Consider the following 72,089-nt stretch of genomic DNA (forward strand, 5'->3'; position numbering starts at 1 on the left):
TTGGGATCCTTTTGCCGCATGATTTGATTCAAAAAGAAAATCCTTTCAAAATTCCACCTTGGGAGAAGGATCTTTCCAATGTTCATCATCATCTCTCTACCCTCTTGAGAAGTGCAATTAAAATTATTCCTATCAAAATTGTTAATTTTTGCATCAGACATATTCTTAAATTTTTTCCTTAGCCAAATTGATCTAAACTCAGGGGTATTTACAAAATTGTCATCTGCCATAAATCTTTTTGAAGAAAAAATCCTCTCATCATCTTCTTCTTCTATGGGGATTGTGCTTGGGATGAGAGCCATGTTCAGATCATTAAAAACTTCAACATTTGCATTATCTTGAAATGTCTCCCTCGGAGGAGAAGGTGGTTGAACCGAAGTATCAAAATCCTCTTGGATATCTACAAAGTCAGATATTTTATCTTTTCCTCTTTCTACCTTCTTAACCTGCTTGGTTGTCACCCCCGTATCCTTTTGTATGCCCCCTTTAGATGACTCTACAGGTGCTTCCTCAGTCTTATCTTTTGGAGCTAGATAAATTGGATTTTCTTTGTATTCAACTCCTTTATTCCTGACCTCTCTTCTTTGCTACTTGTCTTTGATTATATCATCTTCCTTTCTTCACATGAAAGACATTCTAGAAAAATGATCCCTGAAATGTTGGAAGGAACCTAGAAAATTGGGGTCCTCTTGCTTCCTTTCTCTTTCAAATTTATTCATGAGGTCCCACTTCTTCCTCCTCTACTCTGCTTGACGTGGATGGGCATTTCTAATTAGGTCCTCCCTTTCTACAAAAGAATGAAAATAACCCTTCTCCTTCAATTTGTTGACTCTAATATCATTTATACACCTTTCAGGGTCAAAATGTCTGGCTTGGGGAACTCTTAATCTATAATTCTTCACCAAAAAACTTTGCACCTTCTCCTAGGCCTGACAACCCACACTAAATTCATTGAAAACTGTTACCCTAGGGATAAAATTTTCCTTTCTATCAAATTTGATTTGTTCCTTCTCCATCCACATCATTTGCTAGATGAAATCGAGGAATGCTAACCTTGGAGACACAACGATTGGCAATAGATGGCGCCCCTGCTCACACACATAAATTATAATGATTGTATAATCGCCATAAACAAAGAAATCCCCAAAATTGTGGGTGAATGCACCCTCAAAATATACTAGTCCATCAGCCCTGTAACTCCTTATTCTAAATATTTTGATGATTTCCTTTGGCAGCCCTGACAATACTATCCCAAGCCTTGTCAAAATTTTCATCATAAAGTGATAAAAGAAAACACAAAAATCAACAAATTTGGATCGCTTGTCCCACACCTCCATCCATCTTTACACCGGCCAAAGGAGACCTGTGTAGGGATCATTTGTCCTTATTCTCAACTCTGGGCCTAGTATGCCCTATTTTGATAAAGAATTAAATGGCATATCAAAGAATAATGCATGAATTCCAATTTTTCATCTTTATTTTCAGCTCTCATTAGTCCTTCATGAATCTTCTCATGAATAACACTTGCAAAGTTATATGATTCATTTATTGAGGGGTGCTGAATGTTAGTGGCCATCATCATAAAATCAATGTGCAATTTGTTGAGCCCACAGTCAATTCCAAGGACCTTCCCTAGTGCATAATAATTTTTAACAAAGTAAGGCTCAAAGGAATCAAGCTTGAAAGACTCCCTTTTAGTTGACGGGACATAATTATGTGAATCCTTGTAGAGTTTCCTCATGAAATGAGGAACAAGATCCTTCCTCTACTTGTCCCTCTTATTCTTATAATCCCTCTTCAAATTATCTTTGTTTATGCTTGTGAGGGAAGATTTATCTAGCTCAAAACATTGGATGATGGCCCTAGGAGAGATGTCTAGTAGGACATAGCATTCTGCAGTCCTAACAGTCTGGCTTGGAGGATCATATACCTTTTCTAGATCCCTTATGAGCATAGGCTCTAAAATAACATTGTGTACAACCAGTTTGCCAATATTTAGTATCCAGGGTTTGCATACTGGGATGGCTTTATCTCTGTTGCCATAAAATGAATGGAAAACATCCCATCATCTTCCCTTAGTGAAAGCATCCCTACACCTTGCCTCTTTGTCATTGAAAATAATCCTCAAACGATCTTGCATTGGGGATCCCTCAAGAAATTATAGTAGGTCTTGGCATAGGCTCCTAGTCTTTCTATTTGGACTTCATGCAATTTTTTCCAATATTTGTTCGAATTCATGTCGCAACTCTTCAGGGGTCATGGCACGAGCAAGATGAGTAGTAGGTTATGTTGGTGGCTTCTCTACTTGAGCTAATGATTCCCCTTTGGAAGGCTTCCTAGAGCACTTTACAGGCTTGGGGATATTTTCTTTGGTTTGTGCAGCCTCTTCCGCTAGCTTCTTAGGGTTTTCTTCTTATGGGGTTTGCTTTTGATGAATTGGGGCTTCCTCAGTAGATGGGTTAATTAGAGCAGGGGAATCATATGTAGGGGATTGGGTTTCAATAGAGGTTGCTTTGGCTAAAGCCTTCTTGGTTCTCTTCCTCCTCTTTAGAGTGGGTTTCATTTCTTCAGGAGTGAAAGAGGGCTCATCTAAAGATTTAATATCAAAAACAAGAGTGACAGTCTTTCGAACTGTTTCTCTCTTTCTCTTCGTGGCCTTTTTCTTCAGAGGGGAGCTACCTTCAGCCTCCTTAGATACTTGTGGGATGGTTCTAGGGCTTGGTTGCATAGAAGGGGCACTCATAATTGTTTTCCTAAGAGGAACCATATCTATATGTGTAGCCTCAGTGATAGGAATTGATGAGCTTGCCTCTGTTGGGTGGGCTTTCTTGGTAGCAGGGATAGAATATTTCTCAACAAGGAAAGCTATCTTAACACTTGGGACTGAGAAAAGACTTGGAAAACAAAAATGAGAGTAAAATCTACTAATCTCTAGGGCACACAGATAGGCAACTCAAAATATTACTGCAACAGTCTGATAATGCGCACAAGCAAAAAAATATCACTTACTAGTTTTCTCTTCAACTGAAAATGTTGGAAGGTGCACTGGACTGCTGGAATTCGCTTTTCTTCTCACTTTATGACACTCAAAATTTTCTCTAGAAGTAAGGTAAGAAATAATTCCACTGAATTCTCATTTTATTATGATGCCATTAATTCATTCATGTTGGATAGAGGTAGTCATTGGCACCAATTTTGAATTTAATCCGTTGATCTAGCAATAGACAATTAGGATTGATATTTGGCCTTCTCTGAAAAATGATGTGGCATCTTCTTAAAGTCACTTATGTCAACTTAAAAATTCATACTCTTTGGACCTTCCTTGGCCATCTTAGCTTTCTTTGTGAGATAAGCTTCTATTGTAATTTTCCCTTGTTTCACTTATCCCACGGTGTCATTCACCCTTTCTTCTATCTTTGCAGGCTAAACATTTATGTGCTTACTTTGGAGATCTTATCTATCTTTTCTCCTAGCCCTTCCTTTTTCCTTTCGCCTACAAGCCCCTTACTTTTTATTTTTATCATCTGTAGGATAAGATTTTGAACTAGCCTTTTCTTATCCCGAAGCATTTCTCTTATCCCCGTGGGAACATGTGCAATAAAGCTTTCTCTTATTCCTTGTTTACAATTCTTATCTTGTGGTCATCATTGAGAAAGAACACATCATGAGATATGATTTTCTTTATGATCTTTCAATATTCTTATCCTACGATGCACCTTTGAGTTTCACCATTGTTCTAGATCTTTGTTGCCCCACGGGATAAGCCCTTTTCCCTTTTGCTTAAGTATTTTCTTATCCGAGGAATCTTTTCTTATCCCCGTGGGGATGTGTGGGATAAGAAAATCAGTGTGTCCTTCTTTGTTGACTTATCCCATGTTGCCTTTTAATACTATTCTAGTGGCTTGGAAATCTGATGGGATAAGACTCCCTTTGTATTTAAGTCATCTCTTATCCCACGGGCCTTTGACAACATTCTTGATTCATTACAGGATAAGATTTTACCGCTTGTTTCCTTTGATCACTCCTTATCTTTTGTTTCTCTTTGCTCACCATGTAGTTGTCATGGGATAAGGACTCCTTTGTAATTATTTCTTTCTTCTTATCCTATAGTGCTAGATTTTTTATTTAAATGTGTCATGGGATAAGATGCACTCTTTAGATATTACCATTTCCTTATCCTGAAGGGTTGAGATTCTCATTTTAACCACTTGTGGGATAAGGGATGGGGGCGCTTCCTTTAAAAATCTTATCCTATGTGACCGAGTCACTTGGGGCTAGCACTTAAGTGATTATTAAGAACATGTGGAGAACCTCATGAGTTAAGTGGTCGTGCATGGGGCCTTCCTAGGAAATAAAGGATTTAAGACCCAGGGTTTTTTAACAATACTTAGGAATATTTTGCATATTAAAATAACCTTTACAAATGGTAATTCTTAATGCAAGGGGCCGATAATTAGATGACAAAGAACCCTTTCAATCATCACTTAAGACACAGATACCTACTATCATAAGTCAACACTAAGAAATAACATAGCCTAAGAGAACTTGGAAGGAGAACCTAAGACAACAAGTAAAACCCTTATGAACAATAAAACCCTAACCCTCATGAGACAGGCATTGCATAAAACCAAGTTTTTTACCATATCCAATAGTGGCTCTAGCATGGGGATGTTTGACCCTTTAGGTCAAAGCAAGAAATCAGATCTCTGGGTCAGCAAACCAATTAAAAAAACATTGACGTCTTTACAAAACCGTAATCTAAACTATATACAAACCCTAAACCTACTGTGCATGGAGAAAATATTAAGCAAATAAATGTTCTAGGAACTATCCACGCATAGGCAATTCCTGTATTTCACCATTCAAGTTTGTGAGAAAATATGATTCATCACCATGTCTTTATGTAATAACAAAAGGTCCTAGCCATAGGGCTTCAAATTTTCCATTCTTATCCTTATCTTGAGCTCTAGCATTCTAGAGAAACACCAATTCATTGAGTTCTAATTTTCTTTCTGATGCCTTTTTGTCAAATACGTACTTGCTCCTTTGTTGCATCTTCAGGTTTCTTTTGTGGGCATCATTTCCAGCTTCATCCAATTCTACAAATTGTTCCATCCTTTCTCTCAGTGGATCTGACATTTTAGGTCATTCTCATGGATGAACTTATATACAAGCAACATATTATTAATTGACATTATTGCTTTAGATCCATACACTATTTCAAAAGGAGACATTCCTATGGCCTTCTTGATAGTGATTCTATCCGCCCATAATGTCATTTTCAACTTGTATTCCCAAGCCTTTTTGTTCTTCTCAAGAGTTCTTTTAATGATCTTTATTATACTCTTGTTACTGGAATTGGATTATCCATTTCCTTGTGGGTGGTATGGGGATGCATATGGTATACTTATCCCATAATATTTACAAAACTCTATGAACTCTTCAAATCTGAAGCACATGGCATTGTCCATGATGAGTATCGCTAGTACTTGAAACCTAGTCACAATATTGCTTGTTAGGAAATCAATGAATATCTTGTTGGTTGCTTGTCTTGTGGGTATAACTTCCACCCATTTAGTGAAACAATCTATGGCAACCAGTATCAACTTGTATCCACCACTAGATCTTTCTATGATTTCTCCAATAAAATCAATGCCCCATTGATGAAAGTGGGCTTCCAATTGCTTTGGTCTGAGAGGTAATGCACCTTCATATTTTAACTTTCCTGCAAACTTCTGACAAGGTTCACACTTCCTAACATAAGCATGTGCATCTTTAGATAGAGAGGGACAAAAATATCCTTCCCTTAACACCTTGTGAGTTGTAGTGTTTGTTGTGAAGTTTCATCCACATACTCCATCATGCATTTCTTCCAAAACAAGATGAGCTTACTCCTTGTCTAGATAGAATAGTAGGAAACCATCCTTTTCCCTATAATATAAATCTCAAGCTTTGAACACATACCTTTGTTATTGCAACTTTAAGGTCCTTTTTTGGCTTTCTATGAAGCCTTCTAGGTATACAAAGTCTATGAGAAAAGGAGTGATTTCAACATACCACAGAGTTCTTTGTAGGCTGCAAGTGATACCATTTTAATCAGAAAGGGTATTTATCTAGGTAGCCACTAGGTTTTCTTAAGCCATAAGTTTGGCTAAGCCCATGCCTCTAACTAGTTTGGTGATCTATATATTAATGTTGAACTCATGGATCTTATTGATCCATCTGCATCTTCTTCCTATTGTCTTTGACTCGACAAAAATATCTTTTAGTGTTGCATTAGGCACATAAGAAACAACATGGGCACCTACAAGATAATGTTGGCATTCTACACTCTTATGAGAATACTTGATATTGTCATTGATGGCAAGCAACTAGAAACCAACTGGTAACTAACTGACAAACATTTGTCAACCCACCAGCAGTTACCAACACTGGCAATAGATTTCTACATATACCGACTGACACTTCACCGACAGTAGCAATAATACATACCGACACTCAAGCCGACATGGAATAAATTTTTTTTATTATTTTATATTGTAAAAATATTTTGTACAAGCTAACATGGTATATTGTAAAAGACTCATATATATGTATGAGATCTTATAGGTCATTTTATAAGAGTTATGATAGATGATATTTTGATATAGTTGATAGTGAAGGTTTTGGTAATAGACTGAGCTTAAACTGGTACTGAACCTGGCTTAGTTGATGCTGATCTAAAGCAGTACATTGTATTAGATTTTGATAATCCATTTTGTAAGTCAGTGAGACTCATGTTTTGTGATTGAGCAGTGAGCTCTAGGCTGCTAACCTTCCTTCATGTGCAGGCCCCTCATTGTAAGTAATATTTATTCATTGGTCAGTGAGTGAATATTGTGGGTCACAAATCCCACTGAGGTTTTTCCCACATCAGGTTTCCTCATTAAATATCTTGTGTTATGGTGTGTTCTCTATGCTATTCTTATTTATTGCATTAATTCTTATTTAACGGTACATTGTATTGAGATACAAAGTTTTTAAAAGGTTTAAATATTCTACTAATCGGTTAGACATTGTTTCACCCCCCCTTCTCAATTTCTTTGGGACTGTCATCGATTCTAACAATTGGTATCAGAGCCTAGTCATCTATTTTCAAAAGCCTAACAAATTGAGGAAGATTCTGACACTGGTACAGAGGGAGAACTTAAGAAAACAATTGGAAGGAGCTCTTGTAGATTATGATGTAGAGAAATTGAAGAATATCAAACTTGAAGATGATCTGAGGATTGCATGGGAATTCTTTAAAGGACTTCAGGAGAACCTTGTTATAGCACAAAATAAAAGAAAATAACTTCATGAGAAGATGCAAAAAGATGATGATGAAAAAGAAACTCTTAATGAACTTGCAAACAAGCTTAGACAGGAAAATAATAATATGAAGAATGAAATGCAAGATATGACTATGAGGTTATGTAAAGACATTGAAGATAGGAAGAAGAATGAAGAAGATTTGACTAGGAGACTCAATGATGCTGGAAATGAAAATCTAAGAATTAGTCATGAAAATGATATGTTAAAGACAGATCTGATTTACATGCAACATGATAAAATTGAGCTTGTGAGACACAAGGAAATTCTGGAAAATAAGTTGGCTACTGCAAATCAACACAAAAGGAAATTCAAGAAAAGTTCAGAGGAGCTTGATGACATGCTGAAAAGTTAGAAACCTAATGGAGATACAAATGGACTTGGATTTGAGATTGGAGAAAGTTTCGGTACTGTAAACAATCTAGATCAGAACAAACTGGTAAGACAAGATAATGCTTATAATTTTAATGGAAAATGTTTCAATTGCAACAAATATGGTCATAGAGAAAATTAGTGTAGATTTAAAAACAATCAAAATATTATTGCACCCACTAGTCAATGTTCCAAATGCAACAAAGTTGGTCATAATTCTGAAAATTGTAGAATGGAAGATATGGACACCTATATAATCAATGTAGAACACAAACTGGCGTAGGATATGGAAAGGCTATTCAAAGGCATAATGTGACTTGTTATTCTTGTAACAAGATTGGACATATTGCCAAATTTTGTAGAAGCAAGAGTTCACCGGTGAACAATATGTTACAAGCTAGGGTTGTCGTTGCACCAAAAGATCGACCTGTCAATGCCTGATTCAACCACTAGACCTATAGGAGGTTGTTAAACCATGTCGTGAATCTCCATGAGGGATGCTACCCCACTGCCAACAATCCCCCTCCTAGTGTCACTCGCTGTGGCTTGCATGATTCGAACCTGTGACCAAGCTCTGATACCACTTGTTACAAGCTAGGGTTGTTGTTGCACCAAAATATCGACTTGTCAATGCCCGATACAACCACTAGACTTATAGAATCCACAGGAGGCTATTAAACCATGTCATGAATCCCTACGAGGGATGCTGGGCCACTGCCAACACAATAAAGGATCCAATTTGAAAGGCAAAGAAAAGGTAGATGAGGTAAAACAAGAATTTTCAAAACAATGGATTAGGAAGAGAGATCAGAATGTTGATGAAACTATCTCTATACCGGTAGAATAGAGTAATCCTCTACCAGCGGGAGATTCTTCATCCAACTAAGAATTAACCCTTTGGGGGTATCGCAGTAAGTTGAAAATAATGCAGATTACCCTCCGTCGATGGTGAGAAGAGGGATTTCTTCTTTACCGACAGATGTGTTAAGTTTTCACTTAACCAATGAGCATTTAATGTGGTTGGTAAGAGAAATGTCATTATAAATCAGCTAATTTCCCTCTTTTTGAACTCACTAAGCATTCAAATTAGCAGAGAGTGCAAAAAAAGAGTGAACACATTCAAGGCAAAGGTGTAGAGTGATTTCTTTCAAGCATTCAGAATACTTTAAGGTAGCTAAAGGTATTTTTCAATGGCTTCTTCTTCTAATCCCAAATTTATTTGAAACCCTACTATTATGCAAAATGTGAAACACCCTAGGCTTGTATTTAAAATAATTCCTGAAGTAGCTAAGTAAGATGATCTTATATGGGTATTTTCAAAAATTCCTAAAGGTGTAGCTTTTGCTGAAGACCCTAGGATTTATATACATTGCAATATAGAAGAACTAGGTTCTGAAGAATTGATGAAAATGTATACTAAGGTGATTTGTGATGAAAATGGTGTTGTCAAACCTGAACACAAGTTTATAGAAACTCTAGGTTTTGTGGAGATACTGAACATTCCCCAATTTTTGGAAGAAGTAGGAAGAATTGTCTTAAGTAGAGCACATGGAGAATTTCTATGGTTGGATTATGTCTGCAAAATAACCTAGCAAGCAATTAGGGCAGTAACTGGTTTACCCTCAACTAGCAGTAGACCTGACAAAATAAAGAAGATCCCTAACAATAAAGTGATGACCCTAACCGGAGCAACACCTAACAATAGATCACTGAAAGTGAATTATATCAAATACATCAATGTGAGATTTGTGAGTATGGTGCTAGGTTACAAGACTGCACATGCTAATAGACTAAATTCAGTTTCTAGTCTTTGTATAAACAGTGCTTATGAGATGGTCAGAAACAATGCAATGATAGATGTGTGTGAATGGCTAAAAGATGAACTCATTGATAATTTGAAGAAGATTAAAGGAGATAAGAAAGGGACATTCCGATTTGGAAATCTTTTGGTATATTTAATGTTGTATTTCACTAAGGAAATGCCAAGTACAGGACCTAAATACTTTGGATATGATATACCAGTAGGAAAACAATTACAGGAAGTTTTTACTGGCATGGGAACTGCAAATGACAACAACATAATTGAATACTTCAAAACCTTCCAGGCTAAAATGAAAACTAGAGAAAGGCTACCACAGAGTGTAGTGGACAAGTATGACAAAGAAATATGATTTGTTATCAAGAGAGATGAGACATGGATGGAAGTTGTACTCCCTAGGACTGTCTGGGTGACTGAAATGGGATATGAGGTATATCTGAACATTTTGGAGACATATTCTAAAGAATTACTAGATGCACTGAGAGAACCATCAGAACAAGTTTTTGGTAGTGCTAAGACTATTGAGGGTGATGTAAATACATTGAAGGAAAGAATGAAAAGAGAAAAAATTATTAGAGATGCTTCTAAGAAAGTTAAGGAAATCAAAGAAAATGTGATGAACATCAGTTGCATATCGATTATTGAGCTTGAAGGAATTCAACCGGAGACAACACATTTCACCGATTGGCACATCTTTTGGAACTGAGAGTGACAAGGTAGCTGAGTTTAAAAGAGTAGAAAGGAGGAAGAGAAAACGTTCACTTGTACCCTGACCTTCACCCAAGAGAATAAGGAATTTAAGGAAGAAACAATAGGTAGTAAGGGGAACACAAAATAAATTAACACCAAAGAAGAAAAAACAACTTGTCACCCCTTCTTTAAATGATTTACTAAATGAAATAACTGATGATGGAAATTTGGCCAATGTACACCAACTGTATAACACATTTAATGATTTAGATAGGGAAAGCATTGAGAATAGTATAATTTTACATCTAGACATATATAAAAAGGTTTTAATTGAAGTTGTGGATGACTTACCCAATGATCTATATAGGAGATTGGAAGCAAAAAAGATTGCAGCAATGGAATTAGATAAGAAACTAAAAGTTGAGAAACTTCTAGCTATACATCCTGTGAATTCAAAAGAAGAAATTGATGAATTAATCTCTGAGGCTAACTGATCTATTTTTGTCAGTGGACTCCAGCAAGTAAGTTTAATGGTCAGAAGAGTAAAAGAGATTGCAGATGAAACTGCTAATAACTGGGATATATTTTTTGTGGAGAAGGAAAAGCAAGAGGAAATGAACCGGCCAAAGAAAACATTTAAAGTGTATTAGAAGGATAAGGACAAAGGCAAAGGTAAAGTTGGTGGTATTCCGAACATCAAGATCATTGACAATTTATCACCACCTTTGGATACTGCATCAGTACATACAGATGATCCACCAGTTATTAACACTGAAAGTGTTACACATGATGACAGTAATCTTGAATCTCAGATACTATTCACCATGAATGTGGATACTCAGGAAGTGAATATTGTTGTAGATAAGAATATTGAAGAGGTTAAGGAAGATAATGTTGACTGTGGCATCATGACTAAGAAATTGGTAGAGACTGTTGAGGTTGAAATACCAACCCAAACAAAGCAACCATTAGAAACATAGAAACCTACTAAAGGAATAGATGCTGGCACAGGGCTGCCGAAGACTGAGAAACCTACTGATGCAGAGGCACATACCGAGGCAAAGAAACTGACAATAACTGAGACATCAAAACAGTCTGATAAAACCTTACTAATTGAGATGCAAACACAAGTAAAATGGTTACAACTGATGGAAGCTCAGAGGTAATAAAGGCAATTGGTGAGACTTCTAGCACTTCAGTGAATTCAGACCTACAAATATTACAAAGGTACTCTTTGATTCAATAAAAAAGATAACAGATTGCAATGTTATGGCCTACAAGACAATTGATAACACTGTACCTATTCTTAAATTGATTGCACCTAATTGTAACATAGATCACATTAAGGATTCTTTAGTCAAATTGGACACATTGTCCAAATTTATTGCTGACAATGTAATAACGGTTGAAAAAGTGAATGAGGATACAATAAAGGACAGATTTAAAAAGGAGAAGAACAAACTCTTTGATGACACCATAAAGAAGTGTACTAAACACCTGAATACATTATTACAGGCACTGAACTCTACTATTCTAGAGTACAAAGAGCTATACAGGGAAACATGCAAACCTCACCTTCTGATAGAGGACATAGATAACGAGGTCAGTAAAACACAAAAGGAAATTGATGACATAGTGGATAACATAATTGGTTCATCTGGTCACATATCAATTTTTGAGCAAGAAATGGCAGGATTTGAGGAAAAATTAGAGAAACTCGAGAAAGAAAAGGCAAGGATAAGGTCTAATGCCAGAGAGCTTAAAAACAAACTTGGTCCTAAGTTGGAAAATCTTATTTTGTTAGAGAATAGAAATATCTAAGGCATTACTTTAGGGAGAACAATCACTGAAAGATCACATGCATCATCTCACTAGTAGGATCCAAGAAACTGAGGCGACCTTGAAGGACCAACTAGCAAACATGTGTTGGCATTCGACACTCTTATGAGAATAGTTGATGTTTTCATTAATGGCAACCAACTGGCAAACATTTGTCAACCCACCGATAGTTATTGGCACTGGCAATAGACTTCTACATACACTGGCAGCGGCAATAATGCATACAAGCACTCAAGCCGACATGGAATAAACTTTGTTTATTGTTTTATATTGTAAAATCCTTTTGTACAAGCCAACATGGTATATTGTAAAAGACTCATATATATGTATGAAATCTTATAGGTCATTTTGTAAGATATAGGATAGATGATGAAAGTATAGATGATATTTTGATATAGTTGATAGTGAAGGTTTTGGTAATAGACTGAGCTTAAATCGGTATTGAACATGGCATATTTGATGCTGATCTAAAGTAGTACATTATATTGGATTTTGATAATCCATTTTGTAAGTCAATGAGACTTTTGTTTTGTGATTGAGCAGTGAGCTCTAGGCTACTAGCCTTCCTGCATGTGCAGGCCCCTCATTGTAAATAATATCCAGTGAGTGAATATTGTGGGTCACAAATCCCACCGAGGTTTTTCCCACACCAGGTTTCCTTGTTAAATATCTTGTGTTATGGTGTGTTCTCTATGTTGTCTCTTCTATTCTTATTCATTGCATTAATTATTATTTACTGGTACACTATTTTGAGATACAAAGTTTTTAAAAGGTTTAAATATTCTACTAATCGATTAGACACTGATTCACCCCCCCCTCTCAGTGTCTTTGGGACTGTCATTGATTCTAATAGATAAGGCCTAAATTTTTTTATAGCCTTGACTAGACCATATGCTTTCTTTTCCACAATGTCATATTTGAGTTTTGCTACTTGGAGGGATTTACTATAGGAAGCTATGGGTTGTTCAAACTCCTCATCATTCTTCTGTAACATAATAGCAGCTATAGTGTAAAATGAAGAAAAGGAAAAGACTTGGAAAGGCTTGCTGAAGTCAGGTGTCTTTAAAATAGGAGCTTCCTTGATGGCTCTCTTGATATCCACAAAAGCCTCTAAAGCTTCATTAGTCCAGTCAATAACAACTCTCTTCTTCAACATTCTGGAGATAGTTTTTACTATCTCAACAAAGTTTGAAATAAACCTTCGGACAAAGTTTATTTAGCCAAAAAAGGATTGAATGGCCTTCATAGTTTTAGGAATGGGTATGTTTTCAATAGAACCCACCCTCTTAAGATTAATCCTAACTCCATATTTAGATACAATGTGTCCTAGCAATTTACCTTCGGTTACTGGAAAATGACACTTTTTGGGATTCAGAGAGATCCCATATTCCAGTGCTCTTGTGAATACCTTTTCTAGATGCAAACAATGCTCTTCTTCTTTCTTAGATAATTCTATCAAATCATCCTGATAAACAACCATAATAATTTCTATCAAATCTGAAAAAGCCACATCCATAGCCCTTTGAAAGGTTACTCTAGCATTAGTGAGTCCAAAAGATATTCTCACATAAACATAGGTTACCCATGGGGTAGTGAAAGCAGTCATATATTGTTCATATTCCTTGACCTTCACCTAGTTGTAACCAGAGAATCCATCCATCATGGATAATAACTCACAACCTATGACCTTCTACAACATAGCTTCCATGTTAGGTAAAGGATAATTATCCTTTAGTGATGACACATTCAAATTTCTGAAGTCTACACATAATTTGATGTCACCATTTTTCTTCTTGATAGGGATAAGATTTGAAACCCATGATGAATTCTTGTTGGGTTTGATAATACTGCCATCTCTAAGCTTAATTAACTCCACCAACATCTTGGGTCTAAGTACCTAGATGATGGGCCTTTTCTTTCTCCTAAAAGGCTTGGTTGCAGGATCTAAAGGAATCTCTTGCCAAAATAGGTCTTCTCTATAAGCCTTTAGGTCATCATATGACCATGCAAAGATATGCTTGTATTTTCTGAGAAGAGCAACAAGAATAGCCCTGACATTTGGGCTAATTTTCTTGCCAATGTAAACCCTCCTGGGGAAAGCTTCAGTCCTTAAATTAATCTATTCTAAATCTTCTTTATTCAGAAGGGGACTACTTTATTGTGTGACTATCCTAATTGTCAAACACTCTCTCTAAAGAAACTAATCCTTCTGAGATTGTATTTGTCTTCAATTGCATTATATCATTTCCAAAGGCAATATCCCTTAAATCTGTGGTCTCCACAAAAGCATTGAAATGAATTTCTTAACTATCATACTCATCTATACAATGAAAAATTTCAGCAAGTCATTATCATCATTAAAAACTTGCCAATTACAAATATTTTTAGGTATGGAAGGTCTGGTCTTAATCTCCACTTTTGAAATTCTAGCCAAGGTAATATCATCACTTTTCAATGCAACATTTGCTAAGAAATATGCCATGATTTTTTTTACCTTTCTATCCATTTGATGTTAAAGGCATCAAATAATTCAAGTGAATCTGAAACAGTTGATCTGCATTGATTTAGCCTGTCATTCTTTGAAGAGTATACTGATCTAACTTGTGATATAATTAGCTCTAAATCACTCCATATAGATAGTTTCTTCATTCCATGTTTAGTGGGAAGATTTAAACCTAACAATAATGCCTCATATTTGGCCACATTGTTTGTATATTCAAAAATTAACTGAAAGGAATATTTGAAAGTTTTTCCACTAGGGGCAACGAAAACAACACCAACACCTGAGCCTTCTTTGCAACATACTCTGTCAAAATACATATGCCACAAATAATCCTAGTTATTATATACTTCACTCTCCATAGGGTCTGGTTTTTCTGAGGGTGACTTAGCAGGTTCAACTTTGAAATTTTCCATATCAACGTCATAAAAAATCACCATATTGCTCAGGTTAGACTGCTCAATAGTATCATCATATCTGGGTTCTCTTTCTAACCTAAGATTTTGCCCATTTACAGGGATAGTAGCATATGTTAAGTCTAGTTGATCATTTCTCCCAACCGCTGCTATCCATTGCTTTGACAAAAGCATACCATAGTTCAGGGGGACATCTACAACTATGACATCTACTTTGTAGATAGACTCTAGGATATTTTCTATCTTGATTTCTAACTTTTTTAGGATACCTATCATAGGTATAGATCTATTATCCCTAGCATAACATTTCCCATAGTTGCTATCAACCTTTAATTTGAGTTCTTTCATGATCTCCACATGCATGATATTAATAGCAGCCCTAGAATCAATCATGCAATTTTTTACATGTTTATCATCGATTAACATGGTTATATAAAAGGGGTCTACTTGGGAGGGGGACTTGGTGATATTATAGATAGACCTTAGGTGCTTGTATGGTCTCAGAATGTTCCTATTGTGTGCTCAAATTTTTATTTTCTAAAACAACATTGTTATACACAACATCTTGGGACATACTAGGAACTCCATTTATTAAAGCCAAAGCATTATCTTTATGTTTTGGGATTTTCATCATTTCTAAAAAAGGGACAAAAATATTTATTTGAGATAATGTTTGCATTGTATCAAAAGAAGGTGCTATAAAAGTACCTGGATTAGCATCCTTCTGAAGTGTTATTTCTGGTTGTTTCTCCTTTTCAGCCACTTCTGCTTCTTAGGGAACCTCATCTATAGACTTATTCACAATCTTTTTGAAATTAGTGCTTTGAGTAAGGATAGGTTTTTTAGTTGTCTTTTTCCCTAGTAACTGGTGGAGGATTCTGTTGTTTAGCCTTTGGTTGGTTGTCTTTGATGAACATTTTACGTGGTCTACCCTAATTAGGAAGAGCACCACTTGGCCTTAGATTGTATCCATTCTTAATTTGGGTACCAACAAGCACAGTGATTCTCTTGATTTCCTCCTCAGAAGATCTTCTCAAACTAATATTCTCAGATTGGTTACTGGAAGCGTTTAACCTATAACCTTCCCTTTCTTCCTCATCAAAAAATATTTCTTGATGATGGATACCACTCCATTGCCTTTGAACATCCACATCTATCTCTGCTTCATTTTACTTAGAGGTTAAATACTCAGATTCTCTATTAGCTTAGAAAGATAACATATTCACCATGTAGTCTGAGAATCCATCCTCCCTACAGCTTGCATAAAAATCCTCATCTTCCTCCATGGGCTCTGCCACTAAATGTTGGACTTGTGTATGTGGCAACTTACACACATTGCACCATGTTCTATCCTCCACAGAGTGAGCACCTGGTCTTTTCAATGGTTTCGGTGTATCTTTTCTTGTAGGCCTTTGATTTCCAACCGTGGACCTTCCATATTTCCAGTTAGTGTTATAGGGCATGTCATGCAATTTTGGTCGATTATGCCTTTGAAAACTAGGTCTATCATGTGATATAATCTTCTCATTTCTTGCCACTTTGTAAATTAGATCCTTTAGGGCACCCATAACCTTTTCCAACTTGTCCTCTTCCTTGGGCATCTTGTTATGGTGCCCTCTAGGATTTTGTAGGATCTTAACATCCTCTCTTCTTGATACTTTCCTTGAGGCCTTTCTATTATTCTCAATGGTTTGAGCCATTTCGAATGCAACAACCAGAGTTGGAGGGTTATTAGACCTTAACTCATATCCAATTTTAGAATCAAAAGCATCAAAGTAAAACACCAAGTTCATATTGTCATTTGGTTTCAGACTGAGAGGAATCTTATTCAGAATTTTAATGAATCTATTATTGAAAAAGGCAACATCTTCATTATTATTTTTCTGATACTTGTCAACTCATGTAAAGAAAACTTGGGGTCTGAATGATCACCATACAAATCTTTGAACATTTTTCTGAAATCTTGGAATGATCTGATTGATAGATGAGGAAAATTTTTGTACCACTCCCTAGTGTCATCAGTTAAAGATTGCATGAACATCTTCATGAAGACATCTTCATTTTCAGATTTAAAATTATCCATCACATTTTGGAAAGTTCTAAGATGATCTTGTCCTAAAATGGAATTATTCCCTAAAAAATTTGGCAATGCATCCCTAGCTCATTGCTTACTGGATTTGGGAAACCTACAATCCCAATAAAATCAATCTATCTATATCTATTCAGTTGCATTGGTCTTCTGGCAAACTGATTATGCACTTGTTGTTGATGGTTATGTTGTAGGGGTCATTGTTGTCATTGTTATAGGGGTATCTGATACTATTGCTAATATTGTCCTACCATTTGTTGTTCATACCGTAGGAGCTATAAATATTGTTGATAAGCATTATTTACTTTAGCTGAGTTACCATGTTGATATATTGGTGGAGGTGGATACTGCGGGATAAAAAAGAGTTTGCGAAGGTGGTTGACCAAAAGTTTGTACCGACAAATTATACTTATTTTTGGCTCCATGATATTGACTGGTACTTGTTTTACCAGTACTTCTATTTTGGACATTGATAGGGGGAGCACTTATACTGGTAGAAATAGAGGATGAACTTGGCATTTCTATTATCCATGGGTTAAACACTACCACAGTACTAGAAGTGATATCGGTAGCACTTGCTCGGATACTAGCTTGACTAGTATATGTTGCTCTTGTGGATGCAGTACTTATAATAGGGGCTTAAGTGGTGGTACTTGTAATAGTAGGAGCTGAAACCCTAGTGATACTTATTATAGAGGGCAGAGGTATTGGCATATGCACACTACAATGAGACATTGTATGTGACTGAAGGTTTTGTCATTGATGGAAACCTTGCAATCCTATGGCACCGACAAGACATTATACCAGCAAGACATTACACCAACAAGATAGTGCACCGGCATCAGCAAATCACTCAGGACACCGACACATAAGAAAACAAGTATACCGGCACAAAGGCCGACAGGATTTTGTTCTATAATATTTTGTTTATTATTGTAAGCTGACTTGGAAAATTGTAAAATGACTCTTATATATAAAGGAGATCATTGTAGACATTTGTATGAGTGATGTAGGAGCATTAAGGAAAATATTAGGCAGGCCTAATGTGCGAAATATAGGTCAAAGGGTATATGTAAAGAACAGAGCAGGAACTGGTACTGAATCAGGAATTATAGATGCTATTGTAAAGCAATACAAGTCATTGGATTAGTATAATCCTTATTGTAAGTCAGTGTGACTTCCCATTGAGCAGTGAGCCCTAGGCAGTTCGCCTTCCTACATGTGCAGACCTTTATTGTAAGTAATATTCTCTTATTGGCCAGTGAGTGAATATTGTGGGTCACAAATCCCATTGAGGTTTTTCCCACACCGGGTTTCCTCATTAATCATCTTGTGTTATGGTGTACTTTTCATGTGGATGTTCTTGATTATGTTTATTGCATTGTTTCTTGCATACCAGTACACTGTTATATTATGTTATGCACGTTTTAACAAAAGAAATTCTTATTACCAGTTAGATACTAATTCACCCCCCCTCTCAGTATCTGTGGGACCCCTAACAATTGGTATCAGAGCTTGGTCCTCTATTTTTAGAAGCCTAACAACTTGAGGAAGATCTTGACACCAGTAAAGATGGAAAATCTGATGAAGCAACTTGAAGGAGTTCTTACAGACTATGATGCAAAGAAATTGAAAAATATCAAATTAGAAGATGATTTAAGGGCAGCTTAGGATATCATTCAGGCACTTCAAGAAAATTTTACTGTTGCAAGAAATAAGAGAAGAGAACTTTATGAAAAATTGCAAAATGAAAATGATGAAAAAGAATCACTTAATGATATGATAAGCAAGTTTAAACAAGAGATCATGACAACAAAAAATGAAATGCAGGATATGACTATGAGATTTTGCAAAGAGATTGAAGATAGGAAGAAGAATGAAGAAGAATTGACCAAAAGACTAAGATATGCAGCAAATGAGAATACAAGACTTAGCTATGAAAATGATATGTTGAAGACAGATCTGATGGACACTCAGAATGACTCAAATGAACTAACGAGACAAAAAGAAATCTTGGAAAGAGAACTGGAAACTGCAAATCAACACAAAGAAAAATTCAAGAAAAGCTCAGAGGAACTTGGTACCTTGTTGAAGAATCAAAAACCTAAAGGTGACACTTCTGGAATTGGCTTTGAAGTTGGTGAAAGCTCTGATACTGCAAATACTCAAGATCATAGCAAATCGGTAAGACAACCTAATGCTTATAAATTCAATGGAAAATGTTTTAACTCTAATAAGTATGGTCATAGAGAAAATGAATGTAGATCTAGGAATTATTAGAATATCAACACACCCACCGATCAATGTTCAAAATGCAACATAGTTGGTCACAACTCTGAAAACTGCAGAATGAATGTGAGATGTTATGTTTGTAGAAGATTTGGACATTTATCAAATCAATGCAGAACACAAACTGGAATAGGTTATGGGAAAGCTATTCAGAAGAATAATGTAACTTGTTATGCATGTAACAAGATTGGGCATATTGCTAAATTTTGTAGAAGTAAAGGAACACCGGTAGACAACAAAAGTGCTAGCTCGAAAGGTAGAGAAAAGGTTGAAAAGGTTAAGCAAGAATTCTCAAAACAATGGATTAGAAAAGCTGATCTAAATATTTCTCCACCAGTAGAACCAACCAATGCTTCAAAGGTAGGACAAAGTGATGCTTCACCAGTAGGACAGAGTAGTGCTCCACTGACAGGAAGTTCTTCATCTAATTGAAGAAAATTTTCTTGAGGGTTTAGAAATCTATTGATACATGTGCTAATTATTCCCTCAGTTAGAGATAAGAAGTTGAAAATTACTTATTATCGGCAGACAATGTTAAGTGAATACATGCAATTAATGTGGTAGATGGTGAAAAGTCATTATAAAAGTAAGGTTTTGGCTCCATTTCATTTCACCATGATTTCAAATTTTTAGAGAGCGCGAAAGATTCCAAGCTAAACGCATTTCGAGCAAGAACCAAGCACACTCCAAGCAATCAACCATCCAAGGCAGAAAAGGTATTTAATCATGGCATCCACCTCTGCAATTGAGTACATAGCAAACCCTACTATTGTTGAAGTAATAAAAAGACCTAGGCCCATATTTCAGTTAGTTCCCGAGATAGCAAAGAAGGATGATACCTTAGGTGCTTTTTCTCAAATCCCTAAAGGAATTGTATATGTTGAAGATTCCAGAATGTACATCCACTTCAACATTAAAGAGTTAGGAGATGAGGAAATCAAAACCATGTATAAAACCATGATATGTGATGATACCGGCAATGTTAAAGATGAACACAAGATTATTGAAACCCTAGGATTTACAGAGATCCTTAGCATTCTTGAATTTCCTAAGGATGTGATTAGGATAGTCTTAAGCAGAGTTCACGAAGAATTTTTCTGGTTAGATGCAATCCATAAGATCACCAAGGAAGTTGTGAAAGTTGTCATAGGGTTACTGACCACCGGTAAGAGACCAGATAAAACCAAGAAGGTTCCCAATGACCTAGTTACAAAACTAACTGGTGCAACATTCGACAAGAGGTCTCTAAGGGTTAATGATGTAAAAGATATCAATGTGAGATTCATCAGTATGATATTAGGTTATAAATCCACTCATGCTAATTGACTTAATTTAGTTTCAAGCTTATGCATTAAGAGTGCTTATGATATGGTAACAAACAATGCAAAAATTGACATATGTGAATGGTTAAAGGATGAACTAATTGACAACCTTGGAAAGATCAAGAAGGACAAGAAAGGAACTTTCAGATTTGGAAATCTGTTAGTATGCCTAATGCTACACATAATAAAACAAGTTCCCAGTATATGTTATAAAGAACTTGGATATGACATACCAGTAGGAAAACAATAGACTGAACTATTCAATACCATGGGTGAGAACAAGGAAAACAATATTAATGACTTTTTCCAAGCATTAAAGACCAAAATGAAGAAAAGAGTAAGGTTATCTCAAAAAATAGTAGACAAATACAAAGATGATATATGCTTTGTCATTAAGAAAGATGAAATCTAGATGGAAGTGGTCATCCCAAGGACAATTTGGGTAATCGAGATGGGCTATGAAACAGATGATCACATAGTTGAAACATATGCTAAAGCACTTTTGGAAGCCCCCAATGAACCTAAGGAAGAAATATTTGGTAGTGTTGAGACTATAGAAAGCCAAATACAATCAAAGAAAAGAGTAAACAAAGGTTGAGGCATTTGTAAGGAAAGGATCTAGACAAGCAAAAGCCATTAACGAAGATGTATTAAAGAAAACCGGCATAACAGAGGATGAGTTGGCAGCTCCACAACCTGAAACTCACCTATCACCGATAGGTACTTCTTCAGAAGGTGACATGCCAACAACTTTTAAAAGAGTTGTAAGAAAAAGAGATCCCTCACCGACAACCACACCTTCACCTAGAAGAACAAGGAAAAAGAAACAAGCAGTGAGATATCTGGTTAGAAAGGCCACACCAAAGAAGAAGTTGACACCTAAGAAGAAGAAAAGGACAAACAGAGACTTGGCCCCTCTTGATATACTACTAAATGAAATCACAAAGGAAGGAAAACTGAAGAACATAGAGAAAATTTATGACACTCTAATAGCTGATGAGAAAGAGCGAGTTGAGAATAGTGTTATATTGCATATGGACATGTACAAGAAATTTTTGATGGAAGTAGCAAATGAAATTCTTGATGATTTATTCAAAATACTTGAGGCTAGAAGGCAAGCAGTGATAGAATTAGATAAGAAAATAAAAATACAGAAGCTACTTGTTGTATATCTGGTAAACTCTCCAAAATAAATTGATGATTTGATTGCTCAAGCAAACTGATCAGTATTCTCTACTGCACACTGGCATATGTCACTAATAGGAAGAAGAGTAAATGAAGTGACAAAGGAAATAGAAGATGGATGGGATATATTCCTGGTTGACAAAGAAAAACAAGAAGAGTATAGGAACCCTAAACCTATAAAGGTATATCAAAAAGGTAGAGACAAGGGGAAAGGTAAAGTTGGTGGACCACCAAGCATCAAAGTTAAAGACAACTTACCTCCATTGGTGAAAATAACAACTACTGAAGATCAACCAACAACAGAAACTATGGATGTAGAGGATAACAATCCTAATTCTGAATTCCTATATACTGTGAATGTTGATACTTAGAAGATCGACATAATACTAGACAAAGATACAACTAATAAGTCAGATATGGCTAATGAGCCTCCGGTAGTAGGGGAAATAGAGAAACCGGCAGAAGATACAGAGAAAAAGGTAGAGACTGAGTCACAGACTGAGACAACACAACGTATAGAGAAACCAACAGAACTAAAAGATCTGGAACAACATCAACTGGAACAAGTACACAAGGAAATAGTGCCACCGGTAACTAGTGAAGTAGGAAAACCAGTGCTTAAAGAAATGCAGACACAAACTGACCTACCAGAGGTCAATACAAAAATGGTTACTTCCACCAGTACTTAGATTATTGGATCATCATCAACATTCAAATCAACAAATGTGACTGAGGTATTACTTGACTCTATCAAGAAAATAACTAACTACAGCTCACAGGCTTATAAAGCAATTGATGATTCTATACCAGTTTTGAAGGTAATAGCTCCCAACTGTAATATAGATAATAAAGATTCTTTAGGACAGTTGGATACATTGTGTAAATATATCTCAGAAAACATTGAGAAAATAAAGGAAGAAGCAATGAAGGATAAGGTAGAAATTGAAAAATAGAAATTCTTTGATGAGGAAATAAAGAAGTGTAACAGAGATTTTGACACACTTCTACCGGAACTATGTAATTTGTTGAAAGAATACAAAAATCTATATAAAGATACATGTAAAACAAACTTTTTGATTGCAGATATTGACAAGAAAATAAGCAAGGCACAGGATGAGATAAATAAACTTGCAGACAACTTTGTCAACTCACCTGATTCACTATCAGTTTTTGAAGAGAAGATAGCAAATTTTGAGGAAGAACTACTCAAATTAGAAAGGGAAAAAGAAAGAATAATAAATAAGGCAAAACATTTGAGATCTAAACTAAGTCCAAGATTGGACTATTTAGCATCTCTGCAGAAGGAAATTTCTGAGGCATTAACATAGGGAAGCAAAACACCGACAGAGCATTTGCAGCATCTCACTGGTACAGTAAAGAGAATTGAGATAGAAATAAAGGATAGTAAGAAGTTTATGGATAGTATAAACTTAATTTTGGGAGATCTTTTTCAGATAATAACTACCTAGCTACAAGGTTGAGTTTATGGATAGCTGAACCTACAAAATCTACTGACATCTTGACAACCTTTGTCATTGATGCCAAAGGGGGAGTAGTGGGATGAGAAAATTCAAAACACAGGAATCATATGCTAAAGGGGAGCTCTCACATTTTTGGTAAACATTATTTTTGGTAACATTTTTGGATTACACATTTTTGGATACTTTTTGAAATTTCTCATGAGTGTTGCCATCAATGCCAAAGGGGGAGATTGTTGGCATATGCACACTCCAATGAGACATTGTATGTGATTGAAGGTTTTGTCATTGATGGCAACCTTGCAATCCTATAGCACCGGCAAGACATTACACTGACAAGATACTGCACCGGCATCAGTAGATCACTCAGGACACCGACATCAACACAAAAGAAAACAAGTATACCAGCAGAGAGGCCAATAGGATTTTTGTTATATAATATTTTGTTTATTATTGTAAGCCAACTTGGAAAATTGTAAAATGACTCTTATATATAAAGGAGATCATTGTGGACATTTATAGGAGTGAGGTAGGAGCATTAAGGAAAATATTAGGCAGACCTAATGTGCGAAATATAGGTCAAAGGGTATATGTAAAGAACAGAGTAGGAACTGATACTGAATCAGGCATTATAGATGCTATTGTAAAGTAGTACAAGTCATTGGATTAGTATAATCCTTATTGTAAGTCAGTGTGACTTCCCGTTGAGCAGTGAGCTCTAGGCAGTTGGCCTTCCTACATGTGTAGGCCCTTATTGTAAGTAATATTCTCTTATTGGCCAGTGAGTGAATATTGTGGCTCACAAATCCCACTGAGGTTTTTCCCACGCCGGGTTTCCTCATTAAACATCTTGTTTTATGGTGTACTTTTCATGTGGATGTTCTTGATTCTGTTTATTACATTGTTTCTTGCATACCGGTACACTTTTATATTATGTTCTACATTTTTTAACAAAAGAAATTCTTATTACTGGTTAGATATTGATTCACCCCCCCTCTCAGTATCTGTGGGACCCCTAACAAGAGGTGCAACTATAATTAAAGGAAATTCCTTGAAAAGGTATTTCTATAGATCATTGAATGGTCAAATTTAACATTTGTTGCGCTATCATATCCCTCTCACTTCTCACTTGGTCCAACTATCTCTACAACTCTTCTGCTGACATTGTAGGAATATTTCCTGAGGTGGAGTAGATATTGGAATCAATGAATTGGGTCAGAAAAGGAGTCTATGTTGAAGGAAAGCACATAGAAATGGGGGTAGCACTAGTGAACTCCAGGCCAAAGTTGCATTGTGCATCAGCTAGTTGATCAACATGCCTAGCCTCAAATTCTCTTTGCAACCTAACCCTTTCAAAATCTGCATAAATCTTCTCATAACCAACTTGGTTTTGAACAGGGTCATTATAATAAGGATCTCCTAGATTTTTATCCATGTTTGAGAAAGTATGACTAATAATAAGGTTCTCTCATGGGAAAGACTCTTCACTACTAGTATCCTCTACTTTGTATACAAACCTATAAATATCACTATGACAACGTTCTGAAATACTCTTTCCTTTTAAGTAAACTATCAACTGATCTCTTTCTTCTATTCTAACCATAGGAGTATCAAGGATAATACTAATTGATTCTTGAGAAAAGATAGTTTGAGGAATACCTTTATCCTTGAAAGTCCACCTTTTGGTTGTTGTAGACCTGTTGCCCTTTCTGCTTCCTTGATCTCCTTTTCTAAGCTAAGCTCAGTATCTAATGCATTGTATCTTGCAATGCACTCACTCTTTCTTATACTAGTATATGTAACCTTCTTACTTCTCATGTGAACCTTTTCAAGCTATGAAATAGTTTCTTTGTTTTTAGAGTTGCTAACCAAGATGGGAATATATGTTTCATTAGTAACTATTGACTTTGGAAAAGGGCTACTAGGAGTAAGATATTCTTTCAAAACAATCTTGACTTTTCTTTGATTACCCAGCAGAGTCACCAATCTCTTGGCTCCCAAATAAACAGATCCTAAATCCTAGAGAAATAGCCACTAAATCGTGAATAGACTTAGGATTGGACTTGGCCAATGAACAAGCTCAGCATCGAAGCTACAATCTTCTCCTCTTGAGGCTTTGCAAGACCTAGGTGATTTTACCTATTGCATTGTTATCCATATATTGGCTTAATGTTAATTGACAATGCACTATACAAAATATGCTTTCAATGAAATATACCAAGGAAAAGCATAACATACTACAACTTCTGGCTTGAACCTTAGTTTCTTATCACTTTTGCTTGCATTGAAAAATGGCTCTAATCTACTCCTACTCCTAATACAAGAAGACTAAAAAATTGAATATAAAAGGTGAAATAAGAGTATAAAGATGACCCACAAACTTCAAGAAAGTATGGCTAGTGCCTATTCTAAGGGAAAATAGAGTCAAATAATAGTTCTAGTGACAAACAAATTAACATTATCAACATTAAAATTTAATACTAAATAGTTAAGACTTGCTTAGAATGCTTAGATTGGGAATGCATTCATTACCTACTCACACTCTCTCAGAATTTGTTGCAGTATTCAAGACAAAATTTAATTCATTTATCTTGAAATGAAACCTATCAAAGAATACGCATTCCCCCTTGGAGAAGACCAATTGCATATGCCATTAACACAACAATTCATACAACACATCACAAAAGATATGAGCCAAAAAATGAATGTTCTCTTTATTGATTTTCAATATTAAAATGATACATTCATGAAAATGTTACAATTAGTCACCCAAAACTACCAGAAGACTATCTATTTTTATATTAAAGTTTTCTCTAATGCATACATATCAAAAGTTTGGAATCCTTCTTCTTGGCCCTGAATTCCCTTTTATAACACAAGGGAGCAAAATAAGCCTTAGGTCAAAGAAGATACATGTGAAAATCTAATTGCATTAAAAAAATGATCTAAAGCCTAAGACCCTGACCTCTGTGTGCAACCTGCATTGAATGATGGTGACTAAAAAGACATCATCCTCAGAGCTTGGGCTATGGATCTGCAAAAGAGGTTCTCACATTTGTACTTCATATTTGCTCCTATCAAGATAAAAATTACAATCTAGCATGTGGTGATAGGTACCTTGGAGACTGATCCTTACTAGCTGAGTGTTCTAATCATTATCCCAAAATAAGCATCCCACACAAAACTTTTAGGAATAGCCAAAATGGAAAGACTGTGACTACTCCTCCTCTTCAGGTTGCTCTTCTTCCAAGGAGCAGTACCTTTTATGCAACACCTCAATCTCATCAATTGGTCAGGAAAAACACTTCAAGCTATGCGACTTGTTCATAGCTTCCTTTGTTTTGTGGGCAGGCACAACTGTAACTCCCAAGGCAAATCTATGATACATTTGTTCTACTTCCATAATTTTGTCAACAATGTTAACAAATGTATCACCTTGGTCTGGATCACCTTCCAAGGATGTCAGAACGACATTTATTGCTTCCTAGAAACCCTATTTTCGTTCTTCTAGGCTCTTAATCTACTCGTCATCTGTCAAAATTGTAGTGCCATGCCATTTTTTGAGCACCTTGAAATAATCAATAATTATCATTAATTCTTTCTCTCCTCCTCTATGTTAGGCAACTCTTTATTTAATAAATTATAGTTCTTCCACGTTACCCCTACAATATGAGGTGGTTGGGCCACATTTTTCACTACCAACATGACCTCCTTCAAGCTTTGACCCTTGGCAGACAGGTAGCTTTGATTGGTTGAAAGAATGAAATGAATTCATCAAGCAAACTCAAGAGATTGGATGTCAAAGAATGCGAATTGTGAACTTCATCCAATTTATCAATGATTTTATTTGAAATCCTCAAAATTAGATTTTTCCTAATTTTAAAATAATTTCTTGTAGCTTCATATTTGACCCTTTTCATTTCTTTATTTATCTTCTCAAGCTCCTCGGGTCTAATCCCTCTAGCAAAATTAGTTGATATCTTCTTTATTTGCTCCTTTAATGCAATGTTCTCAACAAAAAATTCATTGTATTTTGTATTTAAGACAGCATGCATATCCTTTTTCTTTATATGCTTCTTCTCCAAATCCTCTACTGCAAGTTGATCAAAATGGACTACATTCTTGGAAATTCCCACAACCTTTGAAGCAGTAGTATCTTCTAGGGTTCTTACAATAGCATCCCCTGTTTTGTGTTGTACCCCATGCAAAACTATGGTCTTTTGAGTGCTAGGGGTTTTTGACCATAAAGCAAAATCTTTTGAGCTTATGTTTACATTGGAGCCATGTTCTCCAAACTCTCCTCCAAAATTGGGACCCTTCTGCCGCATGATCTATTCCACCAAGAAAAACCTTCCAAAATTCCACCTTGGGGCAAGGAGCATCCCCCTATTCATCATCATCTCCCTACCCTCTTGAGGAGTGCAGTTAAAAATGTTCCTATCAAAATTGCTAATTTCTTCATCAGACATATTCGTCAATTTTTTCCTTAGCCAAAATGATCTAAACTCAGGGGTATTAACAAAATTTTCATCCACCATAAAGTTATTTTAAGTAACAATACTCTCATAATCTACTTCTTCTATAGGAATTTTGCTTGTGATGAAAACCCTATCCAAATCACTAAAAACTTCAGCATTTGCATCATCTTGAAATGTCTCCTTTGATGGAGAAGGTGGTTGCAACGAAGTATCAAAATCCTATTGGAAATCTACAAAGTTAGATATTTTAGATTTTCCTCTTTCAATCTTCTTAACCTGCTCAATTGTCACCCCCTTATCCTCATGTGTAGCCCCTTTAGAGGACTCTGTAGGTGATTACTCAGTCTAAGCTTTTGGAGCTAGATCAATTAGGTTTTCTTTGTATTCAACTCCTTTATCCCTATCCTCTCTTCTTTGCAACTCATCTTTGATTATATCATCTGCATTTCTTAGAATGAAAGAAATTCGAGCAAAATCATCCCTAAAATGCTAGAAGGAACCTAGAAAATTGGGGTCGTCTTGCTTCCTTTCTCTTTCAAATTTAATCATGAGGTCCCACTTCTTCCTCTTCTTCTCTGCCTCATGTAGATGGGCATTTCTAATTAGGTCTTCCCTTTCTACAAAAGAATGAAAATACCCCTTCTCCTTCAATTTGTTCACTCTAATATCATTTATACACCCTTTGGGGTCAAATGGCCTAGCCTAGGTAACTCTTAATCTGTAATTCTTCACTAAAACATTCTGCACCTTCTCCAAGGCCTCACAACCCACACTAAATTCATTGAAAATGGTTACCCTGGTAAGAAACTTTCCCTTTCTATTAGATTTGATTTGTTCTTGCTCTATCCACATCATTTTCTAGATGAATTCAAGGAATGCTAACCTTGGAGAGACAACAGTTGGCAATACATAGGGCCCTTGCTCACACCTATAAAATCTAATGATTATATAATTGCCATTAAAGAAGAAATCCCTGAAATTGTGGGTGGATGTACCCTCAAGATATACTATTTCATCAACCCTACAACTCCTTATTCTCAAAATTTTGATGATTTCCTTGGGTATCCTTAACAATACTACCCCAAGCCTTTTCATAATTTTCATCACAAAGTGATCAAAGAAAACACAAAAATAACCAAATTTGGATCCCTTGTCCCACACCTAGGTCCATCTTTGCACTACCCAATGGAGACCTGTGTAGGGATCATTTATCCTTATTCTCAACTCTAGGCCACAGTATGCCCTATTTTGATAAAGAATTAAATCGAATATCAAAGAATAATGCATGAATTCCAATTTTTCTTCTTTATTTTCAGCTTTCATTAGTCACTCATGAATCTTCTCATTAATAACACTTGCAAAGTCATATAATTCATTTATTGAGGGGTGCTAAATGTTATTGGCCAATACTATTAAATCAATGGGCAATTTGGTGGGCCTGTAGTCAACTCCAAGGACTTGTCCTAGTGCATAATAAGTTTTAACAATGTAAGGCTCAAAACAGTCAAGATTGAAAGACTTCCTTTTAGATGGTAGAACATAATTACATGAATCCTTGTAGAATTTCCTCATGAAATGAGGAACAAGATGATGAATACTAAGAGGGGGGGTGAATTAGTATACCAAAAATTACTAAACTCAAACACTTAAACAGTCTAGCAGTAAACTGGTAAAACAGTTTTACAAACAAACCAGTTAACACAAATGCAAGCCAAATAGAAAATAAGGCATTCACCCACAGAAGCACAATCACCATAACACAAGAGATTTTGATGTGGAAACCCAAATGAAAAAAACCATGGTGAGATAAAACTCACAAGTAACTATCTACAGAATAGTAACCAGACCAGTTAAGGTCAGACTGGTTAAGGTCATACAATGTTCTTTACTAGAATAGATCCTGTTAGGAATCTCAATCTCTATTAGGAGATAAATCTGATTAAAGAATACCTTGTGAGAGGATTTCAGATCGACAATTGTGAACCACCTTGTTAGAGGATTTACAAAGGCTTCTCTAGGCCTACCCGGTTAAGGGTCTCCAGACTTAAGTAATCAACAAGTGAGTGATCTAGATACTAGCATAGTATGCTTGGTTAGATCCTTGATAGCTCATTGTTAATGCATTCTAGCATTACTTCAATCTTCAATATCTCTACTCTTTGTTACTTTGCACAAACTTGATCTTCTCTTCTCAGATTCATACATGGAAAAACTCATGCACGATTAAAACCCTAACGACTAATAAAAACCTAGACATGATGTCCTTATAAAGGAATCTAATTTCATGTCAGTCCAATAGGATTACATTGCAAGTTCCTAAGTTTAGTGTATCTAGACACATTTGGTAACATGGCACAAAATCACCATCAAAGTGTTGGTGGATGGTAACTCATCAAAAAAATACCGATTCATACAACTTTACCGATTACCGGTTGGGAACTCAGAGTAATACCAGTTTACACAACTTTACTGATTACCAGTTGATAGAAATGAAGACTGGGAAAAATGATAACTGCCACTTTTAGTTCCTTTGCTCCACTCTGCTTGAGATCCTCAAACTACTTGAGGTCTTCATGTTGCTTGGGTCTTTATGCCACTTGAGATCGGTAAACACTTTCTACAAAACACCAATAGCCTAAAGACTATAATAGTTTGGAACAAATACCGGTTGAGCATAATTGATACTTACAAAAAGTGATCTCATAGCAAGTGTGTGTCCATCAATGAGAATCACAGCATAATCATCGAAAATGCCAACAATCTCCCCCTTTAGCATTAATGGCAACACTTAGGAAAATTTTTTACATCTAAGTGTTTTACAAAAAGAATGCCATAACCAAAATTACTCCCCCTAAGCATATACACTATCCCTTTGCAGAAAATACAATGTATACTACTCCCTTACAGATATAAACATGAAAGTATACATAGCATGCATCAAAATTTTAAATACCAGAATACTACTCCCCCTTTGCCAACAATGACAAAGTACAGCTAAAAAAACCCTATTTCCATTAAAATAAGAAGAGTTTATGACAATAAAGAGTGAAACTTGTCAAAAACTGATTTAAAGTCCTTCATAAATTGCTTCATGGATAAGGACCATGACTCAAGCAATGAGGTAGCAACCTCACTCTTCATTTGCATCTGGGATACTTGTTCCTGCATGGCATCCATGGTACTCATCTCTTGAGTGACCATTAAGGCATCTAGATTGAGATAGCATTTCTTCAGTATTTGTAGTCTTGGTAGTAGAACCAGTTGAAGTTCCTGCAAATCTTTGGTCTGATTGCTGATCTCTACCTCTATTCTTGCAGAATGGATTTGAAATCGGTGAATGGTTTGCCCATAAGTAGTGAAGGAATCACATGGCAGCTTGAAGGTTCTTATGTATGACTGCAAGTCAGATTATAGCTTTTCCTTCTGTGCAAGCACATCATCACAGAAGAGATGGGGTTGGCTTATCTTACTGAGCAACAAATTCCCCTCATCTAGAGCATCTCTTATATCTTTTTGTGCTTTCTAAAGTTCGCACCGGAGCTCATTTAACTTCTTCACCGAAGCAGTGTTTAGAGTCTTTTGATGCTTCTTTTGTGCACTGGCTTCAACCACATCTTCTAGGCATTGCACTTGGTCCTCTACGACTATGCACAAGAGTTTCAGTTGGGCTAGAGAGGAATCGGTACTTCAAAGATTGGTACCGGGAATCAAATTGGTAAGAGTTTCCACCACATTTTGAATAACATCTTCCTCCTTTTTCCTCCTTAGCGCTTCCAGTCACTCTTGGGAAAGCTTAATGCTCTGCAACAACTCTGTTTCATTTGCAGATTGGAGGTCAACGGGACTGGTAATGTCAGCCAGTTTGGCTTGACTACCGATTGCCATTGGGGTCTCCAACTATGCGCTCTTTGCCACTTCCTTCTCTTTGGCTCTTAGCTTGTCCTCGTCTGCCTTCTTTTTCTCCTCTACTTCTGTCTTTCTTTTCTCTTCTTCCTTCTTCTTCTCTTCTTCTTTCCACTTCTTTTCTTCTTCATCCTTCTTCTTCTTCTCCTCTTCCTGCTTCTTCTTCTTCTCTTCCTTTCGCTTCTCCTCTTCCTACTTCTTCTTCTCCTCTTCCTTTATCTTCTCCTCTTCCTGCTTCCTCTTTTCTTCTTCCTTTATCTTTTCTTCTTCCTTCCATTTCTCTTCTTCTTTGTGTTCTTCTTCCTTCTTCTTCTTCTCTTCCTCTTGTTTCTTATTCTCCTCTTCTTTTCTTTTCTTTTCCTCTTCTTTTCTCTTCTTCTCATCTTCCTCCTGTTTCCTCTTTTCTTCTTCCTGTTGCTTCTTCTTTTTCTCCACTTGCTCCTTTTTAGACTTTTCTTTGTCATGTTTCTCCTATCCTACTGCTTCTATTGGTGTATCATGAGTAACAGTTTCACTATTCAAGGCATCAATATCAATGGGGTCCATTTGATCAATGACCGATTCTCCTTCACTGTCATATACCTCATCTAGTTTATTGATTTTTGGTTCTTTCTCAGCTTTCCGGTTGGCTTCAGCCACTTGGTGCAACCTCAGAGTAGATTAGGTATGAGAGTGGGTGTCTTTTACCACTTCAGGAACTTTTCCTTCTAGTAACAAGAGTCTCCTTCTTCTCATGAAGAAGAGGCCTTTGTATTTTTCCATAGCTTCATAAATTTCTAAATTAGACACATCAACAAAATATTGAGCAAATACTTCCTCTCTTATTTCATGTTCCTTTTCTATGGCAATGCACCATTTGTTATCTAAAGAATTATACAAAGAATCAGGTGCCTTAGATCTAATTTCCGATGGTGACCGGTCATTAACGCATAAATATAGAATAACTTCCTATTCTACTTCCTCTTTCTCATTGTCATTGAAATCATCAAAGTATTCCTTCAAATTACCAAGCAATTTTCTTCTAACATTCTTGATTGTCCTTTGACAATGTGACAAAGGTTTATAAGAGGAAATATCAATATTTACCGGTGCTAATGTTGTCAGTTCATTGGTGGTTGTCTTTGTCTTCTTCCTCATTTTCCTAGTCTTCTTAGGTTGTTCTTCAGATACAATGTCCTCTGAGTTCGGTGTGTTGCCTTTTATCTTTTGCTTCCTCTCAAATACCTTGGCAGATGCAAATTCTGGTTTCTTCTTTGCTAGTGACCTCTTGGTCACTTTGGGACTGGCTGAAGTTAATGGTGCTGATACAGATGGCACTTCCTTTCCCTTCTTTACTAGAGGTTATTTTCCTTTCTTCACTGGAGGTTCTTCAACCAGTGTAACACTTTCCAAATAGGTTCCGGTTCTCTTTTCCTTAGGATCAAGAGGCGAGGTGAGTAGGGTAGAGGCATACCCATCTAGCATGTCATACATCACCTCATATCCCATGGTTTCCACTTCTTCCTATCTAGGCTCAACCACCTCCATTATGCACTCATCTACTTCGATGGTAAAGCAGATGTCTTCTTCGTACTTCTTGATAATATCACCAGATATTATTATCCTCTAGCTCATTTTGCGTCTGAACTCATCAAAGTATTTGTTCAGAACTTCTGGATAACCGGTTCCAATCACTTGAAGACTTTCTTTGATTTGCTTTGTAACCGGTTGGTCGGCAGGCCACTGAATATCTCCAACTCCTGGGAAGTAAACTTGGAAGTAGAAGAACAACCCAACGAATAGTTGTCCAAACTTAAATCTCAAGGCATTGTCCTGTTTAATTGACTTCAGATTTACTAGAACTTGCCTATGAATACAGGTGCATAAATCAAATGAGGCATCTTCTTTTATCATCCTGTAGGCAGCATTTACCACTGCTGCAGAGACAGAATTGATTTTGCTAGCGTAGAATGTCCGGTAACCTATTACCATGCAGGCATACTTGACCAAATCGTCATTGATGGTATTGATTGTCATTCCTTGTTGGTTGCTCATAGAACCAATGAGCTTGGTCATTTCAGTCTTGCTAATCTTCCTTAGGGCTAGCACTTCACTAACATTGCATAAACTGGTGATGGCATGAATTTCTTACGGTGTGATATCGTGTGTCCACTCTAAGTACATTTTATCACTGTGCACTCTGCTCAGAATTCCACATTGTGAAGCTTTTTCTTTTCCAAGATGTTGAATTCTGGTTTGATCTTCTTGTCCTTCCTGCAAAATAAACTTAACTGAGAATGGATCATAAGAGATCCTAGGTCTTCAATTTTATATATAATATAATCTGAAATGCCTTCCTCGACTATGACTCTAGCGGGTATTTGGGATAGGGCATTATATTTTGCCTTCCGTTGGATGAAATTTACTGAATCAATGAGTGCACTAGAACTAGAGTGTGATGCAGAGGCTATGATAAATAGAGAAATTCAAAAAATACCTTCGCAAACTAAAATTTAGGGCTTGCAGATTCCACTTCACCACACACTCCTTCGGTTGTTGAAATACCGCTTTGTGTTCTACACTTGACCGATTGATATTAGCTTTTGATTCTTCTTCAAGGTTTTGAAGACTCTTTTAATCACAATGCAAGTCACCTTTTGTCACTCTGGACTTGAAAACTTCCTCGCTCAAAAACTGATAAGTGAAAAATGACTTGAAAATTCCTTTTAAATAAGTTCTCCACCTACCATAATAAATTCTCCACTATTAGGGCGTAAACCCTAATTTGCCTTTTTAACATTTCCAGTCTTCTGTCAAGAGATAGGTATCACATACCAGTTACGGTCTTTTACCGGTGTAGACTAGGGGTTTGAATCATTTCACCATTTTCTCCCCATAAGCTTTTCTGATGCTTAGTTTGCTGGTTCACCAATTTCCACACTAGGTGCAGAAACCGGTTCCTCTTGTAACACTTCATCAGATTTCTTCTTCCATGTTGTCTCCATGTCTGATCGAATAGTTTCAACATCAATCTTTCCTTCCAGGGTGACCAATATATCATCCAATATATTCTTTCTCATCCTGTAGAATCTTACTGTATGACCTGGTTTGTTGTAATGATAGCAAATCATCCTAGGTGCTCTCCAAGGTCCATTATTCATGTTTCCATTCTTCCTTTTGCATGTTGCAACAGTGTGACCATGACCATGACAAATCAAATAGGTTGGTCTCCTTCAGGTTGCCGCTTGATAGCCACCGCTACCTGACTGATGATTATAAGTATTAAACTGGTTTGGATTCTGGTTCCCAGAGGGTTTAGGAAAAACTCCTTGACTCCTTTGAGGATACCTTCCGGTGTTGTGCATGATAGACCTGCATTCAAATGCTCTATGCCCAAACTTGTTGCATGCATAACAATTACCATTGAATCTATTGGATCTAGGCTTATTGTTTAGAAAGTAAGGAAAGTTATTGTAAGCCTTATTTCTACATACATTAGTAGTATGTCCTCCCTTGAGACAATTAAAGAAAAAAGGTTTGAACTTCTCCTTACCTTTATCCTTTGGTGTCGATTACTTCTCTGATGCTCCATCTTTTTTTCTAGAGGTCTCACCTTCCTCATTTTCAAAGAAACCAAGTCCATTGGTATTCTTTACTGGTTTGGTTGATTCAAGCTTTTGCTCTAGCTTAACAGTGCTCTTGTTGATTTTGTCAAGTATTTCCTTTGACTCAATGAGTTCTTTGGAAATAACAGCATTGGATTCCTTCAAGGTTGCATTCACAGATATAGCCATGTTTAGTTCACCTTGCATTTCTTCTTTTTTCATTTTACTCTCTTGGAGATGAGCAGTAAGTGCACTGATTTCTTGCTTCAGCTTGGAGATCTCATGATCTCTATCTTTTACTAGATCTTCAGTTTTCCTCCAGTTCTCAAGCTCTTGACACATTCGGATAGTCCGTCATTCCAACTCCTTTCTCAGGTTGGCACTGGATCCATTTAGTTTTTCAACTTCTTGAACTAGGGCTTCCATGTCCGCTTCATTAGAAGAACTATTTTTAGTTAGCTCCATCAGTTTTTCAGCATGCTCTCTTCTTTTTGCCTGAGAGGCCTTATATTTAAGTTTAAGCTCATTAAAGGTTTGCTCAATCTAAGTGATCCAATGATTAAGTTCCCTCACAGTGTATTCCCCCATATCTCCTTTCAAGTGGTTAAACTTATAGAGAGGTTGGCTCTGATACCAATTGATGAATACGAAGAGGGGGGGGTGAATTAGTATACCAAAAAATATTGAACTCAAACACTTAAATAGTCTAGCAGTAAACTGGTAAAATAGTCTTACAAACAAACCGGTTAACACAAATGCAAACCAAATAGCAAATAAGGCATTCACCAATAGAAGCACAATCACCATAACACAAGAGATTCTAACGTGGAAACCCAAATGGGAAAAGCCAAGGTGAAATGAAACTCACAAGTAACTATCTGCAGAATAGTAACTAGACTGGTTAAGGTTAGATTGGTTAAGGTCATACAATGTTCTTTACCAGAACAGATCCTATTAGCAATCTCAATCTCTATTAGGAGATAAGTCTGATTAAAGACTACCTTGTGAGAGGATTTCAGATCCATAGTTGTGAACCACCTTGTTAGAGGATTTACAAAGGCTTTGCCAACCCTACTTGGTTAAGGGTCTTCAGACTTGTCGAAGATGTAAGTAATCAACATGAGAGTGATCTAGATACTAGCACAGTATGCTTGGTTAGATCCTTGATAGCTCATTGTTAATGCATTCTAGCATTACTTCAGTCTTCAATATCTCCACTCTTTGTTACTTCGAACAAACTTGATCTTCTCTTCTCAGATTCATACATGCAAAAACTCATGCACGATTAAAACACTAACAACTACTAAAACCCTAGACATGATGTCCTTATAAAGGAATCTGATTTCATGTCAGTCCAAAAGGATTACATTGCAAGGTCCTAGGTTCAGTGTATCTAGAAACATTTGGTAACACGACACAAAATCACCATCAAAGTGTCGGTGGATGGTAACTCATCACAAAAATACTGGTTCATACGACTTTACCGATTGCCGGTTGGGAACTCAAAGTAATACTGGTTTACACAACTTTACCAATTACTGGTTGACATAAATGAAGACTGGGAAAAATGATAACTACTGCTTTTAGTTCCTTTGCTCCGCTCCACTTGAGATCTTTGAACCACTTGAGGTCTTCATGCCACTTGGGTCTTTATGCCACTTGAGATCGGTAAACACTTTTTGCAAAACACCGATAGCCTAAAGACTATAATACATGATACCGGTTTGGAACAAATACCAGTTGAGCATAACTCATACTTAAAAAAAGTGATCTCATAGCAAGTGTGTGTCCGTCAATGACAATCACAACATAATCATCAAAAATTTCAACACAAGATCCTTACTATACCTATCCCTCTTATTCTCATAATCCCTCTTCAAATTTTTTTTGTTTATGCTAATGAGGGTAGATTTATGTAGCTCATAACATTGAATGATGGCCCTGGGAGAGATGTCTAGTAGGACATAGCCTTCTGCAGTCCTAACAGTCTCACTTGGAGCATCATATTCCTTTGCCTGCTCCCTTATGATCATAGGATCCATAAAAACATTGGGTACCACCAATTTGCCAAGATTTAGTGTCCAAGGGTTGCATACTAGGATGGCCTTGTCTTTGTTGCCATAAAATGTGGAAAATGTCTCAGCCCCTTTCCTTGGTGAAAGCATCCCTACACCCTACCTCTTTGTCATTGAAAATAATCCTCAAATGATCCTACATTGTAGATCCCACAAAAAATTCCAGTAGGTCTTGGCATAGGCTCCTAGTTTGTCTAGTTGGCCTTTGTGCAATTTGTTCCAATCTCTGTTCAACTTCATGTTGAGACTCTTCAAGGGTCATGGTAGAAGCAAGAGGAGTAGTAGGTTGTGCTGGTGGCTACTCTAACTAAGATGACAAATCCCCTTTGGAACGCTTGAGCAACCTCTTCAGCTAGCTCCAGAGGGTTTTCTCCTTGTGGGGTTTGATTTTGAGGAATTGGGGCTTCCTCAGCAGATGGGTTAATTAGAGAAGGTACATCACATGAAGGGGATGTGGTTTCATTGGAGGTTGCTTCAGCTGAAGCCTTCTTGGTTCTCTTCCCCCTCTTTGGAGAGAGTTTTGTTGCTTTAGGAGTGGGAGAGGGCTCATCTGAAGATTCACTGTCGAAAATGATAGTGATGGTCTTTCAGACTATTTTTCTCTTTCTCTTCATGGTCGTTTCCTTCAGAGGGGAGCTAGCTTTGGCCTCCTTAGATACTTGTGAGATAGTTCTAGGGTTTGGTTGCACATAAGGGGCACTCACAATTTCTTACATGTGAGGAACCATATCTATAGGCGTAGCCTTACTGATAGGAATTCATGAGTGTGCCTCTGTTGCACGGGCTTTCTTGGCACCAAGGATTGTAGATTTATCAACAAGCAGAAAAAAATCACTTACTAGTTTTCTCTTCAAATGAAAATACTGGAAGGCATGCTAGAATGATGGAATTCTCTTTTCTTCTCGCTTTATGATGCTTTGAATTCTCTCTAGATGCAAGGTAAGAAATAATTCCACTGAATTCTCATTTTATTACGATGCCATTAATTAATTCATGCTGGATAGAGATAGTCATTGGTGCCAATTTTGAATATCATCTATTGATCTAGCAATAGACAATCAGGATTGCTCGTCAACCTTCCCTGAATAATGACATGGCATCTTCTTAAAGTACCTTATGTAAAATTAGAAATTCATACTCTCTAGAGCTTCCTCGGCCATCTTAACTTTTTTTGTGGGATAAGATTCTATTGTAATTTTCCCTTGTTTCACTTATCTCGCGGTGTCATTCACCCTTTCTTCTCTCTTTTTGGGATAAACATTTATGTGCTTACTTTGGAGATCTTATCACATGTTTCTCCTAGCCCTTGCTTCCGCCTTTTGGCTACAAGCCCCTTTGTTTGTGTTTTTATCATCTATGGGATAATATTTTGAACTAGCCTTTTCTTATCTCAGAGCATTTCTCTTATCCCCATGGAAATGCGCGGGATAAGGTTTTCTCTTATTTCCCATTTATAATACTTATCTTGTGGTCATCATTGAGAAAGAAGAACACATCGTAGGATAAGATTTACTTTATGATCTTTCAACATTATTATCCCATGATGCACCTTTGAGTTTCAATGTTGTTTTGGATTTTTGCTGCCCCACGGGATAAGCCCTTTTCCATTTTGCTTAAGTATTTTCTTATCCCCATGGGGACATGTGGGATAAGAAAAGCATTGCATCCTTCTTTGTTGACTTATCCCACATTTTCTTATAATTCTATTCTATTGGCTTGGAAATCCTGTAGGATAGCACGCCCTTTGTATTTAAGTTAGCCCTTAACCTGTGGGCCTTTTATAGTGTTCTTGGTTCATTGCAGGATAATCTTTTATCTCTTGTTTCATTCAACCACTTTTTATCCCACATTGCTCTTTGCTTGCCTTGTAGTTGTTGCGAGATAAGGACTCCTTTGTAATTCTTTATTTCTTCTTATCCCACAATACTAGATCATTGATGCAAATGTGTCCCAGGATAAGATGCACTCTTTAGATACTACCATTTCCTTATCCTCAAGGGTTGATATTCTCATTGAAACCACTTTGGGGATAAGGGATAGAGGGTGCTTCCTTTTGAAATCTAATCTTGTGTAACTATGTCACTTAGAGCCAACACTTAAGTGATTATTTAGAACACGTGGAGCACTTCATGGGTTAAGGGGTCATGCACGGGGCCTTCCTAGGAAATAAAGGATTTAAGACCCAAGGTTTTTTAGCAATACTTAGGAATGCTTCCTTTTGAAATCTAATCCCGTGCGACTGAGTCACTTAGAGCTGACACTTAAGTGATTATTTAGAACACATGGAGCACTTCATGGGTTAAGGGGTCATGCACGGGGCCTTCATAGGAAATAAAGGATTTAAGACCCAAGGTTTTTTAGCAATACTTAGGAATATTTTGCATATTAAAATAACCTTTACAAATGGTAATTCATAATGTAACAGGTTGGTAATCAGATGACAAAGAACACTTTTGATCATCACATAAGACACAAGCACCTGCTATCATAAGTCAAAAGTGAGAAATAATGTATCCTAGGAGAATTTGGAAGGAGAACCTAAGACAAAAAGTAAAACCCTTATGAACCCTATAACCCTAACCCTTAGGAGACAGGCATTGCATAAAACCAAATTTTTACCATACCCAACAGGTATCAAACGTTGTTGTGGATCTGTTAGTGAATATGAAATAGTGTCAAAAGTTCTAAGAGTTCTACCTCCGGCTTACAATATGAAGGCTACTTCTATTAATGAACTCCGGAAAATGTCAAGTACCCCTGAGAAAATGAACTTGAAGAACTTGGAGATCAGAATGTTGTTAAAACTAAGATTGCATTTAAAGCATTTGCATGTGGTAAATAGAAGATATATTAGAAAGAGATGTATGCTAAGGATATGGAGGAAACTGAGAGAGAATAAAGAGAGCTCGAAGAGCTGGAAGCCTTGGTTGTTAGAAGAATCCCTAATGGACCAGATGGAAGTAAGAATGAAGGAAAAGTCCCTTTTAAAGGTTTTTCATTCAATTAAATTAATCATTTTTCTTCTAAATGTCTTGATAGAGCTACTAGGAATCATGAAAGATTTGAGAAAAATTCTAAGCCTAACCTTGAATATTAGAGAAGAACTAGATTCAAAAAGAATAAGGATAAATCATGTTATTATGTTGGTGATGATGATGATGATGAATGAGTGAGTTGATCTGGTAATGGATCTTCCTTTGGCAAAGATTGGGTTTTTATTTCTATCAAGAATGATTCTCCGAAATCTGTCATTGAAGCTACACATACTGAGGAAAGCGCTTTAGCTACTAAAATAAAGGATGACTGGGTTATAGACAATGGATTCTCACATCACATGACTAGTGACAAAAGAAAATTTCTATCACTGCAAGAATTTGATGGAGGATTGGTCAAATTTTGAGATAATAATGCATGTAGGATCAAAGGAAAATGAACAATATCATTGGATGGTAAGACAAATACTAATAATGTTTTCTATGTTGAAGGCTTAAAACATAACCTTTTGAGTGTAGGTCAGATGGTCTATAAAGGATTTCATTTGCAATTCAAAGATGGAAAGTGAAAGATCATTAATAAATCTAGATTGGAGATTGCTTCCAAAACTCGGGCTAAAGGTAATATTTTTCATTTGAAATCTAGTGAAAAGGCTTGCTTGATTTCTTAGATTGATGAAAGTTGGTTATGGCATAAGAGGATGTGTCATGTAAATTTTGATTGCATAGTGAAGATCAATTCAATACCGGCTGTCAGAGATTTCCCTAAAATTGTTAAACCTCATAATCTGGCATGTAGAGAATGTCAAATGGGTAAGAAAGTTAGAACTTCATTCAAAAGTATACATGATAAATCTAATGAAGTTCTTGATCTTATTCATACTAATTTGTGTGGACTGGAAAGGACTAAAAGTTTTCAAGGAGTAATATTTTATGTTACTTATTGATGACTATTCTAGAATGATGTGGGTAGCATTTTTGAAAGAAAAATCTGAAGCTTTTGAGAAATTTAAAATCTTTAAGGCTATGGTTGAGACTGAGATAGGATTGAAGATAAAATGCTTGAGATCAAATCATGGTGGTGAGTTTACATTTGGCCAGTTCAATAGCTTTTGTGAAAGGAATGGTATTAGAAGATAATTTTCTGCACCTATAACCCCTCAACAGAATGGATTGGTGGAAAGAAATAATGTTAAAACAATCTTGGATACTATAAGAAATATGATGACTGAAGCTAAATTACCTGATATATATTGGAGAGAGGTTTTCAATACTTTGTATACACCTTCAACATATTACACATTAAAAGCGATACCGGTTAGACTCCTTATGAATTATGGTTTGGTCATACTCCTACTATTAGATATATCAAATTTTTTGGAAGAAAATGTTACATTAGAAGATATGATGCATTAGGTAAATTTGATCCTAGAAGTGATGAAGGAATATTTTTGGGTTATTATACTAAGACAAAACCATATAGATATTATAACAAAAGATTGAATAGGATAATGTAAAGCATAAATGTCAAGGTGGATGAGCATGATAGTAATTAGATCAAAGCTTATGATTATGGACTAGAAGATGAATTTATCAAACATAAATTGGTAATGCAAGAATCAGTTTAGAACAATGAACCTATGACTTTGGTAACATCAAACAATTCAATAGTGATAGAGGAACAACAAAATGAGTCAACAAATCAAGAAAATTCAAAGACTCCTAGGTATCTTAAGCTAAATCATTCTGAAGATTGGATCATTGGATATAAAAGGAAAGGTGTAATGACTAGGAGAAGGGTAGATGGTGCAAAGGTATGTTTAATTTCTCAAATTTAACTAGAATATTTTATTGAGGAAAGTAAGGGTGAAAATTGGATAAAAGCAATGGAAGAAGAATTAGATTAGACTGAAAATAATAAGACATAGAAACTTGTATCTAGACCTAAAGACAATAACATTTTTAGAATTATATGGGTTTTTAGGAATAAACTGAATGAGGAAGGTAAAGTGGTAAGGAACAAGGCTAGATTGGTTTTCAAAGGCTATTCTCAAGAAGAAGGTATCAATTATGGAGAGACTTATGCTCTGGTTGCTAGAATTGAAGCAATAAGACTTTTTCTTGCTTATGTTGCAAAGAAGAACTACAAGGTATATCAAATGAATGTTAAATTTATATTTTTGAATGGAGATCTTGAAGAAGAAGTTTACATTGAACAAATTGATGGATTTTCTTTATCAGAAGACAAGGATATGGTTTTTAGGGTAAAGAAAGCTTTATATGAACTAAAACAGGCCCCTAGAGCATGGTATGCTAGACTGGATAAGTATCTTTTAAAACTTGGTTTCAGTAAAGGTAATGCTGACAATAACTTATATTATAAAATTTAGCATGATGACAGATTGATTATTGAAGTCTTTGTGGATGATATCATTTTTGGAGGAGAAGAAGGTTTGTACAAGAAAATTTGCTGATAATATGAAGAATGAATTTGAAATGTCTATGATTGGTGAGATGAAATTTTTCCTAGGTTTGCAGATTACTCAGACTAATAAAGGTTTTTTCATTTGTCAAACTAGGTATGTGAAGGAGTTACTTAAGAAATTTGGACTTGATATTTCTAAACTTGTCAGTACTCCTATGATAATCAGTTGTAAATTTTCAAAGGATAGTGAATCACCTAAAGTGAATCCGAGAAGATATAAATCAATGATTGGAGGTTTGTTGTATCTAACTCAGACTAGACCTGATATAATGCATTCTATTTGTATTGCTTCTAGATTTTAGTCAGATCGTAGAGAAACTCATGATATTGTTGTCAAGAGAATATTCAGATATTTGGTAGGTACAATAGACTTTGGGCTATGGTATCCTAAGGATGATAACTTCACATTATGTGCATATACAAATTCTTATTGGGCAACAGATGTGGATGACCAGAACAAAACTACTCATGATGTGTCATTTCTTGGGAAGAAGTTGGTTTGTTGGTTTAGTAAGAAACAATCATGCACTTCATTGTCTACTGTTGAAGAAAAAAATGTTGTAGTTGCTACCAACTGTATTCTAATTTTATAGATTAAATAAATGTTAAAGGATATAAGGGTAATTTATGATGAGCCTATTTTTATCCACTATGATAATAATGTTGCTATTGATATGTCAAAGAATCTGGTATTTCATTCCAAAGCAAAAAACATTTCTATAAGGTATATTTTTTGTAAGGAAAATGTTGAGAAAAAGGAAGTCAGATTGGTTTATGTGTCTACTAAGGAGTAAATTGCAGATATTATAACTAAAAAATTACCTAAAGACACTTGTGAATATCTCAGAGATTAGCTGGGGGTTAGCAACCCTCCAGAAGAGACTTAGATATGTAGAGATGCATCAATCTGGTGAGCTTATTAGACATATTTTTTTGATCTGGGTTAATGAATATGGTGCTACTACTCAGGGGTAGTAGTCAATTGTTTGTTTCCTTATTCTTGGTTTTTTATCCATCCTTTTTCATTGATGTCAATGGGGGAGAGGTATCCATGTGAAAAACTATGTAATAGTTTGGGGTGAGGTATTCTTGTTTAGCTTTTTGGAGTTTGTTGGCATTCCTTGGCACTTGGATGTTTTTCACATTCAGTGTTACCATCAATGCCAAAGGGGGAGATTGTTGGAAATATGATTGATATGGTTAAGTGTTGTCATTGATGTCAATATTGTGTTCTTGTTGGAGACTATCTTGGCTAGATCTATCTTGGTTAGTCTTGGTGATCATCTTGGCTTTCGCTATCTTTCTGATCTAGTATGATCAGAGCTATAGGATCAGTTTTGGATGCTTATTCTATTGGTTATATTATTTCTATATTCTGGTGGTATCATGATCTGGTCATCACTTTTGGTATCTACCAGCTACCGGCTTGCTTTTGGCTTCACCAACTTCCAACGTCCCTGGTTAACTTTACCAGTATGGATTTTGGGTCTGGCTTATGGAAATAGTTTTTATCATGCTTTGGTGCTTCTTTTTCATATCCCAAGTGTTTGATGACTTTGCATTGGATGGCATGCTATTAAGGTGGCCCTATTTGGATCTAGTTAAACTTTCACTGAGGGTTTCTACCGACAAGTGAAGCATGTTGGATTTTGGTCTTGGTGGAATTCCTAGTGGATTTAATTGTTTGGTTATTTGGTTTAGGTCCAGGCTATGTATTGTAAATCATAATACTAGTTTGGTGATATCGTGTGATGTAACTTTTGTAATTATGAGTTTATGGGTTTAGGGTTTAGCTGACCTTGTTGATAAGGTTGACGATCTATATTTATAAGTGACTTATTCATGGAATGAGTAATATATAGGACATGCAATGGTTATGGTTGGTTAAGTCTGCATTATCAGAGATTGGTTTATGAGAAAATAAGGTTATATCATTCATAGAAGGTTTAAGGAAGGTTTTATTGTAGGGAAGACATCAGTGCTTAACTGAAACTGTATCAGGCATTTATAGATGCTACTTTCATAGTATAGTTTATTCCATATTGTAGTCTGATGATTTTGTAAGTCAGTGAGACTTCCCTTTGTGATGAGTAGTGTGCTCTAGGTTGTTGACCTTTCTACATGTGCAGACCCCTTTGTAATCATTCACAATACTACTACGTAGTATTCATATGATTGTGGGTAGGGTTTCCCACCGTGGTTTTTCCCTTTCTGGGTTTTCCACGTCAAAATATTGGTTTTGTGTTTTGTGCTTTCATTTTATGTCATTCATTAAGTTGTGCTCCAGTTTAAGGTTTATAATTAAATTGATAGTTATAATTGTTAGTAAACTGATTCACCCCCCCGCTCTAAGTTTACTCTCGATATCGGCCCATTCTAATAGAAGCCACCATATGGTGAAGGTCAACCAAGTAAAAAGCTAGAAGGTACTTACACTATTGTACTCCTCATTTTATTAAGTTAGATAATTGATGAAGTAGTGAAGGAAAGAAATTTGAAGAATATATTTGTATATTATGATAATTGTGATGAAACTGATCAAAGAGAAATAGGGGAAGTCATTGTATAGTATATGAATGTGTATAGAAAAGCCTTGATAGAGTTATCATTTATGATTCTGAAGGGTGTATGAAATTTTGAATGTCAGAAGGCATATGACTAGTTTAGAAGCTGAAAGAATAAAAGAGTATGTACTAGTTAATTTGTGCTCGGTGATTTCAAAGACTAAAGTTGATAGATTACTTAAGATTGTGAAGGACATATTTAGAAGAAAAAAGAGAGTTAACAAGATCATGCTTGGAAAATTAGATGAAGTGGCTAAGGAGGTAGAAACAATTTTGAAACAAGTTTTGGAAGAAAACAGATATGAAGTTAATCCGGCAAAAGTTGACACCCCTCTAGAAATACATGTATAGGATGATACCTCAACTCTGAATTTATAGATAAATGGGAAAAATAAAATTGGAGATGATAATTAGAAGGTTACTGACTCCAATCAAGATAATCAAACTCCTTCGGTGATAATTATTGAATCTAAGAAGGTAGCTAAGGAAGTTGGAAATAAAAAGGGAGAGGATGCAGAGAAAGATGAAGAAATACAGAAGGTAGAGAAGGAGAGGATGGAGATAAGATTGAATAGGTTCCAATGGCAAGAGACACTATGGAAAAAGGGAAATAGATTATCATAGACACAAATCTCACCAAAGGGCCTATTGATCTTAATTCTCTCTCTCTAGTTTAAAAAGTTAATCTTGCAGCACTCACACGGGCCAAGGTAAGTGAGGACTTATCAAAATATCATTCTGAAGATAAAGAACTAATATATATGGCTATGGATGTGCTAGAGAAATTTTTTCCATCTTTTAGGCAAGACTCTGCAAAATCACCCTTTGGTAAGATGAGTCTGTTGAAGGCAGTTGATTCTCATTTTATATCTTTGGAGAAAGCGGCTGATGCAAAGGTCCTTAAACAATTTAAAGCCATGCAACTAAAGACTATTTTGAAAATGGTTGAAGGTGATAGAGTTAGTTTGATCTTTGGTTTGAACAATATTTAGGAGGCATTAGATGAAGGCAGTAAGATATAGAAATCATGTCCTCTATATCCTAAGTTTACAATTAAGATAGATAAGCAGATTAAGGAATGTGAAGGGAAGTTAGCCAGTATTACTCAATCCTATGCCCCTCAATTAGTTTTTGCTAGTAACTATGAAGCTCAAGTGATGGTTATAATTGAAAAAATCAAGAGCCTTAATAAGGATAAGGATAGAGTAGATGGTAGAGTTGGAGGACTGAGGAATTTAATAACTCCCCAGTTAGACACCTTGCTGAGAAGTTAGTAGGATGCTATGAATTCTCTGAATAAGAGTGTTTTGATGGATCTTAGAGGAGCAGAGATGCATACTTATCATTTTAGTGCTCTAATCAATATTTTGGAGAATTTGAAGAAAGGTACGGATGATCACCTACAGTCCTTGAAGACCATTTTTGTAGACATCTTTAAATTCATGTAAGATATTGAGTATACCTTTCTACATAGATTTTGGTGGATACCTATCTTTGGCATTGCTATCAAAGGAGGAGAGAGAGGAATAAAAAATGATTTATATTCTCAAGGGGAGCTCATTGAGTTGTTGAGTTTTGAATATATTGAAGTTTTGCAATTATAGTGTCATTTTTCATCAGTGCTGCTATCAATGCCAAAGCGAGGAATTGTTGGAAAGAGACATTGTATCAGTGAATATTTATGCTTGGACATTGTTCTGAGGTTGTTGGAAAGAGACATTGTATCAGTGAATATTTATGCTTGGACATTGTTTTGAGGTTGTCATTAATGAAAACAAATCTTATAAATTTAATCCAGTATATGTAGAAGTGATATACCAGAAGTTTGAGAAGTTTGTTTATCATTTATGCTTAAGTCTGGAAGGTGGAATATAGAGTACAAGTACATTGAGAAAAACTCCATCTTGGTTGCAATTAAATAGTTAGATGGTTAGATGTTTGAGGAAGCTTATTTTGCAATCCTAGTCTTCGGTATTGATTGGTGCATGCGATTGATGATCTGGTAACTGGTAATTCAAAAAGGACAAAGTTATTTCGGTGTAACATGTGGTGTTGAATCTTTGGGTTGATTTCAGTGATTGGTTTTGAGTTCAAGATAATTGAGACAACATATGAGAAGCTTATTATCAATTTGTTTAGGTCTACATGTGGATTGGTAATCAGATTGAGCTGACTTATGGTTACATGTTTCATGTTGTGTGCTATAAGGTTTTTAAAAGCTGACATGGGAATTGATTTATTTTGTTGATGTGGATATATAAGATGGATTCATTTGAGAATTTTGAGATGGTATGCGAGAGAGAGAATATTGTATGAATAATTATGAAAATTTTATGTGTGATTGAAGGTTTTTATGCTTCAATATATGACAAAGCAACACAATAGAGCAGTTTGAAAAAATAGTTAAGACAATCACTTTACACTTAACTAAAACTGCAATTTGGCATTAGTAGATGCTATTCTCTAGTTCAATCATTCTTATAAATATTTTTAATCTTTGTAAGTAAGTGATCCTTCCTCAAGGTTCTAGCCCTCTTGTAATTGAGCAGTGAGCTCTAGGTAGTGTTCCTAAATGCATGTGCATTCCCCTCTTGTAATATTATATACTCCTGATCATAGTATTATAATATTATGGGTTCCAATCTCACCGTGGTTTTTCCCTTTCTGGGTTTCCATGTAAAATTTTTGGTGTTATACTTTTGTGCTTGTTTGAATTTTGTTCCTACACTTTGCTTGTATTAATTTGCATTTGGTGGTTACAGAATCAGTTTAATAATATTGTTAATTGTAGAACACTGATTCACCCCCCCTCTAAGTGTTCACTGTTTCCAACTAAAAAAAAAAAAAAAACTCATCATGATGCACCCTACATGATCCTTTCAATTTAGATGCAATTCTAAAAACAATTAAGTGTCATGGGGCCTTGAATGAAACTACTAATCTCTATCCAGAGGTGCTTCTATATAATAAAGAAAACATCAAGTAGGCAATAATAATGTACATGATGAAATATAATTTGACTTTGAGTGATATTTTAGAACAATTGTCAGAAAGCCTTGCTAATGCCTTGATGGAGAACATATGTGAATATGTCAAATTGGAAGCAGATTTAAGAGAGGAATACGTTAGATAGGCTAAGTCCATATTATCTAAGGAGGAGAAAACAAAGATAATTCAAGTTCAAACCTATAAATTGAAGGTAAAGAAAAGGGCAAACACCATCATAAGTATGAGGGGGAATGATGGTTGGTATCTTTTATCATTTATTAAAACCTACTACTGTTATCATTGATGTCACCTATAGTTGTGTTGTGGCTCGAATGATGATTGTTGGCAGTTGTTAGGTGTTGTCAATATTAAATAAATAATGGTTCTAGCTGCTTTCTATTGTGTATGTCCACCTTCTTAGTGTTTAATGTATGCATTTGGCATGGTGTGTTGATACTAATGTTAATGGGGTATGTGTAGGATCATGGTAGGCTAAATAGGCCCTTAAGTGGTAATGAAAATAAGAAAACAAAGTTAGGCAACTTGACGTAAAAATTTGAATAAGTTACCAACATTATTTCAAAATTATGTAACAATAGAATCTATTAAAAATTGAATGTAGTTTCCAAGCTACTAGTTTTTTTCTTAGGAAAGGAAAATATATTAGATGGAAATTTGAAATTTTAGTGCAGTAGCATTAAAATTTCAAGGAAAAGATAAGAAGTAGGTGTTTGTCTAACCACCCTAATCACAATCAAATCATAAGATTTTAGATATAAGTAGAAGACTCAAGTATAGATGTAAGACACATTTTTTTGTATTTTTTAAATATAAATTATTATTTATGATTTTTTTAATACAACTTTTTAAAAAGATAAAAAAAATCTTATGTTTGACCACAATAACTTGGTTAAAACTTTATGATATTATTTTTCTTTTATTCATATAGTATATGAAGTATGAAATGTGACACATGTTTCAGATTAAAAAATTGAGATATTGTTTGAAAGTTATAGATGTTTTTCAGTCAGCTTATCAATTAGATCTCTAGTCAAAATATCACCACTTTTTGGACCTTCATGGTCCTATGCATACCCTATGGAAAAAATAGTATAATAAGGGGCAAAAGAAATTGTGACTTTCTTTGAGAATGGCGAGTGGGAGCGGGTCATCTACTAGGGTTTCCTCTAGTGATGGCACTGCAGGGGAGGCCAATGGGGAGGATGGTGATGGATCAGCTGAGGAGGTGGGCATGGTTGTAGAGGATGTTGGTCTACCATGAATGTTGGATGGTGTCATTGCCTCTCTTGTTCTCTATTTTGTTGTCCATTGGTCTCTGCTCCTTCTTTCAAAGCCTATTGGTGGTTGTTTTGATGGAGATCTTTGTGTGTTCTGCATTTGGAGACGTGCCCCTTTGGGTTTGGCTACCCACCATGGTTGGCTAGGTCACCTTGCTACTCTCCTCTTATTTTTTGTCTTTCTTCATAGAGGCTGCCTATGCTATCTTTGGGCTAGGTGTGGTATGATCTGTTGCTTCTTTCGCAAGGCCCTCCCTTTAATTTGGGACCCAAGTGGATCTTCTACATCTGGGCTTTTCCTAGGGTTTGTGTGCTCGCCCTTCCCCTTGGATTATCTTTTTCCCTTGGGATGGGATTTTCTATTTGATGTTGCTTTGTTCCTTCTTTTGGCGGTATTGTCTTTTCTGGAACCCCAGTTTAAGGCCATGAGGGTGAGAATGTGTTGTTTTCTTCTAGGGCCCTTTCCCCTCTTTCTTTTTATTGATCTGGCTGACCCTTTAGGGTTTCTTTTAGTTCTTTTGGATTTTGTTATGCCCTGGAGCTTGGTGGAAGATCCAATGATGGGCTATTTTCTTAGGTCCAGCTATGTTTTTTCCTGTAGGATCTCTTGGCATGCCTTCTCTTTGCAACTTGGATTATTTTTAGATTGCCTTATTGAGGTGTCCCTTCTTCTCTCTCGATGAAAAGGAATGATTTTGGAGTTAACCTCCCTCGTATTGAGGTGGAGTTGGGTGTTGTAGTGCAGCCTAGGTATTTCTATCCTATAGAGGTGGACAAATGCTTTGTTGTTGGAGGTGGGTTATCAGATGCTTTGAGGGTGTTGGCATCAGACCTATGGTTTTGAAAGCCACCTCAAAATCCATTTCTAAGGTTAGGGGTGCCTTTCAAAACCCCCATGTTATGGTTCAATTTTTGGTGGTTTTGGGAGCCATTGTAAAACCAAATTCAAAGATTAGGGGAGCTTTTCAAAACCCTCTTGTTTATCTTTGGTTGGATGCTGACAGTTTTGAAGGGCCTATCTTAGCTAGTGTTTGTTTTTGGTTAAGGGCTAGGCTAGCTGTTTGCTACTTGCTTTTTTTGAATATGGGTAGGGGATCTCGAAAAACCCTGATGTTTAGATATGGGAGTCTATCAACTTCATCTATTGTTCTAGGCTATGAGGCTAGCAGGTTTGGTGCTGGCGTTTGGCTGGTTCTAACCACTTTTGTTGTTTTAGTCTATTGATTTTATTTGCCTACCTTTCTGGCAGAAGTTTCTTTGTAGGTTCCAGATCCTGGCAAAATCTTGGGGGTTTCAGGTCCCTTTAAAAACCTAGTGTATGGGGTTTATGGTCCCCTCAAAACCTATTTTCCCATAATAAAAAAATAAGGGGTAAAAGCACAAAATTGTGTCACGTTTTAGGCCAATTTATCAGCACAAGTGAATTTAAGGAATTATAACTAAAAATTAAGTTTAGTCAAGCATATGGTCTATAGAAATTCATTATATCAATCTTATATATGGGCCACAACTTTTCCAATTAAAACTATTTACTAAATGTATATTTTATATGACTTTGGATCTAATTACTATTTTTTTTTAAAAATTCGATGGTTCAACAACTCCTCTTATAAATATTTTTTTTAAATACCCTTTTGTAGATCTATGAGTAAATTTTTCAAAATATATAACTTTTAATATTTTAATTATTTTAAATATTTTATTTTGATTGAAAGTAGATCATCGACACTAAAATATAAAGGTTGATTATCTTGTAAAGGAAAATAACTTAAATTTATCTAAAAATTTTGAAAAAAATAAATGCACTAGAGAAAATAGTCTATGTCAAGATGATATAATTCTTTTCTAATTTTGATAAATAAGTAAGAAAAAAGGTGACACCAAATGGAAAGAGTTATATTTCAGTACATGCAAGTTTTAAAATTTATTGAAAAATATATACATAAAAAATAGATAAAAATATATTTTTGTAGTAATGTTTCAAGTTATGAATACACAAAAAACAATTAAAAAAAAAGTAAAATTTACTATATTAAGTGTGACATCAATTTCTGCATTTAATCAACAAATAAATTAAAGTGTTTACTTTATAAGAAAGTATATTCAAATAATTTTTTATTTTTTTCTAAAATATTACAAATGTAAAATACGCAAATAAATATACATTTTAGTAGTTTACATCATTTCAAAATTCAAAACATATATTTCACTTTCTATTGATTCAATTTAAAAAGTTGAATCAACATTGGAATTCTTTTATAAAAGTGTAACACAACTTTATATTAAGATGAGGATTAGAAGCATGATGATAAAAATATATTAAGAGGTGGGTTATAAGAATGATGATGGTGATATATTAAGATAAGGATTAGAAGTAAAACAAACAAATGGAAGTGATTGAGACCAATACGTGTGTGCTATATGATGATGGTTTATAACGTTTCTAGGATTTTTGGTCCATGGAGGTTTCATGGAATAAGTATTTGTAGAGATGTATATTGAATACAAGTTGGAAGAAAGTAGAATACACTTGATAATATGGTATTACATATTTGAACATAATATGTATGATTTATGGACATTGCACTCCTATTTTTTTAGTTCATGGTGTTGTTTGGGTTGTGGTTGATAATTGTAATTTGTTGGTAGTTTGACTAGCTCTCAAGATTGATCTAGAAAAAGATTTATATTTCTCTACATTAATGTTTCTATTGTTGCAACTTGGAGGATGTGATTATATTGTCTATGTTGTGTCTCAATTCGTGTATCACATGCTAAAGTTTTCTACAAATATAATTAATAATGTTTTGTTCATGATTGTGCCTTTTGGCCTTCTGGAATGAAGTGTTCTAGATATCATTTTGTATTGCACTACCATGTTTTAATGCTACAATAATAAATAGGTATTTGGGAGGGTGTTTAGATGATCAAGTAATTTCCTTATGTGCTCCACATGAAATTAGCATATCTATTTGGTGTTGAATTGGGTATAGTGTTGGTGTTTCAAGCTAGCTACTATGGTTTGGCTAATAGCATTTGTTGTCATACTTGTGTTATGTATTTGAGCGTCCACTATTGCATTAGATATTGTATCAAGTTGTATTTGGATCTTGCTTTATTTTTTTAGGATCCATGTCAAGTTAATTCATTTTTTTGGGCTAACTAGTTATTGCCTACACAGTTTATCTACATGTTACCTTGTTTTCAACTTTGGAGGATGTGTAGTAGTGTGTGTGTGTGTGTGTGATGCTTGGGGTCACTTATAAATATTTAATATAATTTTATAGGTCATTTGAATCTCTTGGATTGTACTAATTTCACCACAATATAATTGTTGGCTGACTTGATAAGACTTATGTTTGCCATTTGTTGTGGCTCACTTAATTACTTTTTATAATGTGGATGAGGGTGTAAATAAGTTTTGATGATGAAGATGAAAATTTGAGATTGTTGAAGTTTGTGGTGAATGTATTGATGCTGAATTCCTTAATTGTTCCTTGTGTGAGTAGCTACATTCAAAGGCAATTACTAGAAGAAACATTGTTGAAGGTTTATTCATCTTGTTTAATATGTTCATGTACCTTGTTCATAGATAGTGATTCTTTGTAGCAAGTTATTTATATCTTTCCCTAAGGCCATGATTCTCAACAAACAATTTCACTTTATCTTGCACTAGGGTAGTCCACCTTTGCCTACAAGTCCTTCTAGGAGTAGTGAGGTTCCTTTTTAGTGAGCCTAAATTAAATATTATAATATTATTTACATATTGTAAGTTAAATTTCATTGTATTGTGTTTGTTTGTTTGGGTTTTCAATAGAATTATGGTGTTCTCTTATGCATGGTATTCATTGTTTTACTTTTCACTATTACTAATCAAATGAATGGTTAATTGAACATGAAGTTATAATTAAAAGTTCAGGTGGTTTTTCAAGACTGATTTAAGCTCCACCCCTCTTATCCTTTGGGTTTGTTTAATAATGACAAGGATGAAGTGTTTTAATGATGTGTTGGATATTGTTGCTACTAGGATATGTTGTTGTTATTGATGTCAATATATTCCTGTATTTTGGTGTTGCATAGAATTGTTTTGGTGGTTTGGTGATTGCAATAAGTTGATTTGGTTGGTTTATCTATTTGGGATGCTGAATCAACTAGAGATAATTAATTATTTATTTATTTCATGATGCTATGTGATGATTCAGTCAAGTTGTGGATTCTGTTATGGAGACTGGTTTTCTGTGTTCAATGTTGCATTGTTCTGGTGTTTGATCCATTGTTCTCTACTATGATCATATCTTATGTTGTGGATTTGGGAGAGTATTTGAGATGTTCATGTGTATCTTCATTCCAAATGGTTCACGATTTGGTGCTCTGAAAGCTATCCTTCTTATCCAAGTTAATGTTGTTAAGTGTTCTTGAATGTAAGTGTGTTGATCAATGGAGATTTGCATAATTGGTGTTGGTGTAGCTATTGTGGAATGTTATAACATGCTTGTTGGTGTTTCCTAATCATGCGCTATTTGTTTTGGTGGTTTTCATTGATTATTGTGCATGTTTATGATGATCTTCTTGGTTCAGTGACATTCTTCATGTTATGTGGTATTTTGGTGATGTAACGTGTTGCAATTGATCTGGGCAAGATTTTCGGTGGTAGTGCATGTTTGAGGAGTTTATTTAGGTCGATGATATGTTTTCTATGAAATTTCACTGGTCAAATGGATTATTTATGTATCATGTGATGTAATTTTATAATTAGGTGTTATGGGTTTGGTCGACCTTGTAGTCAAGGTTGATGATTTATATATATGGGTGAAGTATTCATGTAATTTGGTGTCGATGGTTGAGTCAAAATTATCAGAGAATGGTGAATGTGTCATCAATTAATTTCATCTTTTAGTGTGCTTTATTTAGTAGAGATTGGTGAAGGGCAGACATTTGAGCTTAACCATCTAGGTAGTGAACCTTCATCAGGCATTAGCAGATGTTATTTTTGCAGTTCATTCTTTACGGATTGTAGTCTGAATCTTTTTGTAAGGTAGTGAACCTTCCCTGAGGGTTGGAACCTTCTAGGTCATTTTAATTTAAGCAATGAGCTCTATACAGTGGTCTTGAATGTATGTGTATTCCCCATTGTAATATTTACACATACTACTACACAATATCATTTCATTGTGGGTAGGTTCCCACTGTGGTTTTTCCCTTAACTAGGTTTTCCATGTCAAAAATAATGGTTTAATGTGTGTCATTGTTATTCATATTATCTTTCTTGTTTCTTCAGTTGATCATATCTATGATTATTCTTACTTAGTCTAATCTGATGAAAATTGATTCATCTTGCCCCTCTTAGTTTTCCTTCCTTGTCATTGCCAACAAGTGGTATTAGAGCTAGATCCTCCAAAAGAATCTTAACCACTTGAGGAGATCTAGGATGACAACTTATGTGTGTAAGAAGGAGAGTCCTAGATTTGATGAAAATAATCATACTATATGGTGTTGGTAATTTGGAGGAATTGATTATGTGTTGCATTGATGTTTTATCATTGATGTCAACATTAGTTGCTTTGGTTGTTTACCGGTATTTGGTTGGTTCTCGTAGGATGAATGGTTTCTGGTTGGTGAGATCATGTTTATTTGATATACTCTTGTATGTTTTGACTTATGGAATTGGATTAAATCTTATATTCATGCTACTCAAATATATGTTCAGTTAGTTGGTACCGATTTGGTGATCGAATGATATCTTATATGCTGGTAAGCCTAGTTTATTGATTCGATGAGGGTTGCACAGGAAGAACTTTGTTGAAGATCTTTTGACATTATGCATAAGTGGTGTTGGTACAACTTCTAGTAGGGATTCCAAATGTTGATGGTCATCATGTTAGAGCTTTGACTGATTGGGATCATTGCTTTAGCATGTGTGGACCTAAATTGGGTCCGGTGCTATCTAGGTTATGGATCGGCTTAATGTAACATGTTGTTGGGACTTCTCAATGTGTTTTTGGGATGTCTTATGGGTTGGATGATATTTGTTTGGCAACAGACCAACATGTTTTATAATTATGTAATAGTTTTTATTGTTTGGGTGGCCCACCTAATTGTTTAAGGTCTAGGGTTTGTATATATATATGTGTATGAACTCATTGTAGATTATGGTATGCAAGCGAATAATGTAATAATAATTCATGCAGAGGATCTGGTCGATCATAGGTGATCGAGTTGGTTTTATGCAAGAGGTTTAAGACCTCTAGTATTGAGCTTAACCAGAACTGTATTCAAGCATAAGAGATGCTATTATTGTAGTTCATTCTTACTTCCAGATTGTATTCTAGATTTCTTATGTAGTCAGTGAGACTCCTTTTATAATGAGCACTGTGCTCTAGCCTGTTGGCCTTCCTACAAGTGCAAGCCCCTCAATTTGTAATCATATACTTACTGTAGAAGTGTTATTTGACTGTGGGTAGGCTTCCCATTGTGGTTTCTCGCTTTACTAGGTTTTCCACATACAAATCTTGGTGTCATGTGGATGGTAACTATTCTCTAGTTGTTTGTTGTTCTTAATTGGTATATCTATTATTTTGGTAATTGGTTTATCTATTCTAGTATTGATCTTATGTGTTCCAGTAATAAAGTTTTAAATGATTAAGGTTCTGATAATCTGGTGACAACTGATTCACCCCCACTTTGAGTTTCCCTCTAGTTATTTGAATTATCTAACAATTGGTATTAGAGCTTTAGTCCTCTCTGCAAAAGCTTAATTGCTTGAGGAAGATCCTATTGTTGGCATTATGTGAACTGGTATAAGAACCGGTATGAGGACATAATGACATTGTATGTTGTCATTGATGTCAATATGCTGAAGAGGTGAGAATCGACATATGTGAGAACCGGTATAACACTGTGAGCCGACATTTGTGCCAAAGTGAAGTGGTGTGTTTGTTCAAGGTGAACCAGCATATGACTATGGGAATCGGCACATGGAAGCTTTATATGACTACCAGTTGGTTGTCTCAACTTCAGGGTTTCTGGTTGAAGTGCTTCAAGCCTGTGTGACTCAACTCTTCACTTTATGTGATGAGTGAGCATTGTATAGAAGAACAGACCATGATGCCATGTCAGCCTTGTGCACGTGAAGGATCTTGCATGAAGAAGATTGTTCCTATCTACTTCAGGAATGTGTGAAGTCTGTAAATGGTGAAAACACATGATGGGTTATCAGCCGCCATGAAAGCGGTGGAAAATGAATGATGGAGAACATCTTGAGATTGGTTCAACACTGTTGCATTTAATGAAACATGCTCAATGGTCAGGATTGAACCATTTGAATTGCTTAAACTAACAGGTTTAGGGTTTAGGGTTTATGCTACCGACCTATCTATTTTCCTATAAGGTCGATGTTATGTTTCTGTCTGAGGTTGTTGGCAAAAGTTGTGTGTGCGTATCCAAGAGAAGAGATACATGATTCTTGCTAGACCAGAGGAGAGAAGTAATACCTGTAGAGTGTAAGTGCAGAAGATGAAGAAGAGATTAAGCGGAACTGCATTGGCATTGAGTGTTGTTACCAGATTATTGTAATACCTATTGATCTCTAACCACCTCAATAGTTGAGAAATCCCTTAACAAGGTAGCTTTAACCGACTTGCTGTAAATCCTTTAACAGGATGACTCAAAACCATTGAGTTCTTGAAATCCTCTAGCAAGGTAACCTTTAACAGGGTTTAACCCCTAACCGGGTATTCTAGCCATCCCTTAACTGGGTGATCCCTAACAAGATCGGTTCCTAATAGAACCTATTGTATCAGTCTTTAATCGGATAAGGCTCCTAATAGAGTGGACTTCTAAAGAGTTCAAAACAAGCTTGTGGGTATTCATCCCCACCGTGGTTTTTCCTAGTTGGGTTTCCACGTGAAAAATATGTCTGTCATCTCTGATGTCTTCTTCATGTGATGCTATGTTGCTTTCTGTCAAGTGGTGAATCATGTTGATCTAGTTGCTTATATGTATATCTTTGATGATAGATTACTTGTTCATGCATTAGGGTGAAATAGAAATGAAGTGTTAAACTATATGAGAAGATTAGTGTCAACCAGTTTATGCTTGTCTCAGACATTCTGGGTTTTGCCGGTTGTAGTTGGTTTAAGGACCGGTGTCATTGTTTGTCTGTCAATACTCAGTGTTTGTTGCTAAACCAGTTTAAGTAATGTGTTTTTGTCTATATTGATTCACCCCCCCCTCTCAGTACCGGTTTGGTACTCACTATTCATCATTGAGTTATCACCTATGGCATTTAACAATTCAAATTCATCTAGTTCATCTGTAGCTATCTTTTAGAGAGAAATTCCTATGGTTGAGGAAACAAATTGCAGTATGGAAGATTTAGATGGAGACTCATCTGAAATGTCTTGGCAAGAAAATCTAGGAGATCACTAAGAATGGTGTAACCCCTTTTAATCTGGCATCTAGCAATCCTCCTTTGGAAAATTTGGATAAGGAGATTGAGAATGATTGTAGAGCTAGAGAAGCCCTCTTGTGTGCACTTTCTGATCAACAAATAATGGGATTGACTGACAAATCAACAACAAAAGCTATATGGGACAACTTGGAGACTCTAAATGAGGATGACCCTACTATTAAGATTGCTAAACTTGATGGTTACCAGGCAAGATATAAAAACTTGAAGATAGAAGAAGATGAAAGGATTACTACATTTATGGAAAGGGTAAATGAAATTGCCATGGGAATTCAATGATGTGGTGGATCTCTGAGTGAAGATGAAATAGTTTCTAAAGTTCTAAGAGCTTTACCACCGAATTATAAGATGAAGGCTACTACAACTAATGAATTGAGAACAATGGCAAATAATTTTGTCAATAGGGATACCTTGGTTGGAAAATCATCTACTTTTGAGCTTGAAGAATTTGGACCTTCTGGAGTTGTGAAGTCTGAACCTACTTTTCATGCATTTTCATCATCAATGACAAGAAGATTAAAAAGATTTGTATGCAAAGAAATTGGAAGATATGAAGAGGGAAGATGAAGAATTTTAGCAACTTGAAGCCCTATTTGCTAGAAGAGTACCTATAGGATCGGGAGGAAGTAAGTATGAAGGAAAAACACCCTTTAAATGTTTTGCATGTAATAAGATAGGTCATTTTGCATCTAGATGTCCTGAAAGGAATTCAAGATTTGAAGAAAGAGATAGAAGATATTTTGAGCCTAACCCTGAATATCAAAACAAGCATAAGTACAAGAGAAAGAAAGAAAAATCATGTTCCTTTGATAATGAGGAAGGTGTGGATGATTATGATAATGAACCGGCACAAGACTTTGCTAGTGGTTCTAGCAATGGAAAGGAATGGGTGTTCCTGGCTATCAAGGAAGATAATACGGTATTGGAAGAGAATGTACCTCAATAAAAGGCCCTTGCTAAAATTGAAGATAAGGATGAATGGGTAATGGACAATGGATGTTTACATCATATGACTGGAGGTAAAAGGAAGTTTCTATCTTTGCAAGAATTTGATGGAAGTCTGGTTAGATTTGGAGATGACAAAGCATGTATGATCAAAGGAAGAGGAACCATATCATTAGATCTAGAATGGAGTTGTGGAAAGAAAGAACAAAACTATCTTGGATGCTGCTAGAACCATGATGAGGGAAGCTAATCTACCTCATATCTACTGGAGAGAAGCAGTGAGCACAAGAGTTTATACATTCATTAGAGTTCATATAAAAGGAGAAACCAGTATGACACCTTATGAGTTATGATTTGGCAATAAACCTATAGTTAAGTAATTCAAAATCTTTGGTAGTAAATTTTATATCAAGAGAGATAATTTCCTTGGCAAGTTTGATCCTAGATATGATGAAGGAATATTTCTTGCTTATTCTAATGAAAGCAAAGCATGTAGATGTTATAACAAGAGATTGTAGAGAATTATGGAGAGCACTAGTGTCAAGGTGGATGAGCAAAATAGAAGTCAAATCAAAATTTATGAGCAAGAACTGACAGTGGAAATGATCATAACTGAACTGGTAACACCATTACCGGAAAAAAATGTTGAACTAGTTACTCCGACAATATCAGAAAATTCAAGGGTAATTGAAGATCAGGGAAGAGGTATTGGTATTATGGATGACTTTGTCATGTGTTGCATTGGTTTTGTCATTGATGTCAACACTTGTCTTTCTGGAGGTCTACATTGTTGATTTGGCACTCTAGTTATATTGGTTTGTTCTTGAACCAGCACATTGTGGTCCTGACATGGATATTGGCTTATGCACAGTCACTGGTATATGTTTCACTGATAGGTCAAGAAGTTGATGATGACTTGTTATCATTTGGAGATCTTTTGGTTATGTCGATGACATGGATTGGATATTTACATTTGGTTTTTTTCTTATTGGACTAATCGGGTTCACATATTTGCCTTTGCTGGCAGATAGGTCTAGGTTATGGACTGGTACAAGATATCATGTTCCAGATCAGCATGACACATTTTGGGAATGGTTTATTGATTGGATAATGTGTAAATGTATTAAGGATGATATATTGTATCGCATCAAGACTTATTTTGTAAATGTAATATCTTTAGGGAGCCAACCTAATCATAAGGTCTTAGGGTTTTGTACAAATAATTGTAAGATCCTATTTAAGATCATTATGAGTGTGTGTGAATATTGAAGATCATTGTAAAGAAAAAAAATAAGCAGATCCTTATGTGAATCATGCAGATATTATCTAAAGGTTGAAGGAAAGGTTATGAAGGTGTTTGGCACTCATGGTCAGAGCTTAAACTGGTACTGAATCCAACATTGTAGATGCTATATTAAATCAGTACATTGTTATTGGACTTAACAATCCAATTGTAGTTAGTGTGACTCCTATTTTGTGATTGAGAAGTGAGCTCTAGGCAGTTGGCCTTTCTGCATGTACACACCCATTATTATATTCACTTACTATCTATAGTAATATCATCTGATTATGGGTAAGGTTTCCCAGCATGGTTTTTCCACTTATAGGGTTTCCACATCAAAATCTTTGTGTCATGTGTTGTGGATGTTATTTTGCTTTCTATTTCATGCACTAAGTTATATCAGTAATACTATAACTGTTAATTTATTTTACTGACACTGTGTTTTAAGTTAGAATAATTTGTTTTGGGCTATAATTTATTGACAACTGATTCACCCCCCCTCTCATTTCTCCTTCCCAGTTCCTAAAAATTGGTATAAGAGCCTAGTCCTCTTTTTGCATAAGCCTAATAGCTTGAGGAGATCTTATGGTAGCAAATATTTTTAGGAAGGATAGTCCTAAACTTGATGAAATTAACTATGGTATATGAAAGATCAGAATGGAAACACATCTGAACTGCATTGGAAGAGATATATGGGATGTTACAAAGAATGGCTATGTTGCTTCTAATTAGAATAACCCTCATCCACTAACATTGGCTAAAGACTTGGAGAATGATTGCAAAGCAAGAGAAGCACTTCTAAACACATTATCAGATCAATAAATCATGGGATTATTAAACAGATCTACTGCAAAAGCTATTTGGGATAAAATGGAAACATTGAATGAAGGAGATACCATTGTCAAGATTGCAAAATTGGAATGTTACTGGGTCAAGTATGGAAATTTAAAAATGGAAGAGGATGAAAGAATTTATGCATTTATGGAAAGAGTTAATGAAATTGTTTTAGGAATACAATGTTGTGGAGGATCTTTAAGTGAAGATGAAATTGTTTCTAATGTTTTAAGATCTTTTCCACTGGCTTACAAAATGACAGTGACTACTATTAATGAGTTGAGAACAATGCTGAATACATCAGTAGCTATAGATACTTTGGTTGGAAAACTTTTAGCATTTTAGCTTGAAGAATTTGATCCTGTTTCTATAGTCAAAATTGATATAGCCTTTAAAGCATCATCATCAACATCAACATCATCATCATCTAACAAATCTGATTGGAAAATATTTTATGCAAAAGAACTTGAAGAACTTGAAGCACTATTTACAAGAAAGATGCCTAAATGTCCAATAGGAAGTGATTATGAAGTTAAAGGACCTTTCAAATTTGTTAATTGCAATAAAGTTGGTCATATGGCATCTAGGTGTCTTGATAGACATGAAAGACTAAGAGATGAAGCTAAGAGAACATATAAACCTAACCCTGAATATCAGAGATACAAATTTAAGAAAAATAGAGATAAGTCATGTTACTATGCAGATGAAGGTGTTACAGATGACTCTGATGAAGATCCAACAGATAGTGGATGTGCATTTATTGCATTAAAAGAAGATCAACCGACACCTATTGTCAAACCAGTAGAGTAGGCATTAACAACAAAAATTGAAGAAAAGGATGAATGGATCATTGATAGTGGATTCTTGCATCATATGACTGGTGATAAAAGAAAATTCTTATCATTACAAGAAATTCATGGAGGCCTAGTAAGATTTGGAGATGATAAATCTTGTTTAATCAAAGGAAGAGGCACTATATCTTTGGATGGTAAGCACAATACTGACAATGTTTATCATGTTAAAGCATAATCTTTTGAGTGTTGGTCAGTTAGTGGAAAAAGGATTTCAATTACAATTCAAGAATGGAAAATACAAAATCATGAACATAACTAGATTAGAGATTGCAACTGGTAATCAGACTAAAGGTAATGTCTTTCATTTGAATACCAATGATAAGACATGTTTGATTTTTCACATTGATGAAAGTTAGTTATGGCATAAAAGATTTTGTCATGTGAGTTTTGATTGCATTGTAAAGCTTAGTTCAACCAAGGCAGTAAGGGATTTACCTAAGATTGTGAAACCTTATAATCCTATATGTAAGGAATGTCAAAAGGGAAAGAAAGTTAGAACAACATTTAAGAGCATTTATGAGAAATCCAATAATATCCTCGATTTAATTCATACTGATTTATATGGTCCAGCAAGAACAAGGAGTCTTCAGGGTGATAGATACTTTATGCTAATAATTGATGATTATTCTAGAATGTGTTGGGTTATTTTTCTCAAGGAGAAATCAGAAGCTTTTGGAAGATTCAAGATATATAAGGCAATGGTAGAGAATGAAACCAGCCAAAAAATCAAATGTTTGAGATCTGATCAAGGAGGAGAATTTACATCTAGGGAATTCAATGCATTCTGTGAAGTGAATGGAATCAAAAGACAACAATTAGCACCCCAGACACCCCATAAGAATGGAGTTGTGGAAAGGAAGAACATAACTATACTGGATGCAGTAAGAACCATGATGATGGAAGAAAATCTACCTCATATGTACTGGAGAGAAGCACTAAATAGAATGGTTTATACTTTCAATAGAGTTCACATCAAAGTTGAAACCGGTAAGACCCCTTATGAACTATGGTTTTGTCATACTCCTACTCTTAAATATTTCAGAATATTTGAAAGCAAATGCTATATTAGGACAGATGAGTCTATTGGAAAATTCAACTAGAAGCAAGGCATATAGATGTTATAATAAAAGATTGCAGAAAATCATTGAAAGTACTAATGTGAAGATATATGAACATTTTAGAGGAGAATCAAGATCTGTAGAACCGGCAGTAGAAATGACTATAAATGAAATGACATAGATTGCACTGGAATAGAATGAAGAATCAGTCACATCGACATCATCAAAAAACTCAACTGTGACTGAAGAACAACAGCCTATAAGTAAAAATTAGAATAAACCCAGGAATGTAAGATTGAATCATTCAGAAAATCAAATAATTGGAAATAAAAGTCAAGGTGTTATGACAAGAGGAAGATTGGAAAATGAAGAGGTATGTTTAATTTCTCAAGTTGAACCAGCATCAGTTGTTGAAGCATTGTAGGATAAACATTGGATAAAAGCAATGGAAGATGAATTAGAATGGATTGAAAAGAATAATACTTGGACATTGGTTCCCCGGCCTAAAGACAAAAATGTAATTGGAACTAAATGGATATTTAGAAATAAACTTAATGAAGATGGTGAAGTAATTAGAAACAAAGCAAGATTAGTTTGTAAAGGTTATTCTCAGAAAGAAGGAATTGATTATAATGAAACCTTTGTACCGGTAGCTAGAATTGAAGCAGTAAGACTATTTCTTGCATTTGCAGCTTGCAAGAACTATAAAGTTTATTAGATGGATGTAAAATATTCTTTTTTTAATGGAGATCTTGAAGAAGAAGTTTACATTGAACAACCTGATGGATTTTCATTAACAGATGTTAAAGGTATGCTTTGCAGGTTAAGGAAAGCTTTATATGGGTTGAAGCAAGCTCCCAGAGCTTGTTATGCTAGACTAGATAAATATCTTTTAAATCTTGGATACAAATAAGGTAATGCTAATAGTAATTTGTATTAAAAAATTACCAATGATGACATTTTGGTTATTGAATTATTTATGGATGAAATCATTTTTGAGGAGAAGAAGAGTTATGTAAAGATTTTGCTAACAAGATGCAGGAAGAATATGAAATGTCTATGATTGGAGAGATAAAAAGATTTCTAGGTTTGCAGATTTCTCAAATAGATAAAGGTATATTCATATGTCAAACAAAATACTTGAAGGAACTCTTGAATAAATTTGTTATGGAAAACTCCAAACCGGTAAGCACTCAAATGACTACAATGGATAAATTGACATTAAAGGATGATTCAGCTCCTATAAATCCGACAAGGTACAAATCTATGATTGGAGGGTTACTATATTTGACACAAGCTAGACCTTATATAATGAATGCAATGTGTATTGTTTCAATATTTCAAAGAAATCCTAAAGAAAATCATGAAACTATAGTAAAAAGGATTTTTTAGTACCTACAAGGCACATCAAATCTTGGTTTATGGTATCCTAAGGATGACAATTTTGAACTATGTGCGTATACAGATACAAATTGGGCAGGAGATGTGGATGACAGAAAGAGTACCACTAGCGGTGCATTCTTTCTTGGCAGAAGATTAATTTCTTGGATTGGCAAGAAGAAGACTTGTACATCATTATCTATAGCACAAGCAGAATATATTGCAACAGCAACTAATTACACTCAGGTATTATGGATCAAGAAAATATTGAAGGATATCAAGGTAATAATGCAAAGAACCAGTAATTATTCATTGTGATAATTTAGCAGCAATAGATATATCAAAGAATCTGATATTTCACTCTAAAACAAAGCATGTTTCTATTAAGTACAATTTTTTGAAAGAGAATGTTGAAGCAAATGAAGTGAGATTGATTTATGTGAATACTAACGAGCAAATTGCAGATATCTTTATAGCCCTTGCCTAAGGAAACATTTGAATATCTCAAAGAGAAGCTTGGGGTAAACACCCCACCGACAGAGACTTGAATGATGAAGATTGACATCAAACCGACAGGGAGTAAAAGTAAAAACTTTTTCCGGCTTTGATGAAGGAGAGCTACTTCTCGGGGTGAGTAGTTAGTTGTATGTTATGTTCTAATTTTTATTCTTGAATACTTTGGCATTTGATGTCAAACAGAGAGATATATATATGGAAAAACATTGTACTTGGAGGGATGTATTTCGGTTTTGGTTTCTGTTTTTGGTACAAAACTTTGTATTGATCTATTTTGGGAGATTGTTGGTTTTTGGCATTCTGTTTTTGGCACTTAGATGTTTTTCCATCTGGTGTTGCAATCAATGCCAAAGGGGGAGATTGTTTGTATTATGGATGAATTCATCATGTGCGGCATTGATTTTGTCATTGATGTCAACACTTATCTTTCTGGAGGTCTACATTGTTGATTTGGCACTTTGGTTATATTGGTTTGTTGTTGAACTGACACATTGTGGTCCCGACATGGATATTGGCTTATGCACAATCATCAGTATATGTTTCACCGACAACTCATGAATTTGATGATCACTTGTTATCACCTGGAGATCATTTGGTTATGTCAAAGACATAGATTGTGTTGTTCACCAAAACTGGTTAACCCAAGTTCACCTGCAATTGATCTATGAAATAGCCAATTCAATCTATGAAGAAACTCAAGACTTGGACAACATAACAAGGATCTAAATCCTTCTACTCTTCAAGCTCTGCAAAAGCTATGTGGGTATACCTTTGATGCTTAAAATTAAACCCATTACACACCTATGACAACATCAACAGAAGCAAATAGATCTCACAAGGTTCAAAAACAAGGATGGTACTGTAGATAGGGTAAATCTACACTAACAACTCAACAATGTTTGAATCATGAGATGGATGGAACACTACCACAGAATAGGAAACAAAAGATATTCTCATTCGATTTTAAATTGTTTGAGAATCCCCTTAATTGCAAGATCAGTGCCTTACCCAAGGGCAACAAAGTCACACATCAAACTATAGATGAAAAATTCTACTACAAATCCATCTTCATCCTTACGTATTCATGCATTAATGCCTTACATAAATGCATTACTCAGCACATTCATAGAAAATGTCAAATCTAGAACATGAACTCTATTTTTTTAATATTTGCTCACAGAGTTTTAAAATCTTCCTTGAAGGATTACCTATAAGCAAACATTACACTCACAAACATAGGTGCTCATGACAAAATTGATCCTCCTCAAGCATCTAATTTTGAATAAAATGATAGTACACTTTAGAGACAAATTCAATGTAAATTTATGCATGCCTTACATACAACCTACAATTTGAATCACCTATAGCATGAATCATACTCTATTCTCTAGAAAATGACATTGCCTTGTACAATCTTGAAGAAAACTCAGAACTGGAAATCGTGAAAATCTAGAGCATTTCTCCAAAATTTTGGAACCCTTACAAATGAGAAGAAATGGGAATATGAAGGAGGGGGAAAAAGACCAGAATGCATCAGAACATGCCAAGTGTCCTTTTTTCCTTAACTCAAAAATATTTCCTTTTCTTCCCATGGAAACTTCTCTCAAAATATCTGATATTTGTTGAAACAAACCACATGACTAGATTCCTTGTCTTGAGAGATTTCTGATGATATATAATACTTTCTATTTCGGGCAAAAAATAGCCCCTGGGCAAAATAATCCTTTTTGCAGGCCAGCATTTAAATTTACAATTTTTCTCTATAGTCAGGACTTTATATTTAATTTTAATTTTTCTCCATTTTTGGCCTTGCATACTGCCACGTGGTAGCCTGTGATTCGCTAGCAGGGTCCACTGTTCACCACCTAGGATGACACCTCACCTACCTTGCGACGTGTTTGCCACTTCCCTGCCTGCTAGCTCATCGGTCACTGGTTCGCGATGGTTAGCCTTCAAGCACCTTCCCTTTGTGGATTAGTGACAACCATCGATCATCCTGGAACATGCTTGATCTTTAATCCACCATTTTCTGCATGTTCTTTGTCGCTAATCTGTGATGGTTAATTGGCCAACATCTTCGCCTTGCGGAGTAGCGAACACTGTCGATAGTCATCAAACCTACTCACCAGTTAACTCGTCCTTCATCTGCAAAATTTGATTACCTCAGAAACCATGCACACATGGGGTCCACCTAGTCGCCACCTAGCCTCCTCACCTCGAGAATCATGCATGTGTGTGTGGGGTCCACCAAGCGCCTAGCTAGCACCTTGCATCAAAAGCCTTCAAGGCTTTGACAATATGGTTGAGTGTGTTCTTACTTTTAAATACATGAATATCTCTTCTCCCAACCAATGTGGGATTAATGTCTTTTGCCTAGAAATGCATTTTCTGAGTGTTCTTAAGACTTTCTAAAACCCTAATTGCCTCTCCCACGCACACGCAGATAACACAAAGCTGGAGAGGGGTGCGTAGAAATTATTTAAACACCTTCAAATTGGGATTTGATTTAAAAAAATTTGTTGCCTTTACTAGCCATCATGTTGGGTATGTTGGCATCTCACTGCCTTCTACGAGGGAGGAGGGAGCAGGGATTGTGGAGTTTGGGTTACACCAACCAATAGCATTTGCATTGAAATTTTAAATTTTATTAATCCTGTAATGCCCTTCAACCATGCGGGGGACTATACTGGCAGAGGGTGTGGAATTTGGGGTTTACGCCTTCCAATTGCATTTGCTTTAAATTTTTTACGGTCCTATCAATAGATTAATTTTGTGCATATCTTGCAATCTATGCATCCATGCAACCAAACTCCTTTGAGGCATTTGCTAAAATAGTTCGCATCCCTTACCTATGCTTCCACATTTTTCTTGCACATCAACCAGAACTCTCCCATTCACACACATGCATAGAGGATGTTGGTTTTGGCTGTGGATCATAGCAACACACCCACCATTGCATTCGTTGAAAATCTTTTTTGGCTCCCACCAAACATTGTGCAGGGGGAGGATTATCTTGTACACCTACCAATGTGCATTTGCTTTAAATTTCTTACACTTTCCTCACTAGCCATGTTTTACTCCTACCAATGCATCTGTTTGATAGTTTCTTGAACCTTCTATCTAGCACGCAAGGGGAATGATGGCTTTACACTCAACAATTTTAATATACCCTTTGATAGTTATTTGTAATGGGCTTGTTGTTGTGAATTTTGGGAGGGGTGTCTTTTTTTCATAGACACGTTCAAGTGCAACCACAAGGCAAAGCAATGATTACACCTTGTTTGAAATGATAACATAGCAAGAAGTAAGCGACTAGTTTATTTGTGCTCTGTCTAAGACTAATATTAATGGTTTAATGGTCACTTTTGATGCATTACACTATTATAGTAATAAATCTTGCAGATTTCTACCAATGGAATTTACTTTTGATAATGATGTAAACATGTCCCTTCTCAAAAAAAAGGAATAACACAATTATTCACTTCACAAACCATTCATCATCATATCTTTATAACTTTTCACTGTTCTATTGGTGAAGAAATCTTTCTCTGATTTGTCTAGCCATACCAACCAAAACATTAAGGATCATGATGTAGACCAAGTTGGCACTGATATGAATTAGCATGCGTGAAGAACACTTTGCCTTTAAAATTAACACTACAAGGGTATGAGCCAGACTGGACCCCAAAGTGGGTCCAGCTAAAAAAAAAATCATTTTCATGCAACTAACTGTTGAAATGCTTCAATAACCTTAAACATACCTCTAGAGTTGATCGACACATTTTTCTGATCATTAAACGAAGTTTTGCAACTTTCAAGCGCTTGCGCCACATTTTTCGCATTTAATCCCAAAGATGTAATTTTCAAACTAGTCAAAACACCTTTCTGGACTTCACAAATTGACAGGCGTACTATCTGATATATAAGAATTCACTCTGCCAAGCCGTTTCTCAAGATGAATCCTGAGTGAAGAAATATTAATGGTCAAAGATGACCAACTGGCTTTGTCAACACTGTGAACCTGATAAAACCAATGCACAGGGACCTCAAAATGCCTTTCTTACAAATATCAAATGATCTTCGTAGACCCCCAAATCTGGGACATAGGTACCTTGAAGTACAAAGAAGACCTTAGAATGCTCAGTTTGACCAAAAGGTTGACTGGGTGCAAAAGGTGAGCTCATGAAAATAGCCACTTAAAAAGATGTAGCAATGAAAATGTAGAAAATTGAATGAAGTGGTTCAAGAAATCATCTTGCCAAACTGATCAAATCGATTCATAAAGACTTGAAAATTTTCATGGAAGCATACTTATATGCATAGAATTCAGTACACTTTGAATTTCAACATGATGATCATTTGGTCAAAAGATATAGGAGCTCAAAGTAGGCTACTTAATAAAATCTGCATTTGCACCTATGATGCACTTTCAGCTCACCCCTTGAAATGGGTACCTGATAAATTGATCCAAACTGAATTATGAAAGTTGTAACACACTTCATAGGCCAAATTAAAGGTGTAAGACACATTTCCCATGCCTTACCCTTTGATAAATCAACTGGCTCCATTTTACATACCCCAAACTAGACCATTCAATTTGACTCATTAGGTGGTCATAAAAGTGCAATAGCAAAATTTTGAAGTGGACCTCTTAAATTCACCAAATTTAATGAGTCCCAACAGTGGCTCTAATTGGGGATGGTTGATTGCGAGATCAACACAAGAATCTAGAATCTTTGGTAGAACAGACCACCCAAAAAACAAATCACTTCTCTTCTTCTCAAAAACAGGGGTTCCTTATTCTCCCCAAGCAGCAAGGGCACTTTATTGAAAACCACACAACTGAAAGAAAAGTGACTATACAATATGTATAGACATACTTACAACTTATTATAAACTACCCCAAACAATCTCAACATTTACCTTTGTCAAAAATTTGATTCTGGTCACCTGATATCATGATCCAAATAAAGGCACATTTCAACAACAACTGAGAATAATCCTTATAATCAACCTCTTTCATCTTAGTACTGCAACAACTAGTGTGCACACCTTTTGCCCAATTCTTAACTTTATAGCCACACACTACTTCAACAAATGTAAAAATATGAGGCAAATCACTATAGAGGCCTTCCCACAAGCTGCCATACATTTCACTATCCCAATCAACTCTATTCTTTGCAAGGGCATCATCATGCTGAATTTATAAAATGAAACATTCATTTTCACCACTATAGTTCTCATCAGCACATGCCTTGTTATCATTTAAATTCATAAAATGATGGACATTAATAACTGATTGATACAAACAAGGAACATAAACATTTTGGTCCAAATGTGGTACTTCACTATGTTGATCATACTTTATATTATCCTTGTTTATCAAACTCAATACATCTGCATTCTCTATATCCCAATCACGGAAAAAAATGCATTCTTATGGCTAAAGCAAATCCTCAGCTAAGTCTTTCTCATTCAGACTTACATCCAACTGAAAAACTTCCATTTGTAGTCTGTAATAATCTTCACACAGCCCATGCCTCTTATCTTCATCATGAAATAACTTTTCACAACACATGCTATTGCTGTTAGGAACTTCATTAGCATCAAAAATTTGTTCAATGCAAGGGGAAACTTCAACATTTTCAACAATGACTTCAGCACTATGAATATTTATATCAAAGGCAAAGACCTCCATATCTAGTTCAAGCATACCATCAACATTCACATCCTCTTCATGGTATGTCAAACCTTGAAAACATTCAAATATAGGTTCATTTAAATTTGAAAATGAAACATTATCGGCACTTTCACATATGTTTTTATCGTCAAAAATACTTTCATTTTCAGATTTATGAATGAGATATATAACTTGGTCTCCTCTTATATCATCTTTGCAAGATGAATAATAAGAACTCTCATATGTATCCTCAACTGTATGATTGGCATTCATTTGCTGATTATAAGAAAATGAATAACTTGTGTCAAGATCACTCTTATTCTGAAATTGATCTCTGTTGTTCATTTGTACATCTTCAAAGTGATAAAAATTGAACTCAGTGTCCTCGTAATCAACAGCACCACTCCATTCTAAAACACATTCATCACTGTGTATACTTGTATTGAAAACACCATTAACATAATTCACAATTTCATTTTCAGTTTTATCAGACATAATCAAATCCTCATTTACATTATGTTGCACATCCTTGTGTGACAAAATCATGAGCTGATTAGTAACTTCTTTGTTTGAACGCATTGTATCATTATCATCCTCACTTGCATAATCAGCAACACTTGGTGATCCCTCGGTATCTGGTACTTCAACATCAAATACATTAGCAACCTGCAAAGACTAATGGTCATCACCATCATTATTTTCATCATCATTATCGTTGGGAGATACATGATTAACTTCATCATTTCTAACCACATAATCAATATAACCGGCATACAAATCAAATGGTGCATATCCTTTATATATATATCAATCTCTGTAACAACATTATCACAAAATTTACCACTGATCATTCCATCATTACTGTGAGAAACAACTGGCATTGACAATAGAGATTCTTGACTCTTATGTAAATTTGAATCATATATATCAACAATACCATTTTGAACATCAAAGCTTGACATATTTTGATAAAGAATATTTTGCTTGGCTTCACATTTACTTTCACCATTGAATGTGTTTTGACAAGAAACAATAGTAGATGAAAATCTCTTTGAGATCCCAGATTTTAAATTATTTTCAATGTCCCTAGCTATGTTTAAAGCTTCATGCAAAGTTTTGGGTTCCTTATCTCTTAATAAGAAACCCATCTTCTTGTCAAAAGCACTCATATAAATCTCCAAGCATGCTCCATCACTAAACTTATACTTGCTGGAAATATTAGACAATATTTGTGAAAATCTAATATTAAATGCTAGTACCAATTCATCTTCCCTAATTTTTATGTGCACCAATCCTCTCAACATATCATAATCACTCACATTTTTAGAAAATTGGGCCATAAAGTCAGTTGGTAAT

Source organism: Cryptomeria japonica, chromosome 4, assembly GCF_030272615.1.
Source record: "Cryptomeria japonica chromosome 4, Sugi_1.0, whole genome shotgun sequence".
In the NCBI taxonomy this organism is placed as follows: domain Eukaryota; kingdom Viridiplantae; phylum Streptophyta; class Pinopsida; order Cupressales; family Cupressaceae; genus Cryptomeria; species Cryptomeria japonica.